The sequence below is a fragment of the Phalacrocorax carbo genome, chromosome Z (assembly GCF_963921805.1).
Source record: "Phalacrocorax carbo chromosome Z, bPhaCar2.1, whole genome shotgun sequence".
NCBI classification, from domain to species: Eukaryota; Metazoa; Chordata; class Aves; order Suliformes; family Phalacrocoracidae; genus Phalacrocorax; species Phalacrocorax carbo.
Genome location: NC_087548.1, coordinates 74,354,326 through 74,426,414, shown reverse-complemented (window position 1 = coordinate 74,426,414; position 72,089 = coordinate 74,354,326). Strand labels below are relative to the sequence as shown.

At 43.7% G+C, this 72,089-nt stretch overlaps 1 protein-coding gene across 1 annotated transcript; it reads right to left on the bottom strand.

The window, feature by feature from the left end:
- Positions 1–38,101: 38,101 nt before the first annotated feature.
- Positions 38,102–70,952, bottom strand: UGCG (UDP-glucose ceramide glucosyltransferase). Its single transcript, XM_064439483.1, has 9 exons — positions 70,500–70,952; positions 49,924–50,065; positions 46,378–46,480; positions 45,605–45,706; positions 45,103–45,215; positions 43,062–43,240; positions 42,530–42,616; positions 41,909–42,098; positions 38,102–40,571 (listed from the first exon to the last, which is right to left on the bottom strand). Exons 1-9 carry the CDS (start codon positions 70,595–70,597, stop codon positions 40,401–40,403), a joined length of 1,185 nt encoding a protein of 394 aa, XP_064295553.1. The 5' UTR covers positions 70,598–70,952; the 3' UTR covers positions 38,102–40,400.
- Between the last annotated feature and the right edge of the window lie 1,137 nt (positions 70,953–72,089).

Below are 72,089 nucleotides of genomic sequence, written 5' to 3'. Positions count from 1 at the left end.
GGTGGTGGGGGAGAGAGCGCACAGGATGCCTCCCCATTGTGCTCAGTGTGCAGAAAGTTTTCAGAGAAACATGAAAAGTAGTAACAAAGCAATTAAAGGAAGCAGCCAAGTGAGCAAAGTCATTAGGGAGCAAACAAATGAAAGAAGCAAATCAGTGATCAGGAAAACTGCAGCAAGCACATGCTAGTGTTCTCAGCGTTCCAGGCCACGGCCCATCTGTTGCAAATGTTGGCTTTCAGCCCCCTGCAAAAGCAATGTTATTGGCAGATCTAGCAAAGTTACTGAAAGTCCCAAGACAATGAAAACCTTGTTTACTGGTACATTTAAATAAAAGATAGCTCATGGTAATGGCAGCTGGCTTAGCAGAGCAATTTATGGATTCCATGTTGAGAAAGTCATCAGATGTTTTGCTGAACTGAGATCAGTACTAACCTCTCTCCGTGCACAGAGGTGTCTATTCGTCGAAATGTGGTCTCAGCCACAGCAATGTAGACAGTTTGGAGATGACTGTTTTGTCCCTTCTTGTGGTATATTAATTCTATGGCTAAAGTGGGGACTTCCCTCTGCAGGGCCAGCAGCTGCAATGAGCAGTAATACACAGATGTTACAGATGTAGCATGCATTAGCTGCCATAAGCGCAAAAAAGCACTCAAAATAAAACAACATGTCTATGAGACCACAAATAGTCCCAGTCCCTCCTCTGCTTTACTCAGCTAAACATAATTTGGCATAAAGAATTTCAAAAGCTATGTCAGGTAACCTGCTTAGATAGGCAAGCTATGGAAAGGCAGGATCTGGAGCTCCCCTGCACTTGCATGCGGCAAATGAAAGCAGAAGTGAGTCCTGCTGAATTCCCATTGAATAAATGGTTCAGCCAGGGGGGGAAGATTAACCTTTTCTTGTTGTTCAGCACTGATGGTGGAAATTGATCTCTGCTGTTTGCAGGGAGAGGGTTTACTCAGCTGTTGCTAAAGCTGTTCAGAAATTAATACCCTTTACATAGAAAAATGCCCTACCACCTCAGGCAAAAGGCAGGCTGTGTGGAAACCCACGGGCCATTTTTCAGAGGCCGGATCCTCCTGAAGTTGACAGCAGGTCTAACCAAATGAAAAGTCATTGCTCTTGACAGACCCCTGCATGATAGGAGCACACCCTGGCAGCTTGCTGTGGATGGGAAAAGGGTGTGCTCATTGAGAAAGATGGGTGCAGAGAAGGCAGAGGAGGGCTGCTGCTTTGCTGCAAGTAGGCATGGGCACCAAGGGTGTGTGCCATGCAGGGGAGGGGGCCGTTTAGGGGAGCAAATGTGTCCATGGGCTGCACTGCGTTGGCATGTGTGCCCCTACCCGTGTGTATCCATGCTTGCCAGGCACGTCCTCAAGGGACCATCCGTAGGAGGGGATTTCCAGCTGTATTTGTGCTCTGCTGTCCTTGTACTGGTAGCCACCAAACGCTTGTCAGGGATAACAGTGTTGGACGCTGCCGCCTTACTATCACGCAACAGACCCTGGGCTGCCAGCCTCACAAGGAAAATAAAACTTTGCAGGCTAGTCCACGCTCTGTATGAGGGAGGGGATCCCACCTCGCTGAGGACAAGGAGACGTGTATGCCCTGAGAGACTGCATCCCCCCTTCCACCTCATTCACATGCAAAACCATCCTCTTAATCACCCTGGACCCAGGAGCATTGCTGAGGGTCAGGGTGGGTGTCCCAGGGAGTTGGTGTCTGCCGATGGAGGCACAAGGGGACCTCGGGGAGCCGGTATTGCTCCCGCCATCCCTTCCACCTTTCTCCTCCTCTTCCCAGGACAACAGTCCCAGCTGGTGCATCCTGCAGCCCTCCCCGGACCCCACTCCGCACTGCCCCGTCACTGGGGAGGAGATGCATGCGGAAGAGCAGTGACGGGGAATGGGCCAGGGAGCTCCAAAAAGCTCAGAAATATGTACATGAAATCGCTCAAGTGAATCCTGAAATACTGAAGATTTATTTCCTGGTTTCTCCCAACCCTTTTTGTTCTTTCAACCTCCCCTCCCTCACGAGGGTAAATCAGGTGCTTTATGTTTGTGTTTCTCTCCCAACCCAGTTTTCAAACACAACGTCGTGAAAAAAAAAACCCTACCTCTTGCACTGATCCTGGGACACCTGTTTGTGAAGGGAGAGGGTGTGTGGGAGACAAGGAAAGCAAATAAATACAAAAGGAGAAAGAGAAGGAAGCGGGGAAATGTGTCATAAACTGTTAGCTCTCAGTCCCCTCACAGCCCCTTCCTTTTTTCTTTTTCTGTCCCTTGTAATTTGAAAAATCTCATTACAATAATGGATTGGGGCTTAGTCAAGAAAAGGGGCCTTGGAAAAAACAATAAGCAGTTTTAGAAAGAGCAGGTGTTCCCTGTTATGACAATAATTCACATTTCTTAGGCTAATAAACTCTCAATCCTTTGACCTTAAAATCTATTTCATACTGCATGCCTTAGAAACAAGAAGTAGAAATTTGGCACAAAATAATGCTGAGAAAAACTATATAGGTAGGAAAATCAGAAATACTACAGGCAGAAACATTTGCTTGCCTACCCAGTGTATAACTCAGGATGCACTTCTAAATATTTAGCGCTGTTTAGACTGGTTGTGATAAAATTTGTGTGCCTTAAAGAATGAAGGGCATTTGCTACCCCAAAAGTTTTCTGGTGAAATCAGAAACCTGGTGCAAGCTAACCCCTGACCGAATAACTATGGAAAATGGCACTGGTGCTAAGCTTGTAAGCCTCTCCCTCTTTTTGTCAGCATTTATGTTTCCTTTGAGTCATACCCACAACTCACAGTGAAGCATCTACCCTGCTGTGAATCACAGCAATAAAAACTAATAACCAGGAAGAAAAAATAACCGATGCAGCACAGCCGCCAGCACTGGCATGGCAAATGATCTGTTCTCCTAAGGATAAGCCAGCAGGGTGCTTTAAAATCCTTGTATATATACCAGAGCTGTTTGACCCCACTGCAAGAAATCCCATGTCATTTTCGTGTGCCTGCTAAGCGCAGTGCACCAAGGTGATGTGGGGATGCGGTGGGGGGCAGGCAGCACAGACTGGGCAGCACCCTGCCCAGCTCACCGGACACTCGCTGCTCACCAACTCCAAACCCCAAAATACTGTTCTTTCAGGGTCTTCTTTCTGTCGGGATTTCAAAGCCCTACCCACAGTTCCTCCGCAGCTCAGATGCTTAACTGGCAGACTGTATCATGTCAAAAACCTCACGGAGACATGGCGTTGTCCCGTTGCATGTGTGAAACTGCTACTTTGCTGTTGGTGCTGGCGAAGGCTGCACGATAACCTTCCTGTGGGAGGTTCAGCCTCTTGGGATCTCCACACACTGGAGCAACTCTCATTTCCTCAAGCTGCCTGAGGTGGTGTTTACATACCCCTTCAGAATGATTTAAGCAAGCCTCCTCATGTGTTTGAAAATCAAATAGTTTCATTTCATAACATTTGTCATTTTATATAAATAGAATTGTTTACCAAATATTAATGCCTATTTTTTTCCTCACCCTCATGGGATGCATTTCAGCAAAAGCATGGACAATTTCATGCCCCCCAAACAGTGCTAGAAAAAACTTTTCAGCAGCAATCTGGCAGATAAGGCCCATACCTCACTTCGGAAAGCTGATGCACACAGGGTAGGCACCCTAGGAAGCTGGTGCCTGGAAATGGTGAATGTCACTGATGTGCCCAGTATGCGTTGCAAATCTGGGGTACCAGGGCCCAAGGCTGTGCTCCTCAGTGTGGAGTATGAAGTCCCCAGGTTTCTGGCAGCATCAGGGGTGGACCAGGTGCAGCAGACCGTGTTGCAGAGCCATGCATACACATCTGCGTAAATAACCCCATGCTGACACTATCAAGCTGGGCGGATGGTTTCGCTGTGCTCCCTGGGGGGCACCTCCATTCTTTCCCTGGGCCAGTCACACTCTGTGTGTCAGGAGGCTTTGCCCTAGCTGGGGAAGCTTATCCTCCCTCTCTCACCCTGAAAGGTTTCATCCTCTCAGGATGCTGTCCTGGGACATTTCTGCCCTGGTTGCATGATCGAGCTTTCCCGCAGGAGATCTGCCCATGCATCTCAGGCATACTACCCCGAGCAAGGCAGCCAACAGCAGACCTGCTCCAGCAGGAAGGTGCTCACTCACTCTGCATCACCTGCTCTGGTTTGCATTTCTTGTCCACAATTCTGAATACACATTGACTGAAATCCCTGCTAAAAACACCATTTGCCAGTGGAAGATGCTTGTGCCTGTTTTGATATCTTTTCTGATAAAACTGCTGATAAATATGGGCAGGGAGAGGATCAATTACATTTCAGCCCACTCCTAAAAATGCTACAGGTGGCAGAGGGGGAAGAGAGGCAACTGAGCCCCCATGCCCACCTTTGCCAGCACCAGTGAACATGTAAGGACAAATGTAACGGTCTCAAGCTCAACATAGCTTATGCTGTGAAATTGCCAGGCTTGCAAGTGCTGCACTCTGTCATGGCATGTCAGAAAGCCTTGCTGTTTCAGATCATCTGGGCAGTCATTTTTATTTTAGCTGCTTCTTTAAGATAAGTTTTAAACATCCTCACATCTATTGTATTCTTATAGGAAGCAGCTCTGAAAAATCCTGATGTTTCATAAAAGTAGGTAAAAGTTGGTGTTTCTGTGAAATGCCAAGGAAGATTAATGGGGCAGGCCCCAAGCTGTTTGTTAAAGGGCCTGATGGTTCTCCTAAACTTTAGCTATCCTTTTGACAACTCCTATGTACGTGGCATTTGCTTATTTTAAAAAAATTAATTGAGCAATGGGAAAAAAAGGATTTGCAAATAATTCTTTTCTGAAGATGCTCCATAAGGGATTCTTTAAATAATCATATTTGTGGTAAGCTGTCAGTGAGCACCCTCTTCCTGAATCTAAAACTCAGCTTACTACTGGCATCAGAGAAAGAGGAAGGTTGTGCAAGAATCCTATAGTTCATAGATTTTTAAGAATGACAAATATTATTTCCTTCCTCTGCTTCTCCCTCCTTCTATTTTGATCAACCTGCAGGAACCTGCTAGGTGAAAACAACCAAAATTTGAACTACTGCTGACAAAGGAACATCTCCCAGTCTCCCTCACTGCTGCCGCAGGCACAAAAGAGGTGGAAAATATCCTCAGTGACTAAGCAAAGGATTGACAGAAGCAATCAGAAATGGGAAGATCAGAAGCCAGGCTAGGATGAGTCCCTCCAGCTCTATAAGTCTCCACCAAAACAAGAGACTGGCCTGCTTGGTTTGGTTTCCCTTCCCCTTCCCCTTCCCCTTCCCCTTCCCCTTCCCCTTCCCCTTCCCCTTCCCCTTCCCCTTCCCCTTCCCCTTCCCCTTCCCCTTCCCCTTCCTTTCCCTCTTTCCCTCTCTCATTCTCTCTCTTTCTCTCTTTCTCTGTTTTTCTTTTCTTCCCCCTCCCACCCTCCCCAGCATTCTGAATCAAATATGGGCTTGACTTTGCTGAAGAAATTTGTTTTTCTCTTTTATTTTGAGGTCCTGGTTTTGAAGCAACAGTTGCACAAAGTGCTCCCACAACAAGATTGTACGGGCTAGTACTTACTTTTCTAAATGGCAACTGCTGAGACTTACTATGTTCTTGGCACTGCTTTATGCTATGCATAAATCAACACTGAAGTTCCTGTTGGCCAAGGTCCCTGCCCCTGAACGTGGTTTTAGTTCATTAATATCATAATGCTGAGCAAGGATCCTGGCAGTAGGGTTCTGTCATATGTTCAAAAGACACTTCAGGGGTTAAAAAAAGTTTCTAAAAGGTTTTTGAAGGCAGGCAAGTGGAGTCCACCAGGTAAACCCTTGGTGTCCTAGTGCTAGCAACGAAGCAGTTGTGTGAGAGGAGGCACAGGGGTGCAGAGAGTGGTGTACATCCTTCCCTAGGTTTTGCTGTATCAGGGCAATCCTACCCACCCATTCAAAACTCCTGGCCTTCTTTCTCTTGGGAAGGAAGGGCAACACCTGGGAACTGGTTAATGGGAGCCAGGACAGAACCTCCACCTGGATTGCCAGAGCCTGATCTGTTTTACCACTCTCCTGTAATATAAGGAGACTGAATGAGCCATGAATCCTGACTCTTCTTGATCTGATCACCAGCTGAGCATGTGTTTGAAGGCTGGACTTCGCAGGAGTAAGGGGGAGGGCAGGGGTTTTCTTACTGACACAGAAATATCCATGTATGTGCTGAAATGCCAGTGCTCACCTAATGCCACTCCAGCATGGTGGTTATTGCACAACTCTGACATGATGCTATCAGCATGCCAAGGAGCTGATTTCTCAGGATTACTTAGAAGGAGACACCTTTGCTGTGGTATATCTTTGCTATAGAAAACTGCTTCAAAACATCTACCAATAGGGAAGATGACTTGGGATGAAGGGCCCGCAAGGTAAACACATGGTACTGCTGCTTGTGGTTCTGCTGGAAAAATCACTTAAGCCCACTTTAGGGAAGGGACAGAAGAACAACGTTTGTTCAGCCAGTGTGACAGGAAAGATGGGCAAAGAGGGACCGCCAGGAAAACTCCTTTGCTTGGACAAGAGTGTCAGTTTAATTATTCTTTCTCAGTCCATCTACAAAATTACCACTTTTCCTTGCAATGTGCCTTTTTTTTTTCCCTCTCTCTCCCTCCCTCTGACATATGATCTTCCTGTTTCTGCAGGGCTACTGTGATTTCAGCTGCAGCCTCTGCGCTGATTTGAATCATGACATCTTTAGCTGGTGGTCTGCCATAACCATTCTGCATCCTTCATCCTTTTGCAGACCACAAGAGTCACAGCAGCTCAAAGGACAAGCTAGAAGCAGCTCCGTGGTTGCTCCACCTTGCAGTTGTGGAGCATCCCACCCAAAAGCCATTGCACTGCTGGAGCACACAGCCGTATCTGGCCCCAGGACAAACAGCAGGATAGTCAGGGAGAAGTGACAGACAAGCCACAGAGATATCTCTGAAGCCATTGGGAACGCTGCAACACCAGCAAATTCCTGCTTTGCTACTTAAAACCACTTCCAGACACCTTTCTCCTGCACCATACTTCTCTTAACACTCCAGCACATAAACCCACAAAAGGGGAAGTCTACCAAAAAACCACTAAACAAACAAAAAAAAACAACAACCCCCCCCCCCCCCCAAAAAAAAAACCAGCCACCAAAACTTGCAAAAAATCCACCATGTGAACTTCAATGTTTCCCAATAGATATTAAGAAATAGTTGCCTGATGAAAGGACTAAACAAAAGCATGGTGAGGCCTTCAGGATTGATTTAGGGATTTAATTAAGCAGTTTTACTGACATTCCCCCAACAGGCCTTCAGACCTGGGTCTGCCATGCTTTTTTGTAAGAAATGGCTGCAAGCCACAAGCCGGGGATGATGCGTTTGTGCAAGCGAGAGGTTTCTGTGCTGGCACAGCACCGAAGATGGAGCTTGTGGTTTGCCTGAGGCAGGGAGCCCTCCAGTGAGCAGACCTGAAGCAAACAGGTGGGTGAGACTCCCAGGAGATTCAGGGCTGAAGGACAGGTACTGAGGCATCATGTTTTCATGGGGAAGTTTGTTCTTGTTACTGCCTCTCAAATGGTTGGTGTATTGGTAAGGATGGGAAAGAGCGCGTGGGTGTTGTTCCCCAGCAGCAGTGCTGGTAGGGCTCACTGTGGCTTCAGTCCCTGCTGTGGAGGGGCTGCAAGGATGGGCATGGGAGGCTGCTGAAAGCCAGCATGCACACGCCTCTGCCACAGTCAGCTGCCCCCTGCAAACAGCCAAACGCCCCCTGTGCCCTGTTGCTTTCTCCCTTACCATCCTGCTTCTCCACCTCCACATCACTGCAGTGACGTGAGCTTCCCACATGTAGAAAGGAGGTCGGTTGGGCAAATCTGTTCATGCACAGGGCCCAAAACCCAGACATGGTAATTATGGTTGCTGATGTCCAGGGTCAGGGAAGAAAGCACTGATGCATCATGCAGCTGAGTGCTGTATGCCTGCAAAGTGCAGTGTGGATGTATCCTGCTGCTTAGCCTCCTGCAGTCCAATAACCAAAGGAAATAATCTAAGCAAAAGTCCTCCACCAGAGTTGAAATGAAAGCAACCTGGGACCTTAGCGTTACCGTTGGCTGTTGTGGATTGGTGATGCTGTATGAGCTGTGCCACCAGTAACAGTCCTGATTTCTGGTGCTACAAAAGGCTCTGCAGATCCCCAGTCTCCCCCATCCATCCGATACACCAGGGCCCACCTGGAAATGTGCATAACATCACAGCTATATCAGGAGATCTTAGAGGATTAAGTTTTGCTGCTGTTCCTGGAGACATCTGCAAGCTGTCAGGCTTTCTTTGGTAACCCAGTGATTGGAGCAAAAATAGAGTATTTCTTGGGGTGCAGACATGCCAAGGACTGAAAATGGGTGGCAATACCATTTTTGCTTCTGCCAAGGCCGCATTGTCCCACCCCTGTGGTATTGAGCTATGGCGTTGAGCCATGGGAGGTGTTAAGCAAGTACAGTGGTTGTGCCACTGATAATCTGTTCTTGTAAGGGAGGTGTCCATAGGCACATGTAAAGTGCTGATGCTGAAAAATAATTAAGTGAGGAGGAGGAGGAAGGGGTATTGTCAAAGTGCAGCAAGTCCCCTTTCCATTAAGTCAACTAGTCCGAGTCACGTATGTCCTTTTCCAGGCAGGGCTTTCCTGCAGTGTTCCAAGTAGTTGCATGTCTGCTCTGTTGCATCAGTTCAGGCAATGGGGACACAGATGTCCATAAAGGGTGCTACCAAAGTAATGGAAAAAAAAGTCATTGTCATTGTAATGAGTTGTAGGCAAACTCGTTATCCATGGTGGGAAGTTAAGTGATGGTGTCCGGAGCTTTGTATGTCTTTTCAGACTGATTTAGGATGTTTTTCCTCCTTAAAGTGATACTGAATTTCCTGTTTTCAGCACTCTGGTGTGTGCTGAGTGTCACAGGTTCCTGCATGTGGCCTTGGCATAATCTGTTTTGCATTACAGAAATTTTTTTTTCTCACAGCCAAGCTGTGAGGAAGCTGGGGTGGAGGTGGGGCAAGCCTCTCCTTTCCAATGTGATCACCTGAGCCAACTGCTGCCACCCATCTTCTTCCTCTGACACAGACACTGGGGCATGGGGCACTGCACCCCTTCCCCAAGTGCCCCCAGCTTGGGGGTGCTCCTCTTCCAACAAGCTGTAGGCAGGTGCTTTAGCAGCTAAGGTGAAGAGGGTCCTTTGGCTACAAACACCCTGATCCAGGGATCTGTTTTCCCTGCTGTTTTATTTCTACTGTTTTATTTCCACTGCCTTACCATTTAGAAGGAAGGTTTCTAGTTCATTTATTTAAAAAAAAAAAAAAGAAAGAAAAGCCTGCACTTCAGAAGTCCTCAGATTGCTCCTGTGTGCTGAAAAACAAAACAGTAGGAAAAACTAATATTTATTTACTCAGTGGTGCCTTTTCTTCGGTTCGAAGGAGCTCCTTGTGCAAACAGGTACCCAATGTAGACTGGGAAGAACTGAATAGCTTCTGAATTGCTGAGATTTATTATCATTGCTGCTGACAGGTATCATGAGCTGTGAATAACTCCTGGATGCTGTCAGCCCAATTCTCACTTGCATTAAGGATATCTGAAGCCATTTTGTTGGCACATACAATTTTTTTCTGTGTATATTCATCACATATATGCCCAGTTTTCCATCTTCTTATACTGACAAAGGAAATAGGCACATATATCAGGCTTATAGGTTCCAAGATTAATTGATAGCTTTCACTGACTCAGAAGCAATGTGGACTGACAAATGCAGTAACTCCCTGATTAAAAAAGATAATAAAAAGAGTAACCTAGGTTGTCTTCACACACCTCTGGAATTTTCTCAAAAGGAAAGACAAAAGGGAGTCAGAGTGTTCCAAAGATTAAATAAATAACCTGCACCTTACTTCCATAGTCTGTGTGCCCTTGTCCAGAGCTACTACAGCTGCAGACCTGGCTGCATTTTCACAATGCCTCACATCTAGTGTTTGAGATTTTGTAAAAGCAGCCAGTGGATGCATCAAGTTCATCTCAGGGACTGCCCCAGGTCAGGTCTGGTTGGAGGTTGAACAGTGGAAGAAGAGCTGTGCAAAAATGCTGAGCAAAGCATGGTTTTGGAACAAGACTCCCGTTAGTCCAAAAGAGGGGGTAAGTTTTCCCAGGTGCAGGAAATGCTCAGAGGATTGTATTGCTCTGGTATGACAATAATTTCACTTTGTGCTGGTTTGATGTCATAGCAGGTAAGGTAAAATTCTGCCTTGTTCAGGCTGATAATGGTGTCTTCTAATTTCAATCAATAATTCATTCTAAATGGATGCCAAAATAAATATTAGCTATTTTAGTCTCACTTCCTTTGTTTGTTTTTTCTTTTCTTTTCCTCAGAAGACATTACTTCATCTTTATGGAGTTTGGATTCATGACCCTTATTTTCTTCAGATGCATAAGGATTTTTTTGCTTTACATTTTGCTCTCAACTAAAAGGCAGTCCCTCCTGAGACCACAGAGGGTCATGGGCAAAGAGCAAACAAGTTCATGCAGTATTTATCACACCTGCATTGCTTCTGGCATGGTTTAATGGTTTTGCAGTTAGCTGTAATTGGACACTTCAGTCCCTCTGTATGCAGACTGTAATCCCTGCCTGCTGGGAGAGAGAATGCCCAGAGAAATGGTATGCTACCTGAGCTGCTGGGACCGTTTCGTTCCCAAGGCCATTGTTAGGGAAATAATAAATGCAGGTGCCCGTTTCTGCAGGGGCTGAGGATCCTTCTTGTGCCGTGGAAGCATCTTCATGGAAACATCACCTTGATTTCCATGCTCCTGACAGCCTCTGCGCAGGTGTGTGGTGTGAGCAGCAGAACGCAGTCTCACAGAAGGCAGGTGCTGGCAGCTGGCAAGGTGTGGGGAAGATAAAGGCTATCCCATCTCACTGTATGTGGAGGAGAGGAAATGTACCCATAGCTAACACTGCCTTGCCTGAAAAAAGGCTGCAGAGCACAGTTGTTAAAGGTCACACATCAGGTGTTGGACTTTCATCATGACCAGAGGAGCTGGCAAGCCCCAAAGCAGAGAAACACAGGTGCTGAAAGGGGTGTTTATAAAGATATGATAGCAGGGTTGGTTAATTGCTTCAGTAATGACAGCAAAGCCCACAGCCACGTGAGGAGGGATCCTGAAGCACACACGAACCGCTTCATGTCAATCACCAGTCTCCACTCAGGACTGTGCTTGCTGCTGCTTTTATATGGGTAGCTCTGCCCTGCTGCTCACACCCTTCCCCATGGAGAGGAGGATGTGGTCAGTGCTGTGCCATGCAGCAAGGTTAGTTGTTCAGAGCTGGCACCATGCCATGGGCAGAAGCTCCTGGAAGAAACAGAGGTGGGGTAAGGTAACCTGCAAAGCCAAAGCTCATGGCTTCATCCCTGGGAGTCCCACCTCCTTTGCACATGCTGTTAAGACTTGTAAAGTAGCCCCACCATCAACCTGTCTCTCTGGGGGACTGTTGTCCGATGATGGACATAACCCTGAAGCTCACTCTATGCCTGTCTCAGCTCCTCCTCTTCTGCTTCGGCACACACTTGCCTCCTGCATCCACCATGAGGTGCCAAAGTATCCCCTATGCAGAAAATGAGGGGCTTAATTTGCCCAGTAAGCCTAGCCAGCACGCCCAGGTTTCCATTAACTGACAGTAACACATCAGTCGCTGCAGAAAAAATCAGCACGGGACTGTGATGAGGGTTCAAAAGTCCATGACTTAAGCAGTGACTTGTTATCAAGGACCAAGATTACTTGGTGGAAATTAGACCCAAACTTTATATTGATTGCTAGCTGAAAAAAACCCTGTGATTTTGCTCTGAACTGCAGCAATATCTAAACAGCAGACAGGGCAGAAAAGACCTAAACCTTGCAACTTCATGTGAACAACATTAACCTTTGTCAGCTGTATGTAAAGGAGCTGCACACATGGCAGTGATATGTGACGATGTTATCGTCACTTACAGGAAAAAAGGAACTGCTGACTTATACTGAAAGTGTGTTGTTGAAATGAAAATGACTTTTGACAGAAAAGTTTTCTATCATAATGAGTGCAACACCCAGTTTGAGTCTTAAGGCCACAAAGCCAATGTGTCTGGAGCAAAGTTATCTCTAAAGTTCTTCTTCTTGTACCAAAACACAGCACCCCCATATTCCCTGGCTACTCAGCCAGTGAAGTTCAGCTACACTGACCATCACATCACGGCTTCTGGTTGTTCCACCTTCACCACTGAACCTTCCCTCCCAGTCTATTTCAAACTTTTTATCCTCCATTAAATACCAACTTCCTTCCACTTTCCCCTTTTAGACCCACTTTGCAAACCTCCTTCAGCTTACCCTCCAGTGTTAATTCCCTCTGAGTAGTATCAGACCCAGCTGTCATGTTTCCTTGAAACTGCAGGATAAATCATCTCAAAACTCTAATGTACAGAAAAATAATAAAGGAAAACATAACACTACTGAGCCATAAACCCAACAGGAACAAAACACAGTCATCCAGAATATGAGTGGGCTGGATACTAGCATCATTGGTGTTGTGTACAGCAGGGCTACACCTAATACTGTGAAAGCTCCAGAGAACGGGAGTAAATAAAAGGAAAATCAGACTTTCCTTTATGCTCTTATGAGCAAGTGCTCATTTTCCCATCCTTTGAGCTACACCCCACCACGCAGACTGAAGAAAAGAGAAGTCTTGCCTTTCTCTGGCAAAGACTCAAGTAAACCCTTCAGGTTGGACCTTTTAGCTGAGGGGAGGAATTCTGGGTATTACTCTACTCACTGAACTAAAATACACTTTTATGTGGGCATATATATACACATAAGTGTGTATGTATGCCTTTCAGTGCTGGGGCAGGTCTAAGACTTGAAGATCATTTTTCAAAGTGTTTAATGTGACCCACAAAATGCCAAATTATGTTGTTCTAAATGCAAAGTTTAAAACAACTGTCATGAATTACCCTCGTGTGAGTGGTACTGGAGCATTGCTACTCCAGAGCAGACAAAGCAGCCCATCGACCTCCAGCGAGTGCATTTAGACAAGCAAAATACAGTGCGCATGCAGTCCAAGTTGGCCTCATTGTCAGCCTTGCCTTTTTTTTGTTGGTGAAAGCTAATCCAGCACAAATGTGACGTATTCTAAGGGAACATAATGAAAATGTGTAAATTCTGCTTAGACAAAACAGTAGTTATTGAATCAGACAAAGGGTAGTCATTTAAACCATTGTTAGAGCAGCCTGCAAATACATTCCTGACCGTTTAAAAGCAAAATGCAAAGCACTGAGGGCAAGCACTTTCCTGAAATGAACCAAATTACATCTGTGATCACAAAATTAGCAAATTAGCTGTCACCTTGTGTATTTTGTGAGGCACATGTTAGACGTTATGCCTAGAGACAGAATTGCAAACTGAGATTTTCCTGAGGCATTTTCCACCCCCTCCAGGAGGTTGTGCTGTGTACAGCCTTGCGTATTCCACGTTTCCAGGTATCAGACATGGCATTTTCAGTTTGCCCTTTAGCTTCCCGTCACAGAAGATCTAAGCACTTCTCTTACTCCAAGTCACTGCAGACTTTAAAAAGTGTCGATTTAAAAATCATGTAATTAAATCAGTGCAAAACTCCCAAATTGACATTGTGAAACAGACGTAAAGCTTTCTTAAACTCACAAAATCAAAATGAGCTGAAACCCTGGTTTATACTGCACTTAGAGCATTCAGCTTCTTAACCCCCAAGTACCTTAGAGCTAGCTTGAGCAGACCAGGTCCAAGGATTTAGCTTTTGACAGGAGGGTATTTAGGGTGCATCTCAGTAAGGTAGGTCAGCTGCTATAGCGACAGCCAGCCTTGCTGCTCCTGGCAGCCCTGTTCTGGAAGACAGGAGACACTTCAAAGGGAATAACTGGTTGCAATAAAATGATTCAAAACCAATCCCTTTAAGTACAAAATTGGCTACACCTGCACAGGTGTGTCCCAAGTTTGGCTAGCTATGAGAACCTTCACAAGTGGCTTATACTCGCAGTCAGGCTGGCAGCTGTGTCAGTGCAGCTGCATCAGCAAATTGTAAAAATAATGTTTGCTTCAGCTGCACCTTCTACAGGAGCTCCTCAAAAAGGAGGGCAACATTTGAGCAGCACCTGCAGAGCATGCAGATGAACAAAAATTCCTGTGTTTTGCCTCAGACACCCTTTTGTTCTGAGTTTGCTCTGTGCTGAGCACTCCTAAGGCCTGACCAACGAATAGGGCTCCCTGCTGTGTGTGAGTTACTAGCATACATCAAACTACTTCTTCACATAATAAAGCATGACTTCCTCCAGCCCAAAAAACTTTTGCATTTCAGATGTGTTTCAGAACGTCAGACAACCAGCTAAACACACCACGCATTTACATCTCTTCTTCAGTCTTATTCCATCGCTATGGAAGAAAGACCAAGGCACAGACCCTGTCTCAGCTGTGGGTCATGGCTGGTGCCCCCCATAGTGCTCTGGCCAGGATGAAGTTCCTGACATCAGGTCTGCCTCACTAAGCAAAGGTGTTTCTTTGTTTTGCATTTTGATGTGCATGTTCGCACCTCTGAGCACAAGACTTAAGCGCTGATGCTTGGGCCTGGCTGTGTTCAATTCATTTGGAGTAATAGTAGCTACATTACAATAGTGGTTTTCAACTTGTTTTTCATTGCCAAAGCTTCCAGGTTTTCTGGCAGAGGCAGAGACCTATGTCCAGCACATGAAAGCATTTAGCAATAGGGTTCTTCTGCTGATTTATTTTCTGCTGGCCTCACAGGCTGAAAACAACCAGCTCAGTGTAGAGTGGCACAGAAACCGCAATGTGAAATGTATTGACAAATGAAACAGTGAAAGTACACAGAGAGCAAAACTCTCCAAGCATGGAAGGTTTAACTGAGCTCCGTGGTGAGTCAGTTTGAAATCGAACCCCAAAACTCACACTGCTGGATCCACGTCATAAGACTGAAAGGAGAAGAGGTCACAGCTGCTGTCTTAGTTGTTTCATGCTTTTGGTAGTTTCCCACACAGGTTTCTTTGCCTGTCCTTTCTGGGCTCCCAGTACAAGAGGGACGTGGACATACTGAAGAGAGTCCAGAAAGATGATGAAGGGCCTGAAGCATCTCATCTATAAGGAAGGGCTGAGAGAGCTGGGACTGTTCACCCTGGAAAAGAGCAGGCTTGGGGGAGTCTTTTCAGTGTGTACAAATAGCTGCAATGGGGTGCAAAAAGGATGGAATCTGGCTCTTTCCAGTGGTGCCCAGTGAAAGAACAAGGGGCAATAAGCGCAGACTGAAACACAGAATGTTCAGTCTGATCATCAGGAAACACCTTTTCACTGTAAGAGTGACTGAGCACTGGTGCAGGTTGCCCAAAGAGGTGGTGAAGTCTCCATCTTTGGAGATATTCAAAAGCTGTCTGGACATGGCCATCGGTAGCTGGCCCTGCCCTAGAGGTGGCCCTGCTTGGGCAGGGGAGGTTGGGCCAGGTGAGCTCCAGAGGTCAATTCCAACCTCAACCATTCTGTGTGAACACCCATTAAGGTCGAAGATGCTAAATTTTGTGTCCCCGGACAGTCAAAAAACATTGCCCATACACAAAAACCAGTGTAAAACACTGGTTATACAAAAAGAGTGCGTGAAATGGATTGGTTTTCACCTTTCCAAACACTTTCTTATACTTCCATGAAACACAGGCATGTGTGCTGCCAATGCGGAGATGAACCTGAAAGGGGTGCCATTGCTGGAGAGGACATGTACCTGCAGTGTATCAGTGCTGAGTGATCTCAGGTCCTGGCCACTGCGCTGACACCAGGCCAGGGGAGTCAAGCCATACCAGCATGGGACTGTGCATGAATTAAATGTTCCTCTAACTCCATGCACTCAGAACATACCAGATCCTCTGGAATAAGCAGGGAGACAAGGATGCATGGGTGTGTCTCAGCACCTCACTTAGACCACAGGGCAGGGGAGATGCTGTGAAGGGAAGTCTTGAAAGAGGTGGTGATTAGGACAAATATACATACAGCAAGTGGGATTCTGAAGCTGATATATCAGTTGAGGGAACCTGGGAGCTTGCCAGCGACCACATTACCACCCACCTGACCTGGCATGGTGGTACAGCAGGATTTCCATAACCTGAGTAGCCCATGGGCAAAATAAACAAAGGTCCCACTCTCTTCTGGTGTCAGGCAGTGCTTTACAGGGAATAAATAATCTCTGAACTGCCACCATACCCATGGAAGAGGAAGCATATATGTGAAGATCAAGGAGAAGAGAGAGAGGAAGAGGAGAGGGATGCTAAGAGGTGGAAGTCAGTGCTCAGTGACATATTTAAATAAATGCACAGGAGCTGTGTGAGTTACTCTAAGGAAACCAGAGTCAGCTTTCAACTTTTATTTCTTCCCTGTCTCCTGCTGTTCTCTACAGGCACCACCACAACCTGAGCTCAGGAGGACAGGGGAGATTCTCCTGGGAGCAGCAGTACAGAACTCAAAAATACTCTTTTTTTTTTTTTTTTAAGTAGGTGACAGAACAACTGCTGAGCACTGTCCTACACCCTGCTTTTGAGCATTCTCCTCAGGGTGGTTTACCCATGGGTAGGAGAATGGGGACCAGTGTGGCAGGGGAACTCCATGGCCACCCATGAGGCACCATAACCCCAGCTACTGCTGCTCCTCAAAACCCTGCAAGCAAGAGAAAAATAAAGACCCATCAAGACTTTCGTGCTTTCCTCTGCCAAGACTATGGGAGCACCAGAGGACAGGAGCCTCCTCACTGGTGCTTTGTATAGGGGTGATGAGGGGAGTGAGGTAACCCTGAGCACACCTGGTTCACAACCCTGTACCAAATATCTCCCTGACCAATTGTTTGGGCCTCTGAACACACACATACACATTGACGTGAGCAAATATACACCTTCACAGTGCCTGCTGTGGTAAATACCACACACAGCTACGAAGCCTCTGCTTGAACCTAGTGCTAACCTTTTGAAGGGAAAAAGTGAAGACAACTTGGCAAAAATCTAATTGTGATTTTATATCAGCCACTAATCACAGGGGACTGCTTTGTCAGATAATTAGGAGCACTAAGAAGAGATTAAGCTCTTTCTAGAGACATATTTTTACATGAATAGTCCTTTACCTGTGCTAAAAATACCCCAAATTAAGTACCTAAATATAGGTATAACTATGCATTTGGCTTTATACAAAGTTAGAAACTATATGCTCTCCAGAATTTTAAGATGCTAAACTGTTAGATGACCTGAAATAGTCTTAAAATTCAGAATAAACAGTATAACACAGGAAGAAGAAATAAAAAGAAAATTTAGAAGTCAGAGAAAAATGGAAAACCCACAACAAGAGTAGGCAGTTCCTGGCAGAAACCAGAACATATATCTCAGACTGTCAAGCCAGGGTCGAGCTCTCAGTAGGAGACAGCAGCAGTGAGTGCTCTTAAGTCTGTTGCATTTCTGAGCACCTCTACCACCTTTCTGCAGATGAATCCCTAAGTCTTAGACCATGGTGGACACATGTGAGGACCAACCTCTGAAGACCAGGCCAGGGGACACCCAGCTCATGCTGTTTGTAATTACCAAACACCACATGATTTGTAATTTGCCCAAACCCCAGTATTTTTATTCAGCTGAAACTATGAAACCAGAGCATAAGCTCCCAGCAGATCCAAAATGTGAAGCTGCAGTTCAGGAAGACAAATGCACATGTCCTAGTGACCTTCCTCTAGAACATGGCACCTCCTTGTGATGACGTGTGACAAAATACAGAGTCACACACCCTGGACCTCCGTATTAGCCAGGCAATGAGCAGGGGCTGCCAAAGCTGGCAGCCCTTCCTCCCTCTCCTGCAGGAGGGTCACCAGCTGCTGCTGTGCATGGTGCCTCCAGTCCCTTGGAGCAGAGCCAGGACCCTGGCCCCCACTGAGCAGAGTGAATTCCAGCCATCCTGATCACGCAGTCCCACAGCACAGAGGCCTCTGAGCACCCTTAGAAAGCCTCATCCAGAAAAAAAAGTATGGGGTTTTTTTCAGCATTTACTGGAAAGCATAAAGACACCAAGGCAGTATGTCTGGAAGTCGGTGGTAAAAGGGCCCAGAGGTCTTTGCATCCTGGGTTTGAGGGTTGCAGCCCAATCCTCCCTCCTCCTCGGGAAAGCACAGTGCATGACTGCACTGTGGGAAGCTCTTTCTGTGCTGGTGCTCCCTCCCACCAGCTTTGCCCACCTTGCAAGATCCACCCTCTGCACATCACTCCTACCCCTTATGTCTCTCTCAGCCACTGGCCAGCAGATCTCCATTGTGTTTCTGGAGCTGCAATTTTCTCCACTTTGTTAAGTCAAAATTCTGATTATAGCTAACTAGATCTTTCCTGCTGTGCTTTTTTAAACTCCTCAAGGCCAGAAAGTTTCCTAAGTGCTTTGCCTTTACTTGGACCTTTGGAGTAAGATGAGGGAAATAGGGAATTTCAAGACTTCTGGAAAACAACAACTTTACTAACTCGTCTCCAAAATAAGTATGCCTTTGTTTCTCCTTTTAAGTGAAACCATTTGTTAAATTACTCACTGCAGTGAATTTTAGGCATGCTCATTACTTCACAGAAAGAAATCCTGGGAAGAAAAACCACAAGGAGGCGAAGGTATTTCCTCTCTTACAAACTAGAAAAACCCCAACTGTGCTTTGGCACGCAGATAAAAATACTAATACTCCATTTTTATACTAAGCCATCTCAAGACACCAAAGTTATGATCGTTGCACCATTAGAAAATTGCACCACATACAAATTTTTCTCTAGCCATTGCACACAAGCAAACTATAACTTGTGGAAGGAATATATCTGAGTGGTTCACAAAGATGTGCCAATGCAGTAAAGGGTAGGCTGCCTGTCCCTGTACGGCCCATCCGGTGCTACAGAGGCTTTCCTGCAATACAAAACGAGGCTGTTTGATGCAGCACAAAATAAAGGGCCGGTTTCCATGTGGCTGATATGGCAGCTAAGACTGTCAACAGCATGACTGTGGTCCAGGAGAGATGGGAACAAGAAGTCCCAAGACCTGCCTGCAGTGTGCCCAGGCTTTCCTAGTAGTAAATGCTGAACAAAATCCATAGCGCAACCACTGCCTGAGATATTCTGGGTTGACCCATGGCTTTTATCAAGAAGTTTTTAATGAAATGTCTCTCCACCACATGGAATTGTTAAGTGTTTTTCCATAGACTTGTCCCAGGTCATAGCCACGCTTTGGTATGCAAGAGTTTCCTTTTGGGCTGCAAGCCAAAGGTTTTTGATGGATCTGATTTCATGTGGAAGTTCCAGGATTCTGCAGATATTTGTGCTTTTCTGTGCATTAGTAGAAACATTGCTTTGACACAAGTTCCTTGTAACTTTATCTCAGTTTGAGGAATCATGCTGCAGGTAGTGTCCGCGCTGTGTATCCCAAAAAATTCCTACTTTTATCCCTTGCACAAAACTGTTATCTATTCCTTACCACACTGTAAAACTGCAGTAGGATGAGTCCAAGGAATGTATCAAGACAAATGGCACTAAAGATTTAAGTATGGAGGCTGCTTCCTTTCTCAGGTAGACTATGTTGTTGCTTTACTCTCTTTGCCTTTTTTTTTTTCCTTTTTACTCTATTCAGCAAGGTGAAATCAATCAGTGCTGCCAGAGATAAAGGAATCCAGCAGGCGACAGTGACAACCAGCCATGGCCTTGCATCAGTTTACATCAGACAGGCTCGCTGCTTGGAGAGCTATTTTACTTTATACTGAAGCCTCAGATCTGAGGTCCCCCTCCTTTCTCAGGCGTTTGCAATGGAGGGGATCTAAGCTCAGCCATTTTGCATTTCTGTGCAGCTAAAACAGATGAGCAGCTCTGTGACAGTAAAAAGCCTGTAGAAGGCTCTGACAGTAGAGCAGATATTGGCCTGTTTGTTCTGGCTGACTGTCATGAGGGTTGGAAAGATTATTATCATGTTCCTAGCCCCCTTTGTATTGTTCAGAAGGTATCATTAGTGATGGGCCAGCAACCCCCTTGCCCACTGACAGAAGGGCTGTACCACAACGTTGCTGCCAGGGCAGTACTCAGCCAGTGAGTGCAGCTGGCTCTTGGACTCTGCTCACGTGTCTGTGAGTTTGCTGGCTGTTAACTCTTTCCTTGCAGTCGTCAGGTTCCTGGGATGTGAGGTGTTGCCCTGCAGGTGCCAGCCCAATAGTCATCCTGGGGAACCACACCTGAAAGACATTTGCTTCACACAGCTATACGTGAACTCTAGGCTGTGGTCAGGTGTTATGTCTCTTAGTGCTGATAACATCCTATTTCCTCTGGCGTCTGCAAACAGTTTTCATGTTCCAAAATGCAAGTCTATAATGTCCAAGAAATTTTGCAAGCTCATCAGCAGCTCTGGAGAGGTGTGACCCTTCCCCCAGCCATGGGGATTAAAGGCTCTTGGCACTTCTCTGGAGATACACAGAGCTTTAGAGGAACTGGGCTTGAACAAAACAGACATGCTATGTAGCAGTGAGTTGGATGAACTCTGCCGAGCATTGCTATTTCCTATCCAGACTGCAAGAAGGAGATGAGTAATATGTACACAACGAAAGCAGCTGGGAAGAGGATGTAGAATACTGTTCATGTGCTTCCCCTAAATGCCAGGTCTTGCATCACTGCTATAAACGTCACTCTCCTTACTATGCTTCAGAAAGCCCCGTTTTCTGGAAATGTATCACCTTCTTCCATTCTGAAAAAGAAGAAGCAAAACAGACTTTAGTGGTGTTCAGCATGTGCCAATTGAATACCTAGCACTGCTGTGATTTCTCTGAGAAGAACTAGTTTTGGCAAAGGCTGCGCAACATCACGACGCCATTTGCTGCAATGACAGGTCACTTGTTTCCCCTGCCTGGCCTCACAGGAGAGACCTCCAAGAGCATGAATAAAAGCAAGAGTGCTTTGATGAGGGTGACTACCTAACAGACTTAACTCCCTTCACTAGGAGGTTGCCCGCTCACTGAGAACCCCAGAGAGTGGGCAGCTGTTTTGGGGAGCATGTTGCACCACAAATGGAGCCCCAGCCAGTACAGCACCGCTGGCAGCTATAAAGTCTACAGAGGTCCTTGTTTCACGTCCCCAGATGATCAGAGCTAGCAATAGGGTAGCCGTGGCCACAGAATAAGGAACAGGGTACTGTCTGATACAGGGGTACAGGTTGCTTCCAACACTTAGCCCCAGGATCCTGCCTCCTGCATGAGTACAAGGCAGCTGCTTCTGTCCACTGCCCAGATTTAGCAACTTCTAGGCAACAGCTCATCCTGCAGGTGTCACCTGCACCTCCCAGAGGCTGCTCCACACCTCCTGGAGGTGATGTCTGGCCCTGACAGGGACAAGCACGACCCCCCCTAAGGCCTCTCAAAGGGTTGGTGCTGCCCAGGCTTGTAGGCCTGGTGCTGCACCAGCACCTCTTGAGTGGCAAAGACATTCCCAGAGCAGCAGCTTGTTGGAGAAATGGAAACCTAATTAAACAGCCCTGCCCCAGGGGTACCGAGGCCCAAGTGGGGCCAGCAGCACCTCTTGCACAGGCAGCACCAGCTGCACAGGGGAACTGTGCCAACTCTGCCACTTCGAACTCTGCCTCTTTGTACTCTCTCCTCCAGCACGACAGCCCAGCAGCAAAATCCACACCATGGGCCACAGCAGAGGCTCCACCTGTGCAGCACCACGGAGGAAGATCGGCTGATCTTGCTGACTACTTGCTTTCAGTTGCATTGCTGATGTTGAGGGACAACGCGGGAGCCACTCACCTCTGTTTCCCTGTGCAGTAATAATCCAGGCAGGGTTGAGTGAGGACTCATTGGGATATCCTTCCAAACTACTTCCTCCCAGCTCCAGGAAGGGGAGGAGGTACATATGCTTTTATGGGTGAGAAAATGGCCTTCCTAGCTCCTTCCACCCCCACTGCCCTTCTCTGAATTTTCTGTAAAGGCCACTCCCCCCAGCTTCTGCCTGCAGATGCTACGTGGCTGTCGCAGTAGGACATTTGCAGCTTGCTCTGCGTATGATGTTTTGCCATCCATCGTGGCTCAAGTGGGCCAGAGTTGCACTGCCTCTAAGCAAAGGAATGATTTCCCCAGCAGAAGCCTGCTCCCAGCACCCAGCCAAGTCTGTCTGTTGGCAGTGGTGGGATCCACACTCACAGACAGTAGTGTCCTTTGCTCCAAAATTGGTCAGGATGAATAATATAGAACAACAGAAGGCACCCTCAGACCTACCCCTGGCTCATTCTAACTGGCACTGTTGACAGTTTTGCACAGCCTGTCCCTGTGATTTTTCACTTTCCAGGCTACACAAGGCTTACATTATATCTAAACATCAAAGCAGCACACCTCAGGGAATGGCTGTTTGCCTCAGGCTGCCAAAGCCACGCATCCCACCACCCGGTCAGCACCACCCAGCACCGTGCTGGCCATGGCACTGCGTGTCCCACAGGCTCCGTGCCACTGGGTTGCCCACCCAAACTCAGCTCTTAGCAAAACCGCAGACCCAATGACGGGGTTGTGCTTTTGGCTGAACAGGAAAAGGGCGGGTAATGAATAAAACAACAGTATGCGGTGTTGCTAGAGTGGGATTTCAGAAAACCTTCTGTATCAAATAGCTGTTTGGCTATCAGAGAAACATTGCAAGAAACAGGCAAGGGAACAGTGCTATCTGCAAAGCTCATTGAAGTCCAAAAGCTAATTAAAATCCTTTTATGGGGATTACCAGTAAATACTCAGAATAAAGATAATACTAAAGGCAGCCTAGAAGAAAAACAACATGGTATGTGGCATGGGTTAAAAGTGCTCAGTTTCAGTCTGCCTCAGGTCACAGCTCTGAGGTTGTTAGGAGCATTAGACCACGTGGGTCACGATGATGCACAGTGGAGGTTCTGGGGTTTTGTGGCATTTACTTATGCATCAATGAAGCCTGAAGGGCCTGAGCCTGGTCCCTGCTCTCACATGGTGTAGCCACCTCCATGGGCAAACAGCAAATACCACAGCATGGTCTTCTCTCTATCCCTTGCCCCAGGCATGAGTGCAGTGTCATGGTAGGTACACAGGCATTTGCCTCATGTGTTTCCAAGATAAAAAAATGTTCATCTTCCCCTGTGGCAGTGTCCCGGGGCTTTGGCCAACTGCATCAGCATATGGCACTTTCTGTGCATCAGTCTGGTGGGAGGGTAGCCACAAAAGTTTGCGCTCCTTCCTGAGCAGGCAATGTGGCCTGAAAGAGCAAGTCCAAGGTACGCACACAATGACTTACATCTGGAGGAGACATTTGCAAACACAGAGACCTGAAAAGTTCAATAAAAGCATTGGTTAGGAAACAGCAATTATAGCTAAAAAAGACTAATTCCAAATAACACTGCTGGCAAATACAAGTAAAACCATTCAAACGAGGCACAGGGAGGACACATCATAATGTGTGACGCCTTTTGCATCATTATGGCAGTCAAACCAGAATAAAGAGGGTGGAAGATACTAGATTTCAAACTGGCAGCATTTAGTACTTTTCCCCTCCCTTTTGCACTGGAACAAATGAAGACGGTGAGGAATCCAGCCCTGTAGCTGCTAGATAAATAACAAAGCTTCTCAGGAATAGGATGTACCACCTTGTGGAAAAAATTCAAGGCTAAGATCTCGGTTTGCTTGTATTTCTGTAATATCTGGTACTCTGCTGAAAGAGTACTGTGTTTGAACAAAAGATCTTTCTAGCAAGTAGGAATGCAAATACCTCCAGACAGCAGACAGGCAAGCATGCAAATCAAAAACTTTTTTTTCATTTACTAAAATAGAAATGTTGTATACTTAGTAGAAAATAAAGGGGAGAAGGTTTGTTAATAGCACGTTTTCTGGTTTTTTTTTTCTATTTACATGCACAAACTTATGCATAAACAGGCATACCTTATGTTTATTTAGAATTACTTAAAGTACACCCTCCTAAAGGGAAAAAAAACCCAGGAGTTAATTTGAAAGTCAATATATTTAGTTTGAAAGTGAATATATTATATAAATACAACATGCACATGCTTGATGTTGCTTGGCTAGCTTAAAGCTAAACCTAATCCAATATGCAACTCAAATTCCCACAGCTTAATAAATTTTATGACTAAGTTGCATGCTTTAATGACCATTGATAAAACCTAAATCACTTAGCTCAACATCCAAAAACCAGCATGTGCACTGAAACCTGGGCTAAGCCATTCAAGGCATCACTGTCTGAGGGTGTGAGCCCACTGCAGCTTGTACTGGTGTTGGTGCTCGCTGCTGTAGGCCCCCTCCTCCTGCCAGCCACCAGGTTCTTCACTGGGCTCTTACACCCCTAAAGCAACAAACAAACAAGCCCCTTCCCAAAATCCTTCAAATCCAACCCTGATTACTTCCTCTGCTTTGCAACTGGATTTAGTTCGCTGAAACAGCTTTACAAAGGTTTTAGCAATCACTGCAGCCAGCAGAAAGGAGGAGCATTCAGAAACTTTCTGACCTCCATGGCCTCTGCCTAAATGCACCCATGCCTTGAAGCTGGCAGGTGCTCAGATTTCTGCTGATAGGGATTGGCTTCAAGGCATGCCTACAACTTGCACAGTCTTTCTTCATGAGTCAAGCTCAGGAGCCCATGCCCTGTGCCCCAGGCCGCTGGAGGACCAGCAAGCACTTTTGACTAAACAAAGAGGGTTGCACTTCTCAGGGACACACAGCAGGTGCTGGATACACAGCAACTCTTTGAACCAGTTTTCTGAAGGTCAGGATAGCCAGACAAAAACACAAGGAGAAGACATCCACATAGCAGCTGAACCCTCTGTTTTATTCCCCAAGTCTCTGTCCCCACTGCTCTGAAGCACCTCCAGAACATCCAGCACCCCATTCCAGCAGCCACTGGCTCCACTTACCCAGTTCCAGGGAGTGGGCTCTGGCAGAGAGGCTGGATATACTCTGAACCCAGCAGAAAGCCATGCTGCACCCACTGCATGTGCTGCCTGTTCCCACTGCTCACTGCCCCACCAGGCACGCGAGCGGGAGGACTGGCTGGTGGTCAGTGTGATGGTGGCTGTCAATCCACCATGGCTGCCTCTGCATTTGTGCTGCAGCGAGCAGCAGGCTTTCCCCACATGCAAGTCTGCCAGGAAAGCACATGCCAGCAGCACATGCATGGCTGGCTTCTGCATGAACTGGTATCTCTTGGAGAGGGAGGAGACGAGCAAAGGTGGAGAGCCCAATGTCAGTCCCTGCACCAGGCACACAGAGGACATGCAACTTTTTCCCATAGATGTGCTGTTGGGCAGGGATCAGCAGCCTGTATCTACACTTGGCTAGGAAGGAAGAAATGGGAAGCAAGGGGGGAGAGAGCAAACCTAGAGATAAGATGATGGCAGTGGGGAGATTGGGCAGATGAAGGGGGAAGCCTGGCAGAAAGATGGGGGCACGGGGCAAAGAGGAATGCTTGATGTGAAGGACAGTTTGTTGATTCCCTCACCCAAAAGAGGTGACTCTCTTCCAAAATGCAATGAGTGCACTCAGAATCTGTGCCAAGATGCATACATCAGGCATATACAAAACCCATTTATTTTCCTTTTTTACCCAGTTAATTTAGGAATGAGTGATGGAACCAGCAGTCACAGCCAATGACTACAATCAGCAATCCATTTGTATTGTTTCCATTTCAGACTGAGAAGGAAATAATTTACTTTTGATTCAGAGTAATAGAATGATTTTTTCCCTATTTATAATAATTTCAGATTCATAATCTGAATGCTTGGAGAGAGGCTTAAATGCTGCTCCCTGGCTGAATGCACCTATTTGCTCATTAACACATAACAGACATGAAGATTTTGCAGCCCTGACTGCCTGCTTTACACTCCTGAAACAAACGTGTTCTTTACTTAAAGTCTGTGCGGAGGCAGGAGAGCCTTATTAGGGCAGCCTAGTGATACCTAAAGTACTTTCAGTTCCAATTCTCACCAACAGACTTCAAAAGTCTTCAAAATCCCAACAGCAGTCAGACCCTCAGACAGTACACAATAGTCAAAAATTGTGTGAAATCCAGACTTGGTGTTCTTATGAGTTTTGGGTTTGTTAGGGGTTTTTTTGTTTTGTTTTGGGTTTTTGTTTTTTAATCTGTTGCAATAAATAAGAGGTGGCATAATCATTGATTCCTGCTGGTAGGCAGTATCAGAAAACACTCAGTTTCTTCCACTGCCAACTTTGCCTACGGTTAATTAATTAAATAGCCAAAGCAAAAGCCAAAATATTCAGATGCTTTCAAAATCACAGAATGGTAGGGTTTGGAAGGGACCTCTGGAGATCATCCTGTCCAAACGCCTACTTGAGCAGGCACACCCAGAGCAGGGGGCACAGGAACGCAGCCAGGCGGGGTCTGAATGTCTCCAGGGAAGGGACTCCACACCCTCCCTGGGCAGCCTGTGCCACTGCTCTGGCACCCGCACAGGGAAGAAGATGTTTCTCATGCTCAGGTAGAACTTCCTGTGTTCCAACTCGTGCCCATTGACCCTTGGCCTGTCATTGGGCACTAATGAAAAGAGCCCAGTCCCATCATCCTGACACCCACCCTATAGATATTTACAGGTATTTATGAAATCCCCCCTCAGCCTTCTCTTCTCCAGGCTAAACAAACCCAAGTCTCTCAGCCTTTCCTCATAAGGCAGATGCTCCAGTCCCCTCATCATCTTCATAGCTCTCCGCTGGACTTGCTCAAGGACTTCCACATCCTTCTTAAACTGGGGGGCCCACAACTGGACACAGTACTCCAAATGTGGTCTCACCAGGGCAGAGTAGAGGGGCAGGATAACTTCTCTCGATCTGCTGGCCACAATCCTTTTAATGCAGCCCAGGATACTGTTGGCCTTCTTGGCCACAAGGGCACATTGTTGGCTCATGGTCAACTTGTCCACCACCACTTCTCAACAGAGTTCTCAACAGAGCCGCTTTCCAGCAGTTCAGGCCCCAGCCTGTCCTGGTGCCTGGGGTTGTTCCTCCCCAGGGGCAGGACCTTGCACTTGCTCTTGTTGAATTTCATCAGGTTCCCCTCGGCCCAGCTCTCCAGCCTGCACAGGAATAGCTGCCTGGCATAGCTTGCCAGTTAGGCAGATGCAGGGCACAAAGGTTAAAGAAGCGTAACTGAGAGACCAGTTATGCCCCTAGCCTGTACAAAGGAAAATGGTGGGGACTTAGAAGGAGCCAATAAAATAACTTAATGTGATTTGTATGACTAAGACTTGCTATCATCAGGAGGACTCAAATACCCTTGCTACAAAGGGTATTTTATCAGAGATCTGAAATGTATTAGGTTATACATTACTCTGGCATACATGCTCCCTTTCTACAGGGTGCCAATGCACATATGACAGCCAGGAAATCGTGCTGTTATCCATAGGGACCAGGTCTGGATGAAGACATGGGCCAACAAGAAATTAATGAAGTTCAACAAGGAGAAATTCAAAGTACTGCACCTGGGGAAGAACAAATCCAGGCACCAATATATGCTGGGGGCCAGCAGCTTGGCAGAAAAGGATCTGGCAGTGCTGGTAGACACCAAGTTGAATATAAACCTGCAGTGTGCCCTTGCTACAAAGAAGGTTAACAGTCTCCTGGGTTGCACATGGAGGAGTGATGCCAGTGGGTCGAGGAGGTGGTCCTCCCCCTCTGCTCAGCACTAGTGAGGCCACCCCTTGAGCGAGTCCATGGAAATGCCACAAAGACGATGAAGGAATGAGAGAATCTGACATATGAGGAGAAGCTGAGAGAGCTAGGACTGTTCAGCCTGGAGAAGAGAAAGCTTAAGGGGATCTTGTCCATGGGTATAAATACCTGATGAGGTTGGAGTAAAGCAGATAGGGCCAGACTTTTCTTAGTGGTACCCAGTGAAAGGATCAGAGGCAATGGGCATAGACTGAAACATAGAAGGTTGCATCAGGAAACACTTTTCCTATGAGAGTGACCAAACAGGTTGCCCACTGAGTTTGTGGAGTCTCCATTCTTGGAGATGCCCCAAACCCAACTGGATGCAGTCCTGAGCCCTAGCTGACCCTGCTTTGAGCTTGGGGGCTGGACTAGGTCTCCAGAGGTCCCTTCCAACATCAGCTACGCTACAAGTCTGAGATTCATGCGTCAATCTTTGTGGGGAGAACTGCACTGCAGCTCCCTGACAGCAGCACATACATCTATTCTTGTATGGACAAGGGATCAAGAAGGTCTTGTGCTACAAGGATAGGCTATTTGCTGCTGTTTGCGGCAGCAGTAATATCTATCTTCCACTGAAGAATCTGATTCTCAGTTTAACCAAGAGGATCCCTAAGGCAGCACAGACACACTCTGGTGGGGGAGTGGGGTTGAAATTTCTTTGTCACACAAAGCTTTCCTAGGCTTGTGTCTTCTGATTCATTGCCTACAGACTTGTGGATATCTGTAGAGTACTTCTAAAGGACACACAGAAAGTGACTAAGCAAAATAAGCCTGTTATAAAAAGACTTCAACAGACCATCCAGGAAGAAATATTTAAGGATCTATCAATTGGGTAGACAGAGGAAAAAGGATGGCTTTGATTTAGTCAGTCTGGTCAAACTCAAGTGGGCAGTAATGCACTTTTCTGCCCCCGGAATAATAGTTTTCAGCTAAATAAGAAGAAAAGTCTAGTAACCTGAAACATTTCTAAGGAGATGGGTGGCAAGGACTGCTGTCTTTCATTGGAATACTACAGTGAGAATCTCCACACAACCTATTTATCTCTGAATAAATACTAAGTGAAGGCTTACCTTTTTTCTCTTGTTCTATTGCCACCTTGGCAGGAACCAGTTCCCAGCAAGGGACTACCAAGCATTGGCTGTGTCAGACTTACACCATCTGCACACTGTGGTACATGGAGATAACATTCACAACCAGGACTCAAGTGTGCCCTTTAGTGCGCTCTCATTTTCATCCACTGCTAACAGCAGGGAGGAGGTGGCAATTTTCCTTTGCTTAGACAGAACAAATTAATCCACCTGTTGCCATATTGCAATGGGAGCAAATGGCTGTCACAGATGCAGCAGACGTCAGAAGTGGCTGCAGTGCAAACTAGGTGAAGGCACACAGCAGGGAAGTTCTGGTGAAGAACAAAGGAAGAGCGGAGCTTCAGTCCCTTCAGACACCATGCCATCTCCGGCAGCCCATAAAAAGGAGGAAAAATATCTTCATCCTATTTATGATGACAACATCAACTTACTGGGGAGTGAGAAGCTCAAAACGGTTCAGTCAAGAGGGGAGAAAAGCAACACTGTGGTGTTGGGAGTAATAAATTGACTAATTCCACAATGTTTTTTTTTAGAGAGGAAAGCTACTACTGGGTTTTGGAGATGGAGGAAAGGGGTTAGTAAAAAGGGCCTCCTTCAGTCTGTAAGATACTTTCCTTTAGGATGTGATCTGTTTTTAGACTTAAAGCAACAGCAGGAAATGCTACTCATGCAGTGCAAGATGGCATAATTTTGTGGCCAGCAAACTGGCCTCTGTGGTCTTGCAAAACACCTATCACCACCCATGTAATTTTTCCTGGGATGGCTGTAGCACTTTTTTTAGTTTGAACAGCTCTATGCATACATGGCCTCCAGGCATAACTGTGCCTACTTTGCTGAGATGTTGCGAAAAACAGCTTTGAAACAGACCCTATGCACCAGTGCAGTCTTTCCTGCTTTACAGACTTGGTTTTATTACCTTATACGATGATAAAGAATGGGTCCACTGTTCAACAGCAACAGACTGCCTGAGGCAGACGCGCACTAGCTTCTCTGTTAATCATAGAACAGAGGGATGGAAATGCCAAATTTCACTTCTGGTGTTCACTTCAGCTACGACTTTAAGCAAAATGAAATGATCTCCTTAGCCATCACCTGCTGCGTACAAAAGCAATCTGTTTGACAGGCAAAGCACAAAAATATTGTGCAGTTGTATTCTAGTTTCACAAAGACTGCCTTTATGTAAGTACCACTGGATGTCAAATATGACCTCACTCCTAGCAGAGTTAGGGTATTGCTGACACATTATGAGATCATTGTTTGTGTCAGTCTGCATACAGACAAGATACACTTTATATTCACATGCAGTCGTCATTGACCACGTGCTACACAACTCTGCTTAACTGTCATCATAATTGCGGAACTAAGCAAGACTATAAAGCTCTGGGGAAGCAAGTGAAAAATATTGGTGCCCCAGTTATCTTCTCCATATTACCTGTTGGAGAAAAATGGGGGACTAGAAATAGGCAAATAATACAATCAACTCCTGGTTATGTGGCTGATGTCAACATAAGAGTTTTGGCTTTTATGACAACAGGATGTTCTTCAACAACCATAGGCTGCTAGGGAGGAATGGACTCCACCTGTCTGCAAGGGGCACGGGAATCTTTGGCAGCAGGCTGGCAAACTTGGTGAGGAGGGCTTTAAACTGGGGAACTCGGGGGGAGGGGGGGTGGCAAATGGGCAATGCTAATGCCATCACACACAATGGGGGAATAAGACAGGACAACCTGAGCAGTGATAAAGGTGCTGTGGCGGCCTCATGCGATGGTAACCAGGAGACCAGCCACCTCAAGGGTTTGCATGGCTATCGTGGGTCCTCGTATACCCCTCCAGGGAAACCGGTGTGCTCAAGCACCTCCCTGGAATGCCTGCACACCAACACATGCAGTGTGGGGAATAAACAGGAGGCACTAGAGGTCTGTGTGCGGTCACAGGGCCATGATCTCATTGCAGTCACAGAGACATGGTGGGATAGCTCGCATGACTGGGATGTGGTCGTGGGTGGCTACAGGCTTTTCAGGAGAGACAGACCAGCAAGGCGAGGTGGGGGAGTTGCTCTTTATGTGAGGGAGCAACTGGAATGTATCGAGCTCTGCCTTGGAGTGGAAGGGGAACAGGTTGAGAGCTTGTGGGTAAAAGTTAAGGGTGTTAAAAGTTAAGGCCAAATATGGGTGACACTGTTGTGGGCGTTTGCTACAGGCCCCCTGATCAAGAAGAGGAAGTTGATGAAGCCTTCTACAGGCTGCTGGAAGTAGCTTGCAATCGCAGGCCCTGGTCCTCGTGGGAGACTTAAACCACCCTGATACTTGCTGGAAAAGCAACACAGCGAGCCGTGCATGATCCAGAAGGTTCCTGCAGAGCATTGAGGACAACTTTTTGATGCAAGTGGTGGAGGAGCCAACGAGGCGAGATGTGCTGCTCAACCCTATCCTCACAAACAAGGAAGGGCTGCTTGAGGATGTGGGAGTTGGGGGTACCCTTGGCTGCAGTGACCATGAGATGGTTGAGTTTAGGATACTGCGAGGTAGAAGCAGGGCTATGAGTGGGGTTACAACCTTGGGCTTCTAGAGGGCCAACTTTGGCCTCTTCAAAGACCTGCTAGGAGGAATCCCATGGGCTAGGGCTCTGGAAGGCAGGGGGGTCCAAGTGAGATGGACAGTATTCAAGGACCACTTCCTCTGAGCTCAAGATCGGTGCATGCCCAGGAGGAAGAAGTCAGGTAGAGGAGCCAGGAGACCCGCATGGTCTCTAGAAGCAAAGAGCTTCTAGAGAAACTCAAATGCAAGAAGGAGGTTCACAGTCTGTGGAAAAAGGGACTGGCCACTTGGGAGGAATAGAGGAATGTTGTCAGGGTGTGCAGAGATGTGACAAGGAAGGCCAAGGCCCACTTGGAATTGAATCCAGCAAGGCATGTCAAAGGTAACAAGAAGGGCTTCTTTAAATACATCAGCAGTACAAGGAAGACTGGGGATGCAGTGGGCCCACTGCTGAACCAGGAAGGGACCCTCGTGTTGCAGGATGCAGAGAAGGCAGAGTTACTGAATGCCGTCTTTGCCTCGGTCTTTACTGCTAAGGCTGGCCCTCAGGCATCTCAGCCCTCAGAGAAGAGAGGACAAACTGGGGCAAAGGAAGACTTACCATGGGCTGAGAAAGATTGGGTCAGAGATCCCCTATGCAAACCGGATCCTCACGAATCCATGGGCCCTGATGGGATGCATCCGCAAGTACTGAGGGAGCTGGCAGATGTCCTTGCTGAGCCACTCTCCATCACCTTTGAAAGGTTGTGGAGAACAGGAGAGGTGCCCGAGGGCTGGAGGAAAACAAATATCACTCCAATCTTCAAAAAGGGCTAGAAGGAGGACCCGGGGATCTATAGGCCAGTCAGCCCCACCTCCATCCCCGGAAAGGTGGTGGAGCAGTTCATTCTGGAGGTCATCTCCAGGCATGTAGAGGACAAGAAGGTTATCAGAAACAGTCAACACGGATTCACCAAGGAAAGATCATGCTTGGCCAACCTGACAGCCTTCTGTGATGGTGTGACTGGTTGGGTCAATGAAGGGAGAGCAGTGGATGTCGTCTATCTTGACTTCAGTAAGGCATTCGACACTGTCTCCCACAGCATCCTCACAGGCATGCTAAGGAAGTGTGGGTTGGATGACTGGACAGTGAGGTGGACAGAGAACTGGCTCAACAACAGAACTCAGAGGGTTGTGATCAATGGGGCAGAGTCTGGCTGGAGGCCTGTCACTAATGGTGTTCCCCAGGGGTCTGTGCTGGGTCCAGTCCTGTTCAACATATTCATCAGTGACCTGGATGATGGGACAGAGTGTAACCTCAGCAAGTTGGCTGATGATACCAAGCTGGGAGGAGGGGCTGATACACCAGAAGGCTGTGCTACCATCCAGCGAGACCTGGACAAGCTGGAAAGCTGGGCCGAGGGGAACCTGATGAAATTCAACAAGAGCAAGTGCAAGGTCCTGCCCCTGGGGAGGAACACCCCAGGCACCAGGACAGGCTGGGGCCTGAACTGCTGGAAAGCGGCTCTGTTGAGAACGACCTGGGAGTGGTGGTGGACAACAAGCTGACCATGAGCCAACAATGTGCCCTTGTGGCCAAGAAGGCCAACAGTATCCTGGGCTGCATTAAAAGGATTGTGGCCAGCAGATCGAGAGAAGTTATCCTGCTCCTCTACTCTGCCCTGGTGAGACCACATTTGGAGTGCTGTGTCCAGTTGTGGGCCCCCCAGTTTAAGAAGGATGTAGAAGTCCTTGAGCAAGTCCAGCGGAGAGCTATGAAGATGATGAGGGGACTGGAGCATCTCCCTTATGAGGAAAGGCTGAGAGACTTGGGTTTGTTTAGCCTGGAGAAGGGAAGACTGAGGGGGGATTTCATAAATACCTGTAAATATCTATAGGGTGGGTGTCAGGATGATGGGACTGGGCTCTTTTCATTAGTGCCCAATGACAGGCCAAGGGTCAATGGGCACGAGTTGGAACACAGGAAGTTCCACCGCAGTATGAGAAGAAACTCCTTCCCTGTGCGGGTGCCAGAGCAGTGGCACAGGCTGCCCAGGGGGGCTGTGGAGTCTCCTTCCCTGGAGACATTCAGACCCCGCCTGGCTGCGTTCCTGTGCCCCCTGCTCTGGGTGTGCCTGCTCAAGCAGGGGGGTTGGACAGGATGATCTCCAGAGGTCCCTTCCAACCCCTACCAGTCTGTGATTCTCTGAAATTGCCTGCAGCACACCAAACTTTTAAGTTCTGCTATTCTAGAAGCTGAAAGAGTGTTACTAGTCCATACTACCAGGGTTAGACAGATTTTACTCACAGGACAATGCTCCTTCCAACATCTGCCAGCTCCTTTCTCCCTCCCTGATACACTCCCTGCTTTAGACAAATGGACTCCCGAGGTCCCATGGCATCAGCATGGACCCTTCACAGGAGGGATATCCACCAGCAATTTCAACAGTAAATGCCATCTCAGATAATGCACATGGCTGCAGACATTGCTCTCTCTGCTCCAGCTGTAGCGCTCTCCCTGCTCAGCCAATAGGCCAACAGTGACAAGCCATCCTTATGCTACAAGTCACCTGCAGGAGTTTGCATGCAACTGAATGCTCCAAGACATGGGGAGTCATAATGAGAAGGTCTCCAAGTGGTCTGTAACCCCAAGACAACAGCTGCAAGTTCTCATGTCTTGCTATGCAGCTGCAGGGTGTGCAGCAACCCCTCCTGGCTTGCCTTCCTCCTCTGCCAACTACAGACCTCTATCAACACAACCCTAAAGCAGATCTTGCTGAAAGCCCCATATAATTCAAGGGGAACAGGCTTATACTGGAGAGCTAGCCTGGAGAAACATCTAAGAGGCCTCAGCCTCTCTATAAGGAAGAACCCTTAAAAATATTTCTAAGGTTTCACCTCTGTGATATCCTTCCTTATTATCCAACATGTTGCAAAAGTGCCCAGATTTGCCCTTACTCCTTCACTCAAGAGCATTAGTCACAGACAAATTTAACACTGCATTCGCTACAGTTCTCTCCTTTCTGCTCTTTCTCCTCCCTGTATGTTTCTGTCCTGGGGAAAAACTTTTATAAAGACCTTCAGGGACAAACCAGTTGTCCCAAGAGAGAAGAGCAGAAGCCAGTGAAACTGAACAGGAAAGAGGCACCTAACAAAACTGTGTGCCTTGCCTAGATTTTGGGGGGCTACCAGTTAAGGAAACAGAATCTCTGAATTCTTCATCAATGGGGAGTTAATGAGATAACCCAAAAGGCTAGATGAATAAAACATTGTTCAAGCTTGTAAGTAAAGAGTCCAGGAAAGAAACCTTTGACTTTTTTTGAGCCTTCCTCTGTCTGCTTACTGAGAGATGAAACTGGATGCTAGCCTCAATGGCTCATGACTTATTTAACTTTGAGCTGCTCGCTTTTTCTATTAGAAAAACATTATTTTACCTGTCTAGTCCACCTACAGAAAAGAACAGGCTTGTCAAATTCAAGGCTTCTTGCAAGGGTTTATTTTGGTATTAATACATATATAATTCTATATAAAAGTTCATATGTAAAAATGTATGCATATATAAATTTTTATATATAATTGTATGTATGTGTAAGTAGAAAAATAAGCTTAATTATATATACTGACAGAGTCCCCCAAAAGTTTTATAGTTTCTTCATATTTTCTGATTTCACCAAGGTTAGGGGGTCACTTTTGAGTGCGTTACTGCATTTTACGTGTGTTCTGTACAGGTCTTCTGCTGACTCAGCACCTCCCCAAGTATTTTGGGATCAGAAAAGGGATGGAGCCATTGCCACCAAAAATAAGTTACTGTTAAATATGTAAAAATACACTCTTCCAGGCAACAGGCAAGCCTTAAAAATAGGAAAAGCTACTCACCATACAGTAAGGGTGGGGATGGGAAGACTAGCAGAGCTTTAAGATTCATTTGAGCTCACTTTCAACCCTGTGAGCAGATCTAAGATCAACACAGGCCCAGAGGATGCAAAGCCCAAGTCAGGAACAATAAGTCACTTCATGTCAAAGCCCAAAGAGATTTCTTTTGATGGCTCCCGTTTCATGTTCCCAGTGAGCTTACTGACTTCCTGCACAGGCACACGAGCCTGACCTCTCTCATTCACCCACGAGCTGGTCACACACAAAACGGCCATTAATTCCAGCTGGCACATGGGCTTGGCTGAGGCCCTTTCTTCCTGTCAGCAACAGGGAAAAAGCTGGGGGGATGCGTGGAGGGATGAGACAGAAACAAGCAGCAATCCACAACCTTCCATTGTGAGCTGTCTGGTGTGCATCTCTTCACTGATCATCTACAATCACACCAACATTTAGGCAAAAGTACTTAGAGCTGATCAAGTTCAAGACAAGGAAGCATATTGTCCCCAGAAGCATGAACCACACCTAAGTAGCAGGCCACTCTCGATCTGATGAGAATTTAAGAAATAAAGCATTCCAACATCTGTGTTGGACAGTATTAGAAATACTACTTTTCTGATTTTAGTCTTACAAGAATAAGCTGATTAGCTTAAGTTAAAATAACTAAGTGTGAAGACAAGCATCACAAACATCTTCCACTGAGAAAGCTAGACACACACTTCTTTCCATATACAGACGGCAGGACTTCAGCACAGTTAGAACATTTACAAGACACTAACGTAAAACTTTTGAAAAGGAAACACACCCTTGCAAGGTTATAGCTGAACACTGAACAAAGCCTTCGGGTTCGCAAGACTGGCTGGTTTGCTTGTAGTTGAACAAAATGGATTTGAAGGAAGAACTGGACACTGATCTGCATGTAGGACTTATAATTGAAAACATTCAGCTGTCAGTAAAAACTGCTACAAAAAAAAAAAAGAAAAACCTTTTCAGCAAAGACTTGCGATACTATCAACAGCAACTTTCTACATGAAACAGGTAATCAGACTCTAACACAAACACAGCAGTGGCTAAACTGGCCTGAAGTGCTGCATTAAAATTTGCTTCCTTACTGAAAGGTTCAAACTCTAAGGACCAGACAAATCAGCAGTGAGAGCAGAACGTGGGGAATTTAACCATAAGACTTATCACTTGTTCTCATTTGTCTGATAGCGGCAGTAGAAATTTCTTTGTGCAATGCAGAAGAGGTAATGACCTTAAAGTAGTCCACCTTCAAATGTTTAGGATCTACAGGAGACACAAAGCCAGTGGAGTTTGGTTCTCTGGGGTTTTGGGGTTGGGTGTTGTTGTGGGGTTTTGTGGTTTGGTTTTTTTTTTTTTTAAAAGCACATCCCAGATCACTGATTTGAGTTACAGTGCAGTTCCACCACACTAACGGAGGAATCATACATGCCTTCTCCAAAGCCAATGTGAAGGTGGAAATGGCTTTCCCATAGGAAGTTCTCATCTGCCCAGACAGGCAGCATCTAGTGTTCTGGGGTCAGTTCTGTCATGAAATTTAAGAGCTAAGAAACCCCTTTATTTAAGCTTGTGCATTCACTCTGAATATCCAAGTTGTAGACCCATGGATTATCATCTGACAGTTAGGAACTTCAGCTTATGCATTCTCAGACTGAGAAGCTGGATCAAGTTTGAAATTATTGCCATTCTGCACAACACCATCTTCTCTTCCAAGTGTTATTATTTAGATAAGCCTAGAGAGTATTTAAGTTGAAGTCACTTCGTTTAACTGTAAAAAGTTTATCTATTGCCATACAAAACCTTAGGTTTCCTTAGCCTCATCAGCCAGAATCAGCATCATAGGCATTGGGGGACCAGTTCAACCCAAGAATGGCTCCAGCTCAAACCCACCTTAAAATTAGATCATCAGAAATTAGGTGTGAGGATTAGAAGCTGCCTTTAAAAGGACTGAAACAGCATTCAGAAGTTATATATGAAAGCAGGTGGTTAGAGGGAGACAAACTTTTCCAGCTGACAAAACAGCCTAAGAAGAAATGCAGATAATCAGCAGTCAGTATGATGAGCCAGAAGAATGGTAAGGAAGAATTCAAGGGGGAAATGTTTCATTTGAAATCAAAGAATAAAACAAAAACATTATTTAATAATAGACAGAAAAATCATTAAAGGACTCTGGGAAGGGGATTTAGTTATTGTGCTGTGTGACTACAAGTGTGTCCAGGTCAAAATACACTCAGGAATACTTAGTGTCTGTAACCAGTTTTAAAGTGATTCTACTGATGTTTGTTTCTGCCATGCCTTGCAGATTCCAACAAATCTGTCATACACATGGTCTCTTACTTTAATAAATGTTAAGTAAGGAGATAAGAAAAAGCCAGGTCTAACGACAGAGCAAGCAGAGAGTGCTTTCATGGTGGAGTACCTCAAAGCAAAGTATCAACACCACTCCCCAGTTTCAACATCTTGTGTGGCAAAGATCTGTCTGTAAAATATGCATCTAGGCTGACCAGTTACAACAGACAGGGACCTATCTGTCCAGTTGTGCACTTTTTTACACACTGAAGTTATTCTAAAAACTAAGGATAACTCAAAATCAGATTTAGGCACATGGAGTTAATTTCAGCAAAATATAAAATCCAAAACAGATGGTCCAGCTGTAAAAAACTCAGAAGAAAGGCACATCTATTTATTGCTGTGAAGATTCATTAGAAACCAAATCTATCAAAACCACCATAAATAAAGCTGTCATGGTAAGCATCATTGAACAAAGGGATAAACACACCTGTATTCCAAACAGATTGTATTCAAAATTTATTCTTAAATAAAAGAAAAAAAACCAAGAAAAAACCAAGACAATGATTTTAAATTAACATGGCATATTCTACGTATCTGTAGATCAACACAACTTTACATTAACTTCTTAACTTTCAGAAGTTCTGTTGCAGCATCTTCTACAACATTTGACAGTGTTGGTTTCCATTTAATATTCAACTGTACAATACTCAAATGAAACTATTTGCTTAAGTGAAGCTTTATTTTTTGTGGCCAAAGATGGCTCTACAAATACAAAAGCACCTGTTAAACAACTATCCCCACCTATTTTTTTTTAAAGTGAAGTCTGTTCAGCCTTTTTTTGGTTCTGCTTCATTGCCTGCATAGAAATCAGCATAACACTAAGCTGCAAGCTAAGCTTCACTTCAGCAGTGCAATGAACGGCAAACTTCATAAAACAAAGTAAGATTCAAACATCAAACATTGTCAGCAAAATTCAACTATGTAAAAAACCAGGATGTTTTTGTGGGTCACAACTAGACTAGTTTTCAGTGTGCAACTTTCCTCAGGAAGAGTACTTCCTGATTCACGTGAAAAGAATGAAGCATGCATCAAAAGCCTTTGTTCATACAGAAATGCCCACTGAAGGAGTTCCATGGTATCATAAGGCAAAAGAGATACTAAGGTGGATGAAGCATTTTGGCCCAGAGTACTTTTACAACACATACATACACATTAAACTTGTGTAGCATATGACAGGTAATGGATTGGCTCAGTAAGGTAAAAATGTCCATTTTTATAAATTCATGTTGTTATTGCTAATATGCTACACATTATCATCCAACTTTTAAAGCTGCTCTGTTGGCATTGGCCTTGTAATTAGCAGCTCACATTCATGGTGACAATATGCCATTCCATATGAAGAAAATTAAAGCAGCATAAATACAAATATGAAAACAAAAGGCTTATGCAACATCCCTCTCTAACTTTGCTGTGTTTTTTTTTTTTTTTTAATTAAAGTGTTCAAAGAAAACAAGTCCAGTTCACCACAAATTAGAAAGTCTCACAATGAGGTTGGAAACCAAGCTACAGGGAGAAGAGAGGGGAAAAATACAGCATGCATTATAATCTAGTCTTTTTAGTCATACCACCGGAATACAAAAGTCCAATTTAAAGGCTAGACTAACAGTAGAAGGCAAAAAGCCAAGAGTAGACTTAGTTTGATATTTAAATTAAAATTACAATTTTAATCAGTAACAGCAAATGCACCCAGCTTTTAATATAGTCACAATACCGACTGCAATTGAATACTTAATTATGACTCCTATAGGTATGTATGTTCACTTTAAAAAGATATTAAATACCGGCATCATGAAATTACATTCTTAAGACATTGTGTAAGAAAATAGCTCATGTGTGAAATGTTTCCGAAATGTACTTCTGCTCCCTTCCACACCTACTATGTCCCCACACACACACACGCACCTCCCACCCCCCAAAGCATTCACTCACAGGGAAAAACAAACACCCCTTAAAAAAGGATGGAAGTATTGAAGGGGACCAGCTTGGCTAGTTACAGCACAGTGCTTAACAAGGTTCAAGACAGAACCAGATCAGAGTTGGCCAAAAGATGCCCACAATATATGCCTGACCAGTAGTAATTCCTTCCAACTCATTCTATCAAACTCAGTCCACTTTTGGTTCATTGCAATGACTAAAGTATTTCATATATACACATAAACACAAGACTCCAGCTTTAGTTTGTTTTTGCAAAGCGTTTTCACCTTTCCATTCATTTTGTTCTGCAGCAACTGCAAGAGGTAGGCATAAAGCATTTAAGAACTTCTTTCCCAAGGTCCTGTTACTAGCTCAATTTAATACAGTATAACAGGAATCAGCTGTACTTCTGTGATTTTACTAGGTACAGCCTTGTATAGTCCAGCTGGAAAACAGTTATGTGAACCCTGGATTTGCTAGGCTAGCATACCATGGAGTAAGAAGCTGTCCATATCCAGGAGGATACTTTTTTGTTTTAAAGAGTTTACTGCAGAGCATTCCTATAGAAAGTATATGTCAGGACCAATTCTCTCCGTATCTATTTGTACAAAGGAGCAAGGTATTATTTGGCCAAGACTACAGATTTATTTTCACAGATGCAAGTGCCATGCAAAAATAAATTAAAGAATAGATACCAAAACATCCAGGTAACAAAACTACTGAAGGTAGATTTTCCCAAAAGTATTTATATAAACAATTTGTAATACTTTTCCTTCCCCCCTTCTCTTTTTTGACATTCACAGTTACAAAGCCACAGCTATACATCAAGAATTTCTTCTGCAGTGCCTCCACAACGTAATCTGTAGCGTCCTGTCCTCCAGCTAATAGTGGGGTCCCACAAAGCAGACAGGAAAATATAAATTGTCATGGATTCTCTGATGAACCAAGCTACTGCATAATCAAGTTTTGAAAAACACAGAGCACCACCCTAAGGATATAAAAAAACAAGTATTTCAACATACTGATTATTCAAAAGGAATTTAAGTAATTTAAAACATTTGTGTCACAGATGAATCTATTCTAAAGCTTATTATGCAGGTTTGTGTCAATAGCATTTTTTATAAGCCAAGAACATTTCCATGTTCAAGATATGATTACCCATATTAACCATGAAGAGCTTGGCAGAAATGACCCAGAAGGTTTCAGGAGCTTTGTTTGTAGAGCAAAAGGCAGAGGAAAGTGTGACAATTGCACTTTCTTCTTTTTGAAACTTTGTAAAACTGTGTTCAAGCAGACACAAAGTTTTTGCCACAGACCCCTGAAGAACCCCATCTAGACAGAACACTCCTCCACACTCCCAGAGTGAAATTCAAATAAACAGGTCTTTGGCCTACTGCATAGGAAAAGGGGGACTAAGAAAAGAGCCTTATAGCCTCTTTATATTTTCTGCTCCTTTGAGAATTTCCAGCTACACGCATAGCGAGAAATTGAAGAGGAACAGTAGGCACAAAGCTCTTTCACACCCTGCGCAAGGTGAGAAGAGTAATTAGAAAGGTGACTGTTAAAATGACCTTATGGCACACTCCTCAGAATAAACACAAGGCTTAACTTTTTTTTTATTTCCAGTATGCGTTAAGACTACCAAAAGAGTATTTTTCAGCATGACGAGAACTATTTGATAAGTTTGAATACAAAGTAAGTATGGATCAGATTTGGATGGAATATGGTCACAGCAGAAAGTAGTCTAAATAGTTCCTACAGCATTAGAAGAACAAACGCTGTTCTGATTCGTGACATCTTTCTATATTAAAAGGTTTTTTTGAGGCCTCACTTCTACTGATGGGAAGAATTTCAAGTAGGCTACTGTTGTCCTGTAAGTCCATTATTACCAAAACAGAGTGAAAACTGTACTTCAGAGTACATATACACCTCAATAAATACATGACAAAGTGACAAGTAAGATAAAAGAAAAAAACATAAAATCCCACAAAGCTGCCATTCATGTATTGTTAACAAAAACTTCAAGTTTCTGGATGTGCCTAGGTAGAGCAGACTGGAAATATAAAGATTAAGGGGGAAGATATGCAAACTTTCAGAGCCTGCATAGAGGCAGGAGCATATAAAAAACAAAACTAAAGTCAAGCACACCTACTCTTTTTCGTGCTACTATAACTGAAGCTGGAAGACCAAGAACTAACAAGATTTGACCTGTTATTTCCTTGATGTCAAGAGAATGATTTGGTTGTTATAATTAGGCTTAGCTTTTTGCTCAAGTAGGTGGCACTAGTAACTTTAATAACCTCCAAAGCAAACGAAGCTACATACCTGAACACCCTTTAGTTGAATGTAGTCAAATATAAACCACGCCAAGCAGTGACACATGAAAAATACCATTATATCCCATCTAAACACATGATGAGCTGCCCATCCAATAACTAGACTGGCAACAAAGCACTCTGAGATTGGCTCACAAATTATTGTGGCAGGCAACATATTAATTCGCAGTTTGGCCCACCTAGAAAAGAGACAAACCAATCAGTTCTGACTATGCATTATTCTTTATGTCCTCCTCCCCCACCTCATAAAATAATGAGCCATCGTGGTCTTTTCCGAGAATATTAGTTTAATATTATTTAATTTACAGCTCCAAGTAAAATACTGCAAAAATTCTCCCTTTCAAACATACTGTGCATAGCATTTAAAAGGTAGTAAGCGGGGAGTTTTAAGCTTTTTTTTAAATACTTGTATCAGTCATACTTCTGTGGAAAGACTGTGCCTCTCTCCCAACACCAACAAGCAGCATGCATCAAGTTGTGCACTTGAACTTCAGCATTCTGGACATTAGATCAAATTAGCTTGGAAAATATATTCCCTACATCATTATCAGGTTATCCACATCACAAGCAGGTGACAGGGGTGGGAGAGGAAGTAAGAATTAAAGTTTACCTGATCATTCTGGATTGAAACTGAGAAATAGAATATGAACCAGAGTTTTGCATTGCAACTTGTGTGGCCATCGCAAATTTCCAGCCCCTGAAAAACAAATGTATTGTTATAAAAAACATGCAAATAAGAGACGCAAAAAACCAATTAGAGAACAAACACCCAAGAATTTTATTAGGCTTGAAAACTGTCTTTGGCATATGTGCCATATTATTACAACAGGTTTTAACAAAATTTAAGTGTATTTTATCAAGTTTCTTCATTGGGAAAGAGAAAATACCACTGGAATAACACTTAAACTAAGTTCTCAGAAACTTTCTTTAAAGAATTAACAATGACATGGCTTAATTATTTCTAAAATACTATATTGATAGGACAAAGCACATATCATTTTTACTGTGTACATGTCTACATGTATACAGTAAAATGTATACATGTCAAGCTGACCTTGACATCTATACCTACAGAATGTACCATGTGTTTAAAGAGATTTAACTGCTCTTAAAGCAATAAGCTTACTTCAGAGTCATCTTACCGGTCAGCTATAGCTTTGGCCATAAAGTAATCTTCAGCAATATACTGTGCAAAGGCTATGAGTCCTCCAGCTTGGTCCAACACATCCTTCCTCATCAAGCATGACATTCCTGTTACACACTTAAATCCAGTTAAGTTGGCTGAAATATATGACCTTGGATGTGACGTTCCAAAATAAACCTGCCAAAACAAGATATAGAGTTTTAAAACTTTATATGTATTTATGCAAGTACTACTCCCTGACAACTTTTTCTCCAAAAATATTTGGAGGGAAAAAAGTGCTAGATGTGGCCAACTATGGCTGTGTATTTGGAAAGATCTTTACCACTAATCTAAGAAATCTAGTCTACCACCAAATCTGAGAAATGTAGTAGTGATATTGGCTGTGTTCTTACAAATCTAAAAGCAGGTTTTAAATCCACATATTAAACTACCATATTTTATTTGGTATTTCATTTCTAATTTATTGAGGTTATTCTCAGGGAATACATATATTAATGGATTTTTTGAAGTAACTTACTAATCACTAGGATTAATACATTATTTGGTGATAGCTGACAGACTTGCTGTCTCCTTCCTCCTTTAAGGATTAACTGCATTACTGCATACATGTTCTTAGAAACTTACTATATGGTTGTACAGAACCACGAGAATTCTGTTTATTTAATGTACTTGAAAACAGAAATAGCAAAGAAAAGTTCAGATTGTGAGCATGTCTTTTTACAAGATTCACTAACTTAAAACCAGAAGTGTCCTATAAAGAGGCAGTGGGAATGAGTGCTAGCATCTCTCACTACTGTCATTCCTCTAGATGGCCTTTACACTGGTCTTGCTAATAGAGTAAGTCATTCAAGAAGAGGCATGCTCGTCTTGCAATATACTGCATCTGGAAGAAAAAGCTCTTCCAGGAATACAGAAGCAGGGTTGTAATTCTTGCTGCTTTAGCATGTAGTAGTACTAAGAGCTTTGTGCTATAGCTTCTTGCTCTTCTCTTGTAAGAGGAAATTCAGAATTTGTTTCACAGAAGTCACAGGAGCTGCCCTCTCTTCATCCAATGAAGCAGTACGGAATTTCACTGTGCTTTCACTTCTCATGTTTCTGCCTTTGACACACATTAGTTAGCCTTGGGGCCAAAAGGCCGTATACATGCCAGCTTAGAATAAAAGATACTTCATTAAATTACATGCCTTGAGAAACAAGGCATGAACAAGAAAACTCAACCTCTTCGTTGAACAGAAGAGAACTTGGTAAGAAAGAAGAGGGGAAGCTAGGACAGAATGAGTGATATGAAGATGGTGGGTAGGAATCGACTGTCCACTTTCTCTTCCAAAACAAGTATTAGGGGACATGAAATAGCACTATAGAAGAACAAGGGTCAGAGTGAACAAGGTAGTAGTTCCTGTAATGGCTAGATCTATGGAACTTCCCAATAAAGACAGTTATAAATGTTCAAAATCTATATGAACTCGAAGAATGGAGGAGTTCATGTAAGAAATCTGTTCTTACTAAAACACTAATATATTGAGTATTAGCAAATATACACGTCTACTTCCTACCCAGGAAGTCTCTCAGCTGACAATTGCAGGAAGTTGAGACAGCATTAGAAGAAAACAGGATATAAGCCTCGCTTGTCTTTTACTCTCCTCAAAGGCTCTTTCCCTGCTGGAAATAAGATACTGTGTGAGCTGGACTTTGCTCTAACTTGTCATGGCCATTTCTGTTTTCTTCTTCAGACATCAAAATAGAATTAATTGCCCTTTCTGACTAAACACTAGAAAGAGTTCTTCAGTTTTAATGTATTTTTAACTGAAATCCATAATTTTTGCCCTCTAATCTTTGTATTGTAAATTTAAATATTGAATCAGTGTTCAGAGCACGACGTTAGAATTTGAGCATTTAAAAGTTATCCTAGATAGTTTGAAGGGTGACTGCAGCTGAAAAAAGTATTTATTCTCTCCAAATGTGCAAAAGGCACTATACAACTTTTAGACAGCAAGGTCTTGCAGAAAAAAAAAAACCAAACAAAACAACATTGCACTCACCTGTTCAAGGGTAGCAGCAAAACCTTGCCTGTCTGCAACATAGGGAAGCCCATGGACCAAGCCTACTTTTTCAGTCATTTGATTGGCCATATCTGTCAGTGTGTCCGGTGTCACTAAGTGACAAATGAAAAAAACCAAACAGTTCATTGAGCAATTCTATACAGTAGCCTGCTAATGACAGAGACTGATTCTCATTGTATTACCAATATCAAGAGCACATATACTTTGATGCACAGTATTCTGGAGCAAAACAGTTTCAGAAAAATAATAATAGTGATTAACATTATTATGATCAACAATTAATACAATAGAAACAGTTTGAACAGCATCTTTAATGGATTTTTCACCCTTAGAGATTGAACATTTTTATACCATGAAAATATTTTTTCTATATTTAACTTTCATTTCTATTTGTATTCTCAGTCAAAATAATCTCCAACAACTGCTTACCTACAGGGAGTAAGAGCAACATAACAGTCAGCACAGCACAACACACACCTACCTCTAATTCCACTATCACAAATCCATACAAGGTCATATTTGGCAACTTCATAGCCAGGCATTAAATTGTTGATCTTGGGGTTGATGCCAACCTTCTTGCCACCTAAAAAATACAAGTATCATACACAAATAATATATGGGTGATTTTAGAATTCAGACTTAATACCCAAAATATTTAGATATATTAACTGAAGAACAGTAAATGTTTACCCATCAATTCTTAAAGTCCACTTTTATGAAAAGAATTTAAATCTGAAGTATTCCTTCACTGTTATATTTTAGATCTTACTACAATTATGCAAAGAATTAAAAAGGAAAAAAATATTTATATGCTTCCTCAAAATGGCAGGGTAACAAGGTTAATGTACCTAATTCTAATATCTCTTCCCGCCTCTAATTCAAATGTAATGTGAAGAGAGCTCTACAGTCTAGGCTGATGAAAAAGGATTGTTGCACGACCTCAGGCTCAATACAGCCACAACTCCAAGCCTCTTCCTGAACATTGAGTTTAGTGCAAAGACAGGGTTTAAATTGCTGTATTTCAGATTTAGAAGGAAAAAGTTGCAGGGATTGCATAAATCATTCCTCCTACAGTTTTTTTGGACTGATGCCACAGATTCTGACACGAATTTACTTCTTTACCCCAAACAGATGATTAAGCTACAGAAGCAACATGTGCTGAACAAGACAACTAATTATTTTAGAATGCTGTATATGGTGTTGAAGACTTAAAAACATTTTACAGGAGTCCCACCTTTGAGTTGCACTGCTTACCTATGAAGAGTCTAGCATCAACATTTGGGTATTTCCCGAGAAGCTTTTTGCACACATCAATAGCTGGATCATCATGATCTTGTACACAGAGTAGTACTTCATACTAGTAAAAACAAAAATGATACACACACATATATATATTTATACAAACATGCTTAATATCAATATGGTCTAGGGAATAAATCTTAACAGTGTACCAAACTGAAAAAATAAAGAACAGTGATACGGAATTAAAAATAACACCAAGGGGCTTGTTTTACAGCTAAATATGACTATTTAATGCACAACGAAGTACTTGTGAAAAAATAACCAAGCCTGTATCCCAGTAAGTTCTTGTACTGAGGAACATTAATTTTCCTGTTATCAAAAGGGGTTCTATTAGGCATGAAGCAAGACATCCTCGTACACCAGGTAAAATTTTTATTTCCACTTCTGTTTTTGTTCACATATGAATCTTAAATCCAATCTTACATTCAATGAAATTACAGCACACAAAATATCAAAGGAATGATGATATGCTTGACTGCATGCCTCTGAACTACACCTTCTTTTCATCTACTTTGTAGATTCATATGCAGAACAGAGTTGGAAGGCAACCCACAGAGATCAGTATACGTTCACTTAATTGTCTAAAAAAGCTAAGCTCAGGAACCTGTATATGCATATGTAATGTATATGTATTTTCCTTATTATAGAAAAATGATTAAAAAATCAAAAAGGTAGGGAAAAACTGTAGCAGTTTCAGCAATCTACATGCTTGTTACACATGAGCTACAGACAGTGGGTGAGGAAACAGCATTTTAAGAATCACTCAATGTCTTGAGACTGCATTAACAGAAAATTACTTGAATATTTACTTGATACAACCTTGCTCTCTTTTAAGATTACTGAACTATTACAACAAGTTATCAGAGCTTCAATCCAAAGAATATTCTGAAAATGCAAATTTCTTCTGATCAAGATATCTAAAAGGCATTTTTACAGTCCAAGATTTAAAAATTCAATCTCATTAAAAGCAATTTTCTTGGACCTCAATTGATATAGCAGTTGTAATTAAGAGTCCCAAGTAGTAATCAAAAGAGTTCTTAAACTACCACCTCACTGAACTTTATTTTCAGTAAACTACTTAAGCAAAAAACAACTTGAATTTTGAAAGCTGCCTGTTCTTGTTCAGTAAGTGTTTCATACAACAGAAGACATTAAGTTAAATACAGTCTTTAATGAAAAAATTTTATTGTTAAACACAAAAACTCCAACAAGTCTAACTGCATTCAGAATGTTGTGGAAACTTAAAATCATTAACCACTAAATGAGAGTTGGTAAGACTTGGTCTAGCACTACAAACTATCAAACACATCTCCACCTCTCAGAATGCAAACTCAAAGCCAATTTGTCTAAAGAGCAAGCAGTATTTGATCCCTAGCATTTTACCAGCATGGAAAATGGAATTTTAAGGGTAAAAGACCTGTCTCATTAAGTAGAAGGGTCTTTCCACCACAACAGAACAATCCTAACACCATATAATTGCCAACTGAAGAAATTTGTTCTTTATTGCTCATCCAAATACATATGTAAAACAACAACTATTTTTGCTCATAATTAGTCAGTCTTGAATCCACTGTTGCAAGGACACTTCTATATTCCTATTCTCCAAGAAATTAAATTAGAAATAATAAAAACTTTGACATTGCAATATTTGAAAACAGAAAAATTCACAGTAAATGGCCTTTGTGTGCAGTCACAAAGTAAAGAACAACAGAACATATGACTGCAGCAGAAGAAATACAGAGATGTTTATCTACATAAACTTTATAACCACGTTCATTTGGACATAACATGAATGGAAATATTTCTGCCAAAATTACAATATGCACAGCAGGTAAGAACTGTTCACTAATAAAAATATTACATGTAAGTCCTGCAGTTTAAGACAAGATTGTTTCACACATGGGGTATCACAGAAGAGTTTCAGAGAATCAGTATCACTTCAGTGGAACAATTTTAAGATTATTCGTGCCTAATAATTTTTCCCTGGACAGATGAACTTTGAATACCAAGGAATACTGTTGTTCTAATTTTTGTGGTGTAATGTCAATCTCTTAAATGAAATATTTTTGTAGTTATTGTACAGGAGTGTTTTCAAACACGCTGGGGATCTTGCTTGTTCTGCAGGATCTGCACCCCAGTAAGCTGAAGCATTCATCCCTCCCATTTTCACTCTCCTTGGGAAATAAAGGATTGCCACTATTGTTAAGTGAAATCCAGATTTGTGTGCAGTAGCAATATTTTAAGATTGCCACCCATATGTAAAAGTTATCAGAAGCAAGGCCCTCTATAGGTCTTTTTCTGAATTTGAAAACAAATTGTATTTGTAGTCAAATATTTCAGCTGCATAATGTTTTGATGCTCATTATAGTCATAAAATAGCTTAGAAGATTGTTGCAGCTTCTTTACACTGTCTGCAATATTGGTGTTCACAGCATGCCTCAAGTATGTTTAAACTTTTCTTGGCCACACTTAATCTTTATTGCACTTCTGTTGAGTCAAAAGGATTCAAATGTTCATGCCTGAAGCTTTTTAAAAGGCCCCAAGTTCCATTACAGAAAAACTACCCGACTTTTAGTAAGTTAAAATGGTGGGGGTTTTTTTGTTTGTTTTACCCTGCCGATTTAGGAGCAAGTATAAAGCCCTCAGAATACATAAAGGACACTTGCTGTACAGCTTACACATACCTTTGACCTTCTACAACTGAAGCCACAATGACAGAAGCAGTTTTGAGAACTGAGAAACAAGGTTTTACTATAATCAAGTTACAAGTTTAGAATTCAGGAGATATGCAGTAGAAAATGTAGCCCTTTTTCCATTCACAAGAGTGTACACAAGTAGTGAACAATGCAGCAAGCATTTGCCAGTTTCTCCTTCCAACTGTGAGTTCCTTAAAGCAAGGACAGCATCTGACACTTATCACTTATATTACAAAGTTAAACAGTATTCAAGAGCACATGTAAGCTTTTATTAACTATTTGTTTCCCAACACTGATAAGTGGCTTGGAGACTACCTAGCAACAACTGGTGAGGTACACCACCTCATCACTGAGCAATTCTTCATTAGATGAGCCATCTGCAAGAACCACCAGAAAGTTTCAGGCTATTAGTTAAGAGAATGTTTTAGATTCTCTTTTATTCCCTTTTAGAGACTCTGTTACAGAGAAATAGTTAATTGGGGGAGGGCGTCTGGCCTCTCAAACTATCTTTTACAGATTGAAAGGCTTCACACTGATAAAAACACCACAATACTGGAATAATGATTGAACAGATCTTAGTGAAGTATAGAGTATGTTTTGTCCCTAATCCTTGGTCGTCTTTTACTGACAGCTTTTTAAAAAGCAGGAATTTGTTTGCAACATGTAAAATGTGTAATTATGCATTTGCTGTGGAAGGAAGAACAATCCAAGACATTATCAAGTTGCATAGTTCTAGCCCAGGCTTCTGATATGACTTTTGGAGGCATGGTAGGTAAAAAAAGATACTAAATAGTACACATACTTTTGGATAATCCAGTTCAAAGAAGGTTTCTAAGTTGTTGATCAGGTTAGGATCCACACCTTTTAAGGGCTTCAGAAGTGAAACACCAGGAAGCTTGCTGTATGGCTGTTTGTCTGTGGCTTTCTTATTGAGGTGAAGGCGTCTGTAAGGAGAAACAACATATATCACCCCATAAAGAAAAATATGCTAGAGAATTCAGTTCAAAATACAGTAAAAACTAAGAAATCTTGGAAGTTAAAAATGCTGAAAAAATTATTTTTGGTTGTAGAAACAATAGCTATTTTTGTATCTGACAGTTGATGTGTGAGAGACAATGCCTAAAAAAGCATAGCATTGTATGTAGGTTAAATCCAACCTACTCAACTTATTAGACGTTTCAGACTAATGCATTTTGAACAATCAGAGTAACATTTTTTTCAAATTAGAAAAAATGTTTCTCCCTTCCTCCATAGCATTAAAACTCATAGGATTATAACAGGATAATCAGAAAAACCAATTTACTGTAAACAAGGCAAAAAAAACCCAAAAAAACCCCAAGAGAAGGGTCAGGTGTTTTTTTGCTGCATTATGTTATACAAAACCTAAAGGAAAGTGAAAGCAACAGGGGAAACAATTGATCCTACTGATCAATCTGTTAATACCTGCCAGGAAAGAATATGGATCAATCAACTGCAGTATAAAAATTCTAGAAACTGGACAACAGGCTGGATCTGAAGCATAGATGAACTGAGAACACAACTCCAGTCACTAGTATTTCAGCAATGAATATACAAAGTAAATTGATGTTCATGTCACAACTCACTAACATGAATGTTTAACCCTACACTGTGTGAATGACTTCAAAATTAAATTCTGAAAGCTTCATAGGCCAGTATACAATTTAAATTGCATCAAGTAAACATATATAGTTTAAATAACTGGAGAAAAAGTATTTGCTGAAACCTAAAATTTGCAAATTAGTATATATACTGCATTGTGTAGTTCTCCAACATGCATAGTAGTCAGATTGAAATAGTATTTTATTGCAGCATGTACCCAATGGTAAAAATTCTTAACTTAAACTTTCACACTAACATTCACAACATTCTGCCTCAAAAAAAAAAACAAACCCAAAATGGGAATCAGGTTGCTTCATGGAGTGCTTCATCCTAGTTAAATGATTAAAAAAAAAAGGCAAGTTCCTAGGAAGCATGATCCTGAAGAAGGTACCTGACCAAGTGAAGCTACTGAACTACAACGGAGGTCCACTGAGATTCCAGTAGCTCTCTAGAGTTATTTTTTCCTGAAATGGGACAGTGACAACCTTACATGTGTTACCTCATTGCCCCCACCCCCCAGCATGCTTCTTTCAAGCAGGTTTGCAGCAGGACACCGGGGGCATAATGCTGTTACAGAGTATAAACGATGTGCTCACTGAAAAGACAGAAGGACAAAGCAGATTATGTCCTTGTACTGGTACTGAGTCCAAGCCTGGACACTGCAGAGGTAAACTGAAATAGTCTTGCCGAGCAATTAACAGCCAAGGAACAGTCAGAACAAAGTAAGAAAAGCAATAGTTCAGATAGCTACCACAAACAAATTTTCACACATGCAACAGCAAACAAGAGCCTTAGTGTCAATAAGAAGGGAGAGTTTAAAGAAAGCAGCTTTGACCAGGAGGGGCAAAATGCAGATAATGCAAGGCAGGGAGGCGGTAGGAAGTACTCCCATTTAAAATAGACTGTAGCGATGTACATAGCTTTTGCACAGAGGCAAAACCTGTGATGAAGAGGAAATACGAGAAGGAAGTGGTAGAGTAAATGGAAAAAGGTAAGGAGAGAAAGGATGAAGACAGACTTGAGGCAGGACTGTGATAAAGAATATACACCAAGCAATAAAACTGCAGAATCTTGCAGGGCATCATATTACAAACCATGCTGACACATAGGATTATGCAGGTGATCAAATTACATATGGAAAAGCCTACACTTGGTGTTAACAGCAAGAAACCTTGGAAAACATGCAAATGAGGCACGCAGCATTGTCAGGATCTATTCAGCTATGAAACACCACATACAGGCTACTGACAGAGTATGGCTCAGTATGGTAGGACTGTCTCTAGCAAGCTGTCTTAAAAATAAGACTCTAGTTCATGTTCTATTCATAACACTGTGCAAAAGGGGCAGCCTGCCATCCTGAAAGCACTGTGGTATTGTGACACTAAGGTAAAGCCAATTCCACACCAGTAATTGCAGTGCTCTGTTAAGACTCTATGGAGCAAGAGGCAAATTAACAGTAAAACTTCATTTTGCACTGAGAAGGGCTATTTGTGAAGTGGCATATTCTGAAGAATTAAAAAAAATTATAATTAAAAAACCTGCCATCACCAGAGAAGAGACCAGCCATTATAAAAAACAAGTTACAATATTCAAGTTAAGGCTAATATTTAACATGGAAGTCAAAATAACAGACTAAATTTAAGCAACATTAACATAGCTGATGCATGTATGTTCTAAATGAAGTTGTGTGTTGCAGAATGCGAACCAAAATCTCCAAAGTAGAGGTAAGATGAAGCAGTAAATTGGTATTTTTGAGCACTAACTTGTGCTTATGGTGGCTCGGTTCTCTCAGGTGTTCTGATCACAATGGTCTTCACTACCCCTTAGCATGTATGACAGTTCAAAAGGGTAAAGGAAAGCAATCCTTTCACAAAGTTTGCATTGCATATAGAATACTATATATTGTTAATGGCTTTAGGCTAATTTCAATGCAAAACTATAAAGGTGTTCTTGCTTAATGCATTTTTTTCTACCTCTGCCCAGTGCTGCAGAAAAACACTAGACCAAGGAATATGTAACAACTTTGAGCTCTGAAACAGATGCTGGCAGAGCACTATTTAAAGGCATTTTCAGATCCTCTGTGTGAAAGAGCAGTAGCCAGGTTATCTATATGCACTTTTGTGCCTACATATATTAAACGGATCAGCCTGCAATCTCTAGGTAGTGAAACTGTGAAATTCCTTTAGGTAGGTCTGATGCATGTAAGTGGGGAAAGAAAAAAAGCAGCCGGTTGCATAATGGTGTTAGGAGCTATAGTTCAGCTATCCTCTATCATGCAAGAGGCATCTGCAAAATTTTCTCAAACTTATTTCCTTAACACAATAGTAATTAACCCACAGAATCAACTGTAATCTAGGTTTCTTCTCTCAGAGGAAAAAAAAAAAAGCAATTCCAAAGGCAAAATTCAGGCTACTGAGTTATCACTGCCCAGTATACTACATGATGAATTACTGCTAACCTGTATCAAATTAAGCAACAACTTTTGGGGTTTTTTTAGAGACTAAGACTACATACACTTCCTCCCCCACCTCATTAAGGGCAGGAGAGTATTCTAGCAAAACCAGAAAGCTTGCTACCGTAGACAGACCGCTGGATCCCTCAGCTGAGACAGTAATGCCTTTTAAAAGCAGCGGAAAAAACCGAAACACTCTATTCACTCATTTCAACCTTCCCTCAGCAGCTACTTTAAGTAAAGTATTATACTATTAGGGGGAGGTAGAGTAATTCTTGGTCAGAAATTTGTAACAGATACTTAAATATTGAAGGACGGTGCTAACAAGATGCAGGAAGCATTGAAGACATCCCTTGAAGTCTATGGTCCCACCGGCCATTGCGGTAAACTAGCAGATCATTACTTCTGAAAGGGGCTGTTTTCTTGCTCCTACTTCTGAATTTACACACTCACCCCTTCCCCAGTTCGTTTTCGTGTTAGTGAGCTGACCCAGCTCACACAGGTGTTTGTGACATATAGGTCTGCTATGGAGCAACAGACAGGAGATCTCAGCTTGAACAGGAGAAGTAATCTCACATTTTATCCTGCCTTTTTTGGCAACAGAAAGGTAAAAATACTGAGCTTCTCATATGTTCCTACTTTATACGTATCTTGTGTTAAAGCATTTCCAAAGGTAGGCACCTTTATGCACAAAAGAAAAAATGAAATTTCTACAGGTAAACCACACTGGTCAGTGCATTAAATAAAACTGACAGATTGAGTGGGGGAGTTCAAGAAGTATTAGAGACAACGCCTAAATTCATGAAAGGCTTAACAGCACCCTTGCTTCACAAAGACTAATATTAGCCCATTTAAAATCCTACCCCATTAATGTGGTAGTATAAGGACAATTCCACATAAGAACACACAGATAACTACCAAGTAAGTTTCAGTACCTCCTTGCAGTAACTTTTTATAGTCGTGACCATTTTACAATTAAGTAACCAAGAACACTTTTTATATAGAGATTGTACTTTTATATATAAAAATGTATTCATAACTATATATCCATAGATGGAATAGTTATTTACGATATATCAGAGTAACGAAGACAGAATTTGGTTTGGGAGCTACAGTGCAAATTTTTGCTTGCCTGTGAAGGCAGGAAGGGGTCTGCACAACCAGCCTTTGTCAGAGCTTTGGTCCACCCCACCAGGAAGCAAAATAAGACTCTTGAGCACGTAGGCAGAGAGCAGCACGACAAGCTCTGCAATGAAACAACTAAGCCTGAACAACACACTGTTATCAAGTATGTCTTTCTCATACTGCTCTACCCAGATTTAAGCACACAGCATAGTACCATGCATTAAGAGGCCTACTGCACTGCTACTCCTTTTTAGCAACCTCCAAAACAGATTTGAAAATTGCAAAACAGATCAAACAAAACCCATCACCACCTGTGGCCACAGACCTCCTAGCAAATGGAAAGAATTATTCTTAAGCAAGACCTAAACACCTTGATCTTGTTTTCCACCTTCCCCCCCCCTCAAAGTGTGGTTTTATAACACAGCTGAACCAGTTTAACTACAGGCTACCACTCAGGGGCACTCCCTCTTTCCTCCTTTCCCCTCTTTCCAGGATGTGTTGTGCTTCCCAGTGGTGCTGACACCTGTCTGATCCCACACTAACCTATTTGAGATACTTAAACCACCATGTAACTATTACCCCACGTGTAATGTCACCATCTTGCCAGTTTAACTTAGCAAGGATACAGTTTGAAAGGATATGGCAAGATGCTCATGCAGCTCCACCAGCAGCAAAGATCCCCCAGTGTTCTTTCTTCTCTGTGCTGCCATCAACACCAGCCAAACAAGACATTGTGCCAGTACCAAGGCCCGTACAATCCTGCTTCAACCCACTCACTTCACAGAAAGTTAAATCTGTGTTTTTCCTCCACCTTCATGTTGTTTTCTGCCAAATTAAGAGTTAGGGCACCTTAGGGAAGGCTGGCAAGAAGCTCCAGAGCATGTTCAAGAAGGTGGCTCTGAATGTGCTGCCAAGATCATGGCGAGAAGAGGAGGAATAGGGTCTCCTCCTTCCTCAGGCTTCAGCAGGCTTCCAGAAGAAGCTGAGCTGCTCACTGATGAACAGCATAAGCCCACTCACCATGGAGTCAGAGGTGGACTAGTGTCAGCACAGAAGCAGCATTGGGGGCACAACACCTCCGCCTAGAAACATATATAAGGATCAGGGTCGGTCCCCTAAAAACTCTTCCACAACCAACTCTGCATCACAGTTTTCCTTTACAGCATTCAATCCCTTATAGCTTCTCCCCTGTCCTTATTTGCCCTCAAGAAAGAGCAAACCACATTACCAGTAGAAAATTCTGCCAGCGTTCATAAGTGACTCTTGAAGTAATACTTCAGGCAGGAGAGGTAGAAGGGTGGCATGCCTTAAAGGAAGACATTGCCCCACAGAAATGTGCTGGCACCAGTTCAGGGCACCTTTGCTTGGCTGCTGGTGGGGGTCAACCCATCCACCAGGTAGGTAGTCTTCACCATCCACCACTCCTGCCCCCTGCTTACATCTGATTCAATGGCTGTAAGACACATGGCAAATCAATCCACCTGACTTAACAGTTACACAAGCATCAGATGCAACAACAGGGAGGAGCAGAAATGCACAGCTGGGGATAAGTGGAAATTACTTAAGAGGAAACCCTAATGTCACTTCTAGAATGACAGCAATCACAATTAAAAACAATGAACATGTCACTTAGCCTCAATAAGATGATCAGAGATAGAAGGTAATAGGCAAGTCTGAGAGAAGGAAATGGTGGGTAAGATTCAGGTGCCCGCTTTGTAGTACAGACTTCTTGTGTCTGCCTGCCAGAAGAGAAACAGTCAGAGGTTTATGCATGCCTGCAGAAAAACTGAAAACAAAAAATGTAATCCACTGTTCACATACTAGAAGTTTATGTTGAAAAGCATGCTGCAACTGGTTAGTGCTTCATCACATGCCAGCTGAGAGTAGAAGGCAGACCAAACATTTCATTCACTTCAATGTATGTTTTCCCCTGTTCTACACATACCCCACAGACCAAAAAATAAGGACCTTAGAATGTAATGCACTGAAGTAAAAAGGAGTGGAGGAGAGGAATGGGAATGATTTAAAAAAAACCAAATGTTAAAACAAGCTCCATAATAGGAGTCAAAGCTTTTCCACCAAAAAAAAGTCTAATTAAAGGTCTTGACATAGAATTGAGCAAAAAAGAACCTAGATTGTGATAATTATAATTTTTCAAAGGTAAATGTTCTCACAAACCTAATATCAATCTGCTCTTCCAGTTTAGCAAAGTAGTAGTTCAATCAGTGGGTAGTAATAAGACAAATAAAATCATGTAATGCATAACAGTAGAAATCCTAGGTAGTGCTATTTGACATTTTGAATTTTAACTCTTCTTAAACAGCTGAAATTCTTTGAGATGCATCTTCCAAATACTATGACAAGTCATGTTCAGTAGATGCAATCCCTACCTTTTTTCTAAAAGGCAAGGTAACAGAATTTAAAACTTTTTCAATTGTGTTTTGGAATTTTAAGTAGGAACAAACCTTATCTTTCAGGAAGATGAAAGAGCAAACACTACAAACCTCAACTTAAAACCCACAAACACTCCTTTTTTTAATCTAGAAATCCCTTTCCTACTCTCCTCCCTGCCCCCATATGTGCACGATAAAAAGAGAAACGAACAGGCTCCCATACAATAGATAGTAGTTAAACCTGAAGTAATAGGAGTGCTTTTACAGTCTGAAACCTAGACAGCCTACAATTCAGCAAGCTGAAATTACATGTGCTTAACTAAAACACAGCAAGTTTCCTACAACACAGCCATTACTGGATCATACTAAGCATTAAAATGAACACACAGTTTTCCCTTGTAGCTTATCTGTAGGCTGCCATCAAAATAGCAATTAATTCCCTGATTCTACTTTCCCACACCCTAAGCCTACTGGTGGCTATAAAGCAGTCAGCGCCACAAGATAAATTGGATCAGCCTGCTGATCAGAGAACTATCCCACAGAAAAAGCTAGCTTGCTCATCTGAGTCACCACAGCCACATGCTCACTAAAGGCAGATTAGAATGGCAGAAATGTTTAGAAAGGTGTAGGAGTAGGAGGGGATTTGTATTATCCCTTTGAGCATCAAATCAATAGCCACTCAGACATTGAAATAGAAATGCTTTTTGATACAGACTCCTTGCAAAAAACATTATGCAACTTCAGAGAACTGCATCCAGCATGATTTGTTTTACTTATGAAAGCATCTCCAGTGGATGGCAGTAACTCTGGGCCAGATAAACCAACCACAGCAGAGAGCTTTCAGTACAGGATCAACCCCTCAGTGTTAAGTATGGGATCTTTCAAAACACAAATCTGTATAGTATTTGTACTGTGTGACTATTAAATTTGTTTTTTCTTACTTATTTTGCAAATCTATAGGATTAAAATAGCTCAGCCCTATTCATTTCATACGGCACAAGTTCAAATGACAACATCATTTACTAAACATTAGATAGTGTACTTCCTACAGATCCCAGGTTGCTCCTTACTGCTCCCTTTGAGCCAAAGATCCCTGCCACCCATCAACGTTTTCCAGTTTCTTCTCCCTAAAAGCTTCCAAAACAGTTAACTGCCAGTAACAGAATTGTGTTAATGACTAAACAGAAACTACATTAACGAATCATAAAGCAGATACCATGCCAATATTTTTTGTCTTAGTTTTCAGTGGATGACAGGCCATTTTTTATTTAATTAACTCAGCCGCAACTGTTTCCAGAGCACAAAACAGCACACCACTGAAGCAGAAACCTTACTCAAAGCACCAATTCACACGAATTTGGACACACAGTCCCAGGCCCTATTACCCCCAGTTGGGGTAATAAAAAAAGCTGTAAACCTTGTCTGGACTACACAATTGTCAGTGAGACAGTGTCACTGCCCTTGCACTGCAAATGTCTTGGAGAGCTTGAATAAGTCTCCTATAAAGAACATGAGAAACTGAAACTTTATGAAAAAATAAAATGTTAAGTTAAAGTAACACTTCTACAGATAAACCATATTTGACAGCATTTCAGAAGAGGTTTCTTTTAGTTTTTCTAAAAGATACAAATCAGAAAAACTGACTTGGTAAATTTCACCTGTCTTCTCTATATGAAAAACAAGAAAACCACAACACACAACACTTGGTTCACAGACCCTCAAAAACATTTACCTGCCTCACTCATCGCTACACAATCTACATAAAACAATCTGTGTGGAAATGCTGTTACGAAACATATGTATCATCTCTCTTCGAAATGCTTCAAAGGAAGTGTGGACTATCTTAATTTTGAAACACCTCATTACTATTTCAAAAGGTTAACAGGTACAACCCTTGACACTGTTTCAACCACCCACTGTACCACCTCACACTGTGCAGGCAGGTGAAAAAGCAGCAAAACACACTCCAGACTCCTGCAACCTCCAAATCCTGTCTACTCCTCCCCTGTCCCCTAGTGCATCATAGAGATCTGTAAGGATGAAGGGGGGAAGAATATCTCATTTTCTAGTTGCTACTCCTCTTATTATTAATATTCAACGGTTCAAAATATGTTCTCATAAAGGAGATGAATCTGAAAGTTTTCTTCTCCTTTTTAACCCAGACTCTTACTTTAGCAAGGCTTGCAAGAAAAATGCATTTTGATGTAAGCTAAAAGAAGTACTTCAGTAGACAGTGCTTTGGATATCTCCTCAATAACAGCTCAGTAAATTGACTGAAATCAAATTTTCAGCAGCTTGATTATTCTGTCTAGAGAAATATTTTGTTCTGCTTTTAATGAAGTGTAGCACACTACCCACTATCAAACCAAGGAAACAGTCACCTTGGAAGTCATTACTACACAGGCATATTCAACCAAGACCTCAATACAAGCACTTAATAAAAATATGGTACTTGCAAACAACATAAAAATAAATGTTTAACTTCACTTACAGATTCTTCCTCAAGAACTGTACTGCTGACAAAGCTGAGTTGAGCCCTACCCAGGGAAAAAAAAAAATCCAAACTAAAACAGTCTTCAGTTTACAAAGAGGTGTTTCTGAAGAGGGGGCCAACAATCTGAGCGGTCTAAACCAGACCAACTCAACTACCAGCACAAACTGGCAACGCAGATGTTATTAGCTGTCCCACTGTTTTAATGAAAATAGATTGGTCCACTAGAAGCACCTATCAAGTGTTCAAAATTACTTTAATACAATTCCAAAGCAAAAAGTTACAAGTAGCACTGCCAAGATAGTCCTAATCTCTCACTTAATACAATGCTTCACTTCGGCTTTCTATCTTTGTCTACACTTGTAAACATGTTTTTACCTTACTTGCCCAAAGGATAGCACAAGACTTCCTTTATGCATGCTACAACTACAATAATTTGATTCAAGGTATAAATTCACCCAGGCCAATTATGAGAAGGTTTAGTCCAGCCTAGGTCCTTATTGACTGTTACTAAAAGCAACAAATTTATGTGCTGGTTTTAGGTGGGGTAGAGTTGATTTTCTCCACAGTAGCTAGCATGGGGCTGTGTTTTGGATTTGTGCTGGAAACAGTGTTGATAACACAGGGACGTTTTCGTTGCTGCTGAAGCAGTGCTTACACAGAGCCAAGGCCTTTTCTGCTCCTCACCCCACCCCACCAGCGAGTGGGCTGGGGGTGCACAAGAAGCTTGGAGGGGACACAGCTGGGACAGCTGGCGACAACTGACCAAAGGGATGCATCATGCTCAGTATATAAAGCTGGGGGAAGAAGAGGGAAGGGGGAGGACAATTGGCATGACGGTGTTTGTCTTCCCAAGTCACCATTATGCATGACAGAGCCCTGCTCTCCTAGGCTCAGCACCTGCCTGCCCATGGGAAGGAGTTAATTAATTCCTTGTTTTGCTTTGCTTGTGTGTGTGGCTTTTGCTTTACCTATTCAACTGTCTTTATCTCAACCCATGTTTTCTCATTTTCACTCTTCCAATTCTCTTCCCCTTCTCACTGGGGCAGGGAATGAGCAAGAGCCAGTGTCATGCTTAGTTGCTGTATGGGGTTAAACCAAAATGTTTAAGAAAATGCAAAACTGTTCACCTTGCAATTAGCAAAATGAAAAGCTTTTCAGATCTATAGCAAAACATTTATCACAATAAAGTAATCATTAATTTCTTTTAAAGCATAGTCTTCAGTACACTGCAAAACCAATATTAAGTGTGTCAGAACCTCAGAACCTCATTTCAGTTAAAATAAAAGGTAAAAATCCCAGTGAACTCTGGCACCACTATTGGGCATTATGCAATTCCCAGGGAGTGATGGCCAAACACTGAAGGGTGCTCTAGTAAACCAGCAAAACTAGTTACATATTTAGCATGCCACAGTGCAGTTCTGACAGATATTTCACAAATTGCAGTCACTTACCATCTTCTACTCTACTCGCCCACCTTTATCAAAAGTTATGCCTTTATAGAAGCATGGTTCAAGTAAAGCCTCAACTTCTTCAAACTTCTTTGAAATCTTCATATCCTGACAAAAATATTACATTCTTCTCCATTCCACTCTTCAGCTTCTTCCACTCCAGCTGACATACAAGGCTGGATGCTTTTTTGCCCTCCAAGAGATCCAGCTGCTCTAGTAATCCAACCCATTTGATTTTCACCTTAAATACTCTAAATCTTGCAGTCTTCTGTTTGAGTGGTTTGCACGGAAGGGAAAGATAGATGTGGTTTATTTTTAAAACCCACTTGTCAGACCTATTGCAGCATCCTCCCACCTCTCAACATAAGCATATCATCCAGCCTGCCACAATTCCTCTCCTCTAAGTCTACCTTAGACAGTCTTTAATCTGGGCTTTGGTTCCTTGCATTCTGTTAAATCATTCATATTCAGAGATGCTACTACCACACTGTCACCCCAAAGTTTATAGTCTGTTTCTCATCTTCCTGACTTACACTATTAAAAAAATTGTCCTTCCCTAACTGTCTCCAACATTATGGATTTTCTCTGACATTGTTATCATTCCCAGATTTCTGGTTCTGCACTGTTTTGCTTTCTCTAATTATTAATCTTGTAATACAGAAACTCAGTCAACCACAGTCCTAGAATAATTAACTCAAAAATTAACTCTGGCTTTCTCCAGATCTGTCTTCCCCTGAGGATTACCCAAATTTAAGCCTCGTGACTACACAGTGTCAGGTAAATTTCAACTTGTTTAAAATAAGCACCATGCACAACTTACATCTTCCACACAACCTCCTTCTCAGTCTGTCACTCCATAATAATCCAGGCAGCAGCCCGGGTGTCATCTTTCACAAAAATCACAGAAAAACTGATGTTGGAAGGCACCTCTGGAGATAGCTACTCCAACCCTCTGGCTCAGAGTAGGGTTAAATAGAGCATGTTGCTCAGAAGCATCCATCCAGCCTTTCCTGCCTCCAAGGAATGAGCCTCCACAACCTCTCCAGAAAGCAGGTTCCAGTGTTTGACCATGAAAGTCTTCTTTTGTTTAAAACGGAAGTCTTAAATTTGAATCTGTGCTTCCCACCTCTCATCCTATCACTGGGAACCACTGAGAGGAGTCTTGCCCCATCTTCCTCACACTCCGCCACCACCCCAAAAATCAGGTATTTATACACATTGATGGTATCTGCCCTGAACCTTCTCCAGGCTGAATAGTCCCAGTTCTCAGCTCCTCCTTGTATATCAGATGCTGTAGTCCCACCATCATCTCCACACCACTGTGCCAGACTTGCTCAGAATATCTGTCTCTCTCATACTGGGGAGTCCAAAACTGCGCACTGCGATCCAGACACAGCCTTACTGGTGCCCTGTAGAGGGGAGGGATCACCTCCCTCAACCTGCCAGCAATGCAGCCCAGTATGCTGTTGGCTTTCTTTGTCATAACAGGTACATTGCTATTCACTGTCAAATTGTCGTTCACCAGCACTCCCAGGTCCTTTTCTGCCAAACTGCTTTCTAGCCAGTCAGACCCCAGCCTGTGCTGATGCATGGAGTTATTCCTGCCAGGTGCAGGACTTGGCATTTTCCTTGGTTGAGCTTCACAAGGTTCCTGTCAGACCATTTTCTCCAGCCTGTCCGAATTCCTCTGAATGATACCACACCCACCTGGTATATCAGCCACTCCACCCAGTTCTGCATCATCAGCAAGTTTGCTGATATGTTCCGTCCTCCGGGTCATTAATGAAGATGCCAAACACCACTGGCCCCACCACTGACCCCAGTGATTTTGTCCACCTCAAACTTAACATCTCTTCAGCAGTTTCCATCTTCTATCACAAACTATCATCAACCTATCTATATATACACTGTGCACAAAGCAAACTGTTGAAATTTGGTCCAGCTATGAACAGTGGGTTGGAACTGAACTTGCAACAGGCATTTCCATCCTGAAACACTAATTTCCTTCAGTGCTGACAAACTGGACCCTCACCTCCACCTCTGAGTTGTTAGAGAAAGAGTCTAAGCCTCAGCCACTTGTGTGTTTCCATACTGTCATCTTCCTGTGTTCCTCCCTAGTAACTGTACTTGACTTCACATCTTTGCACTGCTAGCCTTCAGATTTGCCTCTGCTACAATGCTGTCATTCCCTTGCTGAGTAAAAGCAACCCAGCAAGTACATTAAGATTTCTGCATGAAGTAAGGTCCATCCTCAATGCACAGATTACTGGAGACAGTGTTACTGAAAGAAAGAGCAGGAAGATAAAAACATTACCCAAGATCAAAGAGAAGCCTCAGATAGCTTTCCAACTTTTCATGGTCTCCAATGTCCCAGTTTGTGGTCAAACATCCAAGGCCTTTTTTTGCTTTCTTTTAAGCCTCTAAGATTTTTTTGTAGAAAGACATTGCTAATATAAATCATGAGCTTTCTCCATTCCCTATTCCACATATACAAGATCATAGACAACAATCTATTGTTAAAGTTCCCAACATTTTACATCAACTTTGTCATCAGCTACGTAACTGGAAAAAAACTATTCACCCTGAGGTAGACAACCTGCATGGAAAATTTCAGTGTAAATGATTCAAGTTAAATAAAGATTCATCTAAGAAATAAAGACAAACCCAAGAACAGATGCAGCATTCTGCACATGCTAGATGACATCTAGGCACTTTCTGGAGAAGCTCCAGTGCAATCACTCTTCTCAGTTTTCTAGCTGAGTTTGATTATCAACTAGAGGGAAGGGTATGTCTGATCTCCAAAACAAGTATTTGCACTATCTCCACAGTCTATCAAAATGTTAGTTCACTTATGCCTGGTAACACTTGATAGCAACAGACGAGTTCTCTGAAGATCAGCTTTTAAGTTAGATCTACACTGCTCTTATCTGTGACAAGACTGCCTCCGAAGCACTTCCACAAAACAAACAAAAAAGGCAACCCTGTGATGAAATACTGTGTATGATGAAAAAGTGAATAACTACTACTGCTCTTGACGGCTACTTTAGCCAATCTATTGCCAGACACTAACAGTGGAAGATACAAGACAGCCTAGAGGAAGAGACAGCCCAGCCAACCAGCAAAAAGGTCAAAAGGAGACCAGAGAAGACAAGCAGAGGGGTCAGAACAGAGCAGGGTAAGCCTGGACACAAATCATGGACTGAGCATCAAGAGGGACAAAAAGAAAAACAGGGTGACAAGACAATCGGGTAGGGCCAAGAGAAACAGAATTGTTATTTTTTAAGGAATAAAGGTCACAATTACTCTACAGTAATAGATCATTAACCAAAAGATCAAAATGACTTCACATTATAAACAAAATACGGGATGTTTGTCAAAGTGAAACATTGGCTATGTGGGGTTTTTCGGGTTTGGAAGCCATGTTCGGAAAACTGTTCAACATTATATAACTACTTCAGGAACTATGAGTTTTATGCATCTGTGAATTTCCTCCTTGTGTACACATGCATTAGACTAAGGCTATTATTTTTAGTTACATTCAGGTGTTTTATTATATTTACACATTTCTGAAAGTCTTGAGTTTTACTCAGCAGACAAGTCAGCATCCAAATTCTACATGAATGCAGAATTCATTATTTCTTCATTGACTACTGTAACTTATAGACAATTAAGTCATTTTAAAAAGCTAAAATCAGCAATATGTTTATCAATTAAATGACATGCACTAGCCTTCCTACTTATACATGGGAACCAAGAAAATGAACAACCTCAGTATCACCTGACTGTCGATTCCTTCAAGAGAGTGATTAAGTGCTATAATTAGAATTGCCACTGACAACTATTACAAGAACAATGGAGACTCAAAACCAGAGCACGAGTCCATAAGCTCAGTTTTGTGGACCAGGCAAATAAAGCAGCAAGATATAAACAGCTTAAGAGATTTACCAAACATCTGCTAGGAAACCTGTGGCAGAGGCAGTGTTAAGTGCAAGTCACCAAAGATTGGATTTGACTTCCTTAATGCAAAAGCCAGTCTTTTGCCTCTCCTCAGTCCCAGAATAAATTTACAATACACACCTCTTCTTGGTGTTGAAGCTGAAATAATCAGCAACAACAAAGAGAGAGTTATTCAAAGAAAAAAATATAAAAGCTTTCATTCATTTTCAGACTTTAGTCTGAAGACATAGTCAGGAAACCAAGATCAGATTGATTATGCTTGAATAAGGCATTCTCTAGGTTCTGCCGGCTTTGCTTGCCAGCTTTATTTTAGAAAAAGGCACACCATGTTCAGAAAGCTCCTAACATTATTAAACTAGACCATCTATTTTGAAATAGTTAAAACAGCAAATCCACTGCCACAGATCTTCCTAGCCAGTAATTCAGAATTACAAGATGTATTAGAGTGACATAAACTCCAAGGAAACAGCTTTAGTTGTGGTTTTGAGTTCGGGGGGAAGGGGAAGGGGGAGGTATTTTGGGGTTTTTGTTGCTGTTGTTCCACCCAGATGTCATACGACTTCTGTTCTGCTCTTTGCCTGTCCTTAGAATGGAAGTTAGTAAGAATCATTAAGCAACTATTTTAGACTGCAAAAATACCAGAATTTACTCCTCAGCTTCCTGATTAACACTTAAGCCAACACTATAAATCCTTCTTCCTTATTAGCACATCATACACATGGTCTTCCATTTCAGATATAGCTATACATTTGGTTTCAGTTCTGAAAGTTCATTTTAGTTGCCCATATAACTACACAACTTCAGATTGTTTCAGAGTCAGTATATCAGATAATCTTCAACATGGAACTCTCCCTACCAAATCAGCTGACTGACCAAATCTCTGACTGAAGAACCTATACACAAGCAAGGAATGGTCTTAGTCAAGGTTCTGAGTTGCGTACAACAGTTCTGCAACTGAAACAGGTCAAATTTCACAGGCTTACTATGCAGAGTAATATATACAAACTGCACTTTATCTAATTACTAGCTATAAAAACCTGCTATTTGGTCCACGTTTATTGCATTTACTTCACTGACTCAGTATTACTGAGAGCACCAAACCAAGACCCATTTCATAATCACGTATATTAGACAATTTATTAAATTGGCCTTCTGACTTAACAGTGTGGCTATTTGCACTTCATTGCTTCAGCCCACCTGTTTATTTTAAAGGAGTATGAAATCAACCCATCCTACTATACTTATTTATAAATCAAAACTATTCAAAGTGGGGAGGGTCAGTAGGGAAAAGAAGTGGCAAGAACCAGATTTTGCAAATGCAATATGGAAGAACAGGCATTCTTCCTCAACTGAAACCTTGTACATTACCTCAGATATCCATAACCTACACCTTTTCAAGCAATTACAACAGAGCTGAAATGCTGTCATGACATTAACCTTGACAGCTGCAGACAGCACTTCAAGAGAAAATAGGTTACTTTCTTGAATAATCCTGTTTACCTACTTAATTCACAGATGTTTGAAGCTTTTTGCTAAATCAAACATCTAAAATACCAATGGGGAACCACAGGAGGAGGACTGCCTAGGCCACAACAGCTTTGCTGACATGTTTCAACATTATTTTAGTACTCCAGTGGCACCAATCAATTCTTCCAACTCAGCAGTTGTTCAGCTTTGCTAGGCACAGTGCCGATCAGGCACAAACAGCCCCCAGCCCACTGACTTGAAAAAAAAAATGTTAAACCAACAATACTGTCCATAAAGAGAAAACAGGAAAACTAATTAGTTTCATTTTTCTTCTCTACTTCCTCATGAAGGTACAGCGTAAGTAGTTTCCAGTACGTGACAAGATTCACACAATTCTACTGCAATACTACATCCTCCCACTGACATCAAAAGGGGTTTCCGTCTATAAGTGGAGACCCCTTCACACCTTGGTGGTCTAGGAAAGGGTGCAGTGTGCTGTGCCCACTGTCCAGGGCAAAAGTGTCTCTATGTGATGAGGGGCACTAGTAACAGTGTCCAGCAACCAGAATTTTCAGGTCATGGCATTAACAATCACCATCTATCTGGGATCCCTTCCCCATAAATGCAATCCAGCAGTCGAATCAAACACAGTTGATGACCTCCTCCTGCTAATTCCCTTTGCAGGGGTACCTTGCTTGCAGGACCAGGCCATTCCTTCACATACCATTCCACCAGACAACCCCACTGCCCTCCTCCTGTGTGCAGGGCAGCACTTACAAGTGGCACAGGCTTCAAGCTCACCAGAGCAGTGCTTTCTCTAGCCATCAGCTATATCCCACCAGCTCCATTTGCCAGCACCACCACAGCTACTGCAAGGATGTCTCCCTGGGATGACTGCTGTCCAGCATTTCTTTACCTTTACAACAAGCAAAGGGCAGTTGTGCAGTCATACTATGGGGACCAGTGGTCCTGCCTCCACTGATCTGCCAAATCACTAACTGGGATAGCTCCTCCACAACAGCCTGCCAGCCCACCACAGCTTGTGACTTGGTCACTTCAGTGCTACCAGCTGCTCACCTCCAACCAAGGGCCACCTATTCACACCGAAAACCAAATATCTCTGTTACCACCAGCTCATTACTCTGACAATGACAGTCAGCTCCTGGCACCAGACCTGCTGGCATGGTATCTCAAGTGCCCTACCGGAAGCACACTTTTCTCCAGGGGTCTCACAGGCTGGGACAAGATGACCCCAATTCTTACCCATTACCTTTGCAGCCGGCAAGTTTTCTACCAGTTAACACATTGTTTGCATTCACTCCCCATACACAATACGTACACTTGCAACAAATTCCTAACGACAAAACACACAACTCCTCTTATGTTTTATACCACTGCAAATATAGCAGCCGCAGGCCACACCTGGTGGAGCTGCTACCTGCATTCCCCACTGTCACCAGCAAAACAGTCTCAACTCAGGGAATGGTACTCACTTTAAATTAATGCCAATTAACACACAATTAATTACTGGTTTGGGTATTGAGGGAAAAAAGACAAACAACCAAACTTAGAGAAGCATCTTTTGCCTTCCTTTCCCAGGCTCTGCTTCAGTTAGAGACCTTTTCTCCCCACCTTTCTATCTGAACTGCTCTTGTTTTCACTGCTCCTTACACTCAGTCCCTCCAAAGCCCTTCAGCCAGGCAACGCAGAAGGCAAGGGTCAATGCATAATGGTTTTCCTGCCACGCCTTGCTCCTTACTCATTTTCCCCCACTGCTGGTTGCTTAACTGTTACTCTGCTCCAGCATGTGTACCTGTACTGGAGTGACTTACCTACAGATGACAAGCCCTTTGGCAGAGTCTCTGCCCCTGTACAGGTCTGCCATGGGCTGCAGTCTCCTCAGTGGTGGGTCACCCAGAGGCTACAGTCCCTCAGGGTCTCCTCACCCCAGCACGGGTTGTCCACCGGTCGTAGTCCCTTCAGGGGTATGTATGCTTGCTCTGGCATGGCTTACTGGCAGCCCACAGACTATTCAGGAGTGTCCCTGCTCCAGTGTGCAGCCTCCTCACGAGGCATGCCCTTTGAGGGTGTAGCTCCTGTGGCATGGACTGCCCAACAGCATCCCCTTCCTCTGGTTCTCCTCTGTTCTCTCCTCTCATGCCTCTTACTGTACCTCATCTTTTTTCCTTCTGTTTACCCTCTCACATGTCTTCCCCCATATCTCCATTTGTGTCTCCTGCTCCTCATAGGTGCCAATCTTTCTTAAAGATTTATGAGCAGCAGCAGTACCACACACACTCATCTGAGAGGTTGAGGTTTTAGCATACAATGGTCCGTTTTCATCAGCTTCCAAGCTGTCCAGAATCAGCTGTGCCCACAGCAGATCATGGTCTCTTCCCCCACCAGGCACCCTCACAGCTCCCCAGTACTGAAATCTTGCCATTTGTGCCCAAGGCAACCCATACAGCAGGTTTTTGTGTCAGGTCCTGCACTTGGGTCACAACAATCCCACACAACGCTACAGGCCAGGGGAAGAGTGGTTCGAAAGCTGCCCGGTGGAAAAGGACCTGGGGGTGTTGTTCAACAGCTGGCCGAACATGAGCCAGCAGAGTGCCCAGGCGTCCATGAAGGCCAACAGCATCCTGGCTGGGATCAGCAATAGTGTGGCCAGCAGGAGCAGGGAGGTGATCGTGCCCCTGTACTGGGCACTGGTGAGGCTGCACCTCGAGTACTGTGTGCAGTGTTGGGCCCCTCAGTACAAGAAGGGCATTGAGGTGCTGGAGCGTGTCCAGAGAAGGGCAACAAAGCTGGTGAAGGGTCTGGAGAACAAGTCTGATGAGGAGCAGCTGAGGGAGCTGGGGTTGTTTATCCTGGAGAAGGGGAGGCTGAGGGGAGACCTTATTGCTTTCTGCAACTACCTGAAAGGAGGCTGTAGCGAGGCAGGGGTCAGTCCTGTGAGAAGAAGTCACAGAATCACACAGAATCCCAGGTTGGAAGGGACATCAGGGATCATCTAGTCCAACCTTTCTGGGAAGAGCACAGTGTAGACAAGATGGCCCAGCACCCATCAAGTTGCATCAGGGGAGGTTTAGATTAGGTATTACGAAATATTACTTTACTGAAAGGGTTGTCAGGGATTGGAACAGGCTGCCCAGAGAGGTGGTTGAGTCACCATCCCTGGAGGTATTTAAAAGACATTTGGATTTGGTGCTTCGGGACATGGTTTAGTGGTGAACTGGCAGCGTTAGGTTTACGGTTGACTTGATCTTATAAGCTGGAAAAGACCTTTGTGATTCTGTGTATTTTCAAGAGATAAGTTAATTATCTGAGCAGATTGAAGATCTAAAGGCAACCAAACTACAGGACAGAAAAATAATTACAGCTTAGAAGCTATTTCACATAAAAAAAGCAAAGCAACCATGACCAAGGGCAACGTAAGCAAATCTCTAGCATCCATGAATTCAACAGAAGCTGTATCTTCAGCAAGAACTGGGGTTTATCAGATACCTACCAGATACATATGGAGCAGTAAGAAAGGAGAACAGATAAGCACAAGCAAAGCAAACAGAAATTCAGATATTTTCTAGTCCCTGTAGTGATGCAACAGTGGCCTTTTTTTTTAAGCAAGTAAAAACAGGGTCTTCTACAGAAAGAGAGGTGCATTCTTAATCCTTTCCCCACATACCCACAGGCAATTCCTCTGCCAAGCTCAAGCAGGAATCTGCTTTCTTTGTCAGCCACCAAAATAAAAACACTCCTCACAAATTCTTAAAGCATTTTTCCTTGGAGTTATCCAAGAAGGGTCTGGACAAGCTATATATACTTTTTTTTACTAATACTACCGTCATTTCTCAAAAACAAAGCATACTTATAGCTCGAATTCAGTCTGGTCAGCACAGGGTACCGCGCTACTTCGGCTGTTCTGCCGCACACCCGTTGCACAATCAAAAAGCACACATTTTATAACCGCTGCGCGCGTCGGTCTCCCACCATCAGCAGAAAAGCCCGGCTTTACAGGTGTACCAGCGAACAACAGAACGCAAGCCTTCCCCGGCAGCTTCTCTACGGGCAAAAAGGAACAAAGATCGCGGTGCAAGAAAGCAGGCGGCGGCAGCCCACGGAAAGGGGGTGTCACCGGGAGACAGCGGACGGGCGGCAGCTGTCCCCTCCGGCAGCCCACCCGGGACGGGGGCGGCGGGACGGCCCCGGTCCAGGGGAAGACAGAACCAGCCCCCCTCCCGCCCCGTGCCTGACGCCCGGGGGGGGCGGCGGAGGGCGAGGCCCGCTGCCCCGTCCTCAGCGCCAGGGCGGCTCCGGCCGCGATGGCGGGCGTCTGAGTGGGGTGTGAGGGGGTGAGGGAACAACGCCGGCGCCTTCCCTCCGCCCCCCCTCCCCCCGCCACCGTCCGCGGCCCGCGCTTACGTGTAGATGATGGACATGAAATGCATGAGCCAGAGCACGACGAAGAGGATGAGCCCGAAGATGGCGAGTCCCTCCAGGGCCAGAGCCAGCACCGCCATCCCCGGGGCGCGGCGGCCCGAGCGGGAGCCGGCGGCGGAGCGGGGTGGGAGCCAAGTGCGAGAGGGTCGCTCGGCGGCGTGGCGGAGCGGCGGCTGCCGCGGGCGTGCTCCGGAGGAGGAGGAGGAGGAGGAGGAGGAGAAGGCGGCGGCGGCGGCTGCGGCGGCTGCTGCTGCTGCGACGACGACGGCGGCGGCGGCGGCTGCTGCTGCTGCTCCACCACCGGCCCGGCGGCCTGCGCGCCGCCAGCCGCTGGCACAGTGAGACGCCTCCAGCCCGGCCTGCCCGCCGCCGCCTTTCTGTCAGGCGTAGGCCCCACCCGCCCAGCGCTGGCCCCTGTGAGGCGGGGCGGGGAGTCACGGGGGTGGCGGCGGCGGCGGGGCGGGGTGGGGTGAGGTGTTGGTGCCGTTACCGCGCCCCCCGCCCCCGGGCGGCCCCTGCCCGCCCCTGCCTGCCCCGCCGCCGGCGGCCTGACCTTGGGGACGTCCCCCTCCGCCCGGGCCCCGCCGAGGAGGGGGGCCTCCCTCCCGGTCCTTAAACTAAGCTTTACGGTTTTTAAAACCGGTCCCTGCCCCGCGGAGGCCTTGTCGCCGAGCTGGGGAGGCCACAGCTCTTCATCCGCGGGAGTAGGGCTCGGGGAAGCCGGTCGTCACTGAGCTGATCCAACAGGGACGGGGTGATATCGCTGCGTTGCCTTTATTGTGTTTCATTCATCGTTTTAGAGTCTGAAGGCTCTCCCGGCGACGTTGTATGCCGCAGGATAGGATTGCTGTTTCCAGCACAGGTGTGCCGGCGGTGCGGACCCTCCCCGGGCCAGGCCGGTCGCCGGGAGGGCTGGGGCGATGCCCTCCGCCGGGCCCATGCCGCGACAGAGCAACCTGGTGACTACTAGCCTCGGCTCGGTTTGGGTTTGTGCCCAGTTAGTGAGTCAGTTGCTCGTTAATAATCATCTAAGCCATCGAGCCCTGCCTTTATTTCGTTGCAGTGTGTAAAGCAATTCCTGTGACTGTGATGTTGCTCCCCTTTTCGAGGGGATACGTGTGAAGAAACTTCCCAGCACTCCTGTTCAGCTTTTAGAGTTTAAACTTGCGCTTTGTGTCTGGGGTGAGAAACGTCAGTTTACCTCTTCTGCTGATTGTGTAATAGGCAAACGTGCATTGCATTAACGTTTTAAATTTAACTCCATTTATCCGGGGTATGCTGGGGAAAGATAAAATTACTTGACTGCCTGTGCCTGCATACTGAGCTTGCTGGATACAGGTAAATTCTAGTCTGGAAGAAGCATAACCGTATATAAGAGATTATGTTGCCTGTACATGAGAAGGCATGCTTTTTCCTCAGGATGCTCAAGCAGCAGCACAAGCTGAACATTGTAGTGTATGCACACTCTCTAATTGATTTTCCTTTTTTTTCTTCTTCCACAGCTCTCAATTATCAATGCAGATGAAGGATTGTTCATAAATTCTGCTTAACAACAGTCATGGTTTTTAAAAA

What these genes read in the sequence shown, in the direction of transcription:
- UGCG (XM_064439483.1), bottom strand. Translation starts at nt 70,597, where the DNA reads ATGGCGGTGCTGGCTCTGGCCCTGGAGGGACTCGCCATCTTCGGGCTC. An exon ending in TTGTGATAGTGGAATTAGAG is followed by an intron (nt 45,216 to 45,604) that starts GTAGGTGTGTGT and finishes TTTGTCACTTAG; the next exon opens with TGACACCGGACACACTGACA. An exon ending in GCCAAAGCTATAGCTGACCG is followed by an intron (nt 42,617 to 43,061) that starts GTAAGATGACTC and finishes TTTGTTTTTCAG; the next exon opens with GGGCTGGAAATTTGCGATGG.